This window comes from Glycine max, chromosome 2 (genome assembly GCF_000004515.6).
Source record: "Glycine max cultivar Williams 82 chromosome 2, Glycine_max_v4.0, whole genome shotgun sequence".
Classification (NCBI taxonomy): domain Eukaryota; kingdom Viridiplantae; phylum Streptophyta; class Magnoliopsida; order Fabales; family Fabaceae; genus Glycine; species Glycine max.
In genome coordinates, this window is record NC_016089.4 from 4,212,687 (window position 1) to 4,277,251 (window position 64,565).

Below are 64,565 nucleotides of genomic sequence, written 5' to 3' on the forward strand. Positions count from 1 at the left end.
TTTATTATTATTAGGCTAAATTTGCCTTAACATATGTATGCTGAGTGCTATCAAAATTGGGAAACTACATGTATGTTAGGGGACCTCAAACATATTATTTTACCCATAGTAAAATAATAATAAAATTTGCAGGAACAAATAATAAAAAAAAAAAACATGTCCAATATATTCTCATAACAAAGTAATGATAGGTCCATACAAATACTGTGAACTTACGTGGTACATGGTCACATGGAGGCGTTTAAATTTATTTATAGTACTCCTTACAACAACTTCTAATTGGAACACATGCACACTACCCATTAGCTAGGAGAACGAGAAGAAAAACATAATAAAGCTACATTAAGTAGACACTCGAATTGTTCTCAGAAGAAGTCCTTAATTTTGTTATCAAGCACTAAAGAACTAAGGACATTGTAAGCCTTCTGTGTGGGATGATAACTGTCCCAGAATATGTAGTTAGAGGAGTTAGAGCATGTGTCTATGCTGTAACGGTTGCACAAAAGGCTCACTTCTATATTCCCCGTGCCACAGCACCCTCTATCTGTCACTTCAAAACCTTGACCATCAAATATAAAAAAAAATAAAAATAAAATGATGAGTCCAAGAAATGAAAAAGTGCTAATGATCACAAGAGATATAACAATGGACAAAAATCACTACTAAATCAACACAACTTAGGTAGATTATATAGAATCTCGATCTCCCACATCATAACCTTTTGTGTCATGATAGTACCGCTGCCACACGAGGATCTTCTTTTATTGCCTTTGGGAGTTGAGGGCTTTCCATGCTAATTGGTAGGTTCCATGGAAAGTGCATGAAGGAGAGACAGAGAGTAAACACACAATAATTATATGAAGATGCAAATGAATTTGATGCAGCTAGTGACTGATTTCTTTCATTACAAAAAAATCTCTATGAATGTAATGTAATGTTACATTCTGAGTTAAGTGTGACTTTGAGGGTACATATAATGACATAAAATTGGTGTATATAGGCAGCAAGGTATAAATGGAGTAATGGACTAATATAGAGATAGACAAATTATACGTGGTCCTGAACTGCTACCTATTCGTGCTACTAATCAATCTTTATATGACATGTATTCAGATTTTTTAATTTATGAAAAAAAAAATAACACTTAATCATATGCTATAGAAATTAATGAGGATATGTGGTCCATGATCACTTAATAAAGGTAATGAAGTGATTGATTAGTGATTACCATATTTAGCAGGATTTTGAAGCATGTTAAGCAATCCGTTGTAAGAATCAAGATAAACAAGCCTAGAGTCTGAAAACTTTTTTCCTAGCACAACCATTTGGGTGGAGAGCTTCGAGTTGAAGAGCATTGCTGCTTGGTTAGAAGAATCTAAGCAGGCTCTATTCAAGCTTCCACCAAGTGTTCTTTGTGAAGGCACACACCCTATGACTGGTAAACCAAATACTCCAATCCTTCTAGCTCCTAGGCCATAAAGTTTCTGCAATCCATTTATATGTATTTTTACTTAGAATTTTTTTTGGAGAAAGATAAATAAATAAAAGGTATGAAAAGAAAATCCCAAAGTCCAAAGTTTGGTATGTGATTTACCAAGACGTCGAAAAGCAGAGAAATTCAAACAGTGAATCAAGCTTGGTATTCTGACTACTTTACAGTACAATACAACTATTATGTTTGATACTATTCAAGATATACTATTTGCCCTCTTTAAAAAGAATTAATGCAATGAACTGAAAATGTTAGTCATAAATGTGGGATGCCATTTGTCTACCACTATCATCTGCTCTACCTAAATTTGACCGTTGTCCAGAGGGTGGCAGTAAAATGACGTATGATGGAATATTAACATTTATTTATCTCTTTATTTTTTGCATTTAAAAATTAGTTGAATTCAAAATTCACAAGGAAAGTGCACATTCATGACTCTCCAAAGCATACCTGCAAGAAGTTTGAGGCTTCTGAAGCCATTAAGTCAGTGTACGAAGGAATATCATACTCAGCACTCCTAAATGGTAATTGAGAATAAGTGTTGGCAATGTCATCACTTCCTACGCACACTATGTATATGCTCTTAGACACTATCATTGCCGTTCTGTTTCTTCCAACCGCTTCATTTATCTTCCTTGTGTACTCCCTGAACATGTCCAATTGATCTGACAATGACATCACATTCTTGTGACAAGGAGAAAATAAACTGGAGTTAGCTTTAAGATGTGCCAAAGTAACTTATTTATTGATAGACAACATGAACAAGGTTGAATATATGGGTATGTACCACTAATTCAGCTGTTAGAGGATCAAATCCGGCACCACCCGAGGCAAAGCTTACACCAGTGAGGAGATCTTGAAGTTGCAAATTTGGGTCAAGATAAGGAGGTAAAAATTTCTTGACTCCAAATTTTGCAGCTGAATATGAAGCAAAGAAGTTGGTGAGAAATTGAGAAAAGAACAAGTTCATTCTATTCTCTATCGATAATTATACAAGATACATGTTTTAAGAGCAGATAAGTTTGTATGTAACTTTCTACCAATTATGTCTGATGGAACTAAGCCATTGCTGAACCTTCCAGTTGGTTGATTTCCTCCACCAAAATCTCTACCATATGGTTGGAAATTGCATTTGACAAGTGTGGTGATATAGTCGTTGTTTCCTGTATCTACTATAGAGTCCCCAAATACAATCACTGCTGGCACTGTTTCATTGTTTGGTAGGCTCACAACAGAAACATGTTGAAAGATGGTGGCTATGATAGAACACCAGAGAATGACTAAAAGCCATTGAGAAAGGAGCTTTTGACAGAGTAAATCCATGTTTTCTATGACTACTTGCTTTTGAAAGAAGGCAATGGCAACTTCTGTTTGGTGCAAGCAACTTATAAGAAAGCTAGATTTTGTTTTGGGTCTCTTTCAATATCATGCTATCATGCCATTGTCATAGCAAGAGATTTTACCATGAATAATTGCATGATACTTCTGTAGCTAAGCCAGGTTAATAGTAATGTATATTTATTTATTTTTAATACATAATTTCTATAATGCCGACTAATATATGCTTCCATGTCATAGTTTATTTGTCATTTGGTGTCATCTATTACTTCAATAAAATACAATTGGACATATACCAACTTTCTCCCTATTGTATTCATTATTTAGTTCTTATAAAATGATCGAGTTTTTATTTTAATTTTTAATTTTAAATATATTTTTCGTGACTGATAAATATTTAATTTGTGTTTATTTTTTAACAAATTTTTATTTTTCGTTAAATCTCTAATAAAATAATAATTTTATTTTTAATCTTTTTTATTTTATTTTAGTCTATAATAAATTGACTAATTTTCTATTTACTTTTTGATAAATTAACAAAATGTTGTATTAGTCAAGACTAATAACGAATAATTTTTTTATAAGGAAAAAATAAAAAATTGATTAATTTATCTAAGACTAAAAGAATGTCAATAATTAAAAATAAATTTATTATTTTATTAAAAAACAAATGTAAAAATCAGATATTTATTAAAGAAAAAAATATATTTAAACCTAATTAATTTTTATCTCTTAAAAACATAAAATCATTATTTTTTATTCCTATTCTTATATTTCACTGATTAACTAAGTACGTATATGTTAGAAAAAAACGTTTTTGTTTATGGTCGCCTTGCGTATAATTGCATTTTTCTGTATTTAGTGACTCCTTTTCAACCTAATGAGGGGCGTTTGTCCAGTAATGCATTTTGTCAGGTCTTTAGTGGAAGCTATAAGGGAGTTGGCGGGAATGAGTGGAATAATCTCGTAGTCTCACATATATAGAGAAACAAATAACCAAGTTGTAGATTTACTTACTAAGCATGGGTTATTCATTCATGGAATAAAAGAGACTATTTTTTATATTTTACCGTCCTTTTTGCACTGCTTTATTATAGCAAATTTGTCTGATATTTTATTTTCTCATGATTATTAATAAAGTTGTCTTATTTATGATGTTTTAGTCCCTAGGTCATTCACAAATAATAATAAAAAAAGGAGTGTGTTTGTTTTGGCGTCGCCCACTTAATGTGAAACATTAGAAATATACTATTGCTCTTTTGCTAAATTATTACATTTGACGTGATTTTATCGACAATCTTCATCCTTATGCTAATTGTCTTATGACAAGGGTTATAAGGGGCTGTGTTTGAGTCTGATAAAAAATAACATACATCAAACCTTTGACGTGATTTCTATTGCTTTTTTTTTTTGGGTAAATAGACGTGATTTTATTGCTTATGTATGTATTGGATATATGTCTAAAAACATGTTACTATCATTTTGTTTATTATTTTATGTTTTAAATGTGATTTTTAGAAAGTAATAATAGTTAAAGTATCCTCAACGAGATTTCTAACAATTTATAAGTCATTGTTTCTTTTTAAGATCGGAAAGACAATTCACACATTTTTTTTTAATGAAAAACACATGTTTCAAGGTAACTTTATGATCAAGATTAATTAGATGCGCATTTTAATTAAGTTCAACGCTTCAAAATCAATTCTATCAAGATTAATTTTACTTAGTTTTAAACAAAAACAAATCTTTACATTAATTGGCTGAATATGTATGCAGCTTAGAACAAGCATTTTTTTTTTCCATAAAATTCCAAATAAAACGAGCTCAAAATTGGCAGGACCATACTCAGCAAATCATTTCACAAGTCTTCTTTAACCACGTGCATTGTACAACTAAAAGAAATTCTTCGATATTTTCCGAGTGAAGAAACTTTCTTACTTATAACGTGAAAAAAAATATTTAGTTAGACAATATCTACCACAAAATTAAGTAAAAGTTTCTCACTTAGAGACGATATACGAAAGAGATATATATATCTTAGCTATCAGATCACGTAAAAAAAATAATAGGAATACGGCAATCGCCAATGGGCACATCACATGGAACATGATTAGCAAAGTCATCCAATAGTAATGACAATCGAGGAAAGTTGGCAACAGCCATGAACCTTTTATGCCATGCCTGTAGGCTTCAACAAGATTGAACTATACATCTAATTCGTTATTCACAAACATATATGATTGATTGAATGCTAAGAAATAAAAAAAGAGAAGAAAAGTCACATATTCAATCTTTTTTACTAATACAAATTGGCATTCTAATAGACTAATAACCTATCTTAATAAAAAGAAAAAAAAATGCTAATTCATTACTCACACACAAAAAATACAACTAATTTATTATGTTACACCGATTTCTTGTAAAGAAGTGTAAAACGGTTCAAAAAACCACATAACTGATTTCTAGGACATTGGAAAAAAATTAATTAAAAAATTCAATATTGTGATCATCAATATATTTCAAGCTCAATATTATAATGATTAGTAATTATATTTGTTTAGTTTTTAATTATAATTACCAATAAATATTATTTGTATTATTAAAATTAAATGTTATGACATATTTGAATTAGTTTATGCATATTTTTGAATTTTATGTGATGATTTTTTTTGACAGAAATGTGTTATGAATTATGACTTTTATAAGTGAAGTTTAATTTTAAATATACTGAAGTTATAAACATTATGTTATTATTGTTTATATTTAGTAATATATTATATTAAAATTAAAATAATATTATTTAATTATTACTAACTCAATTATGGTTTAAATTTTTAATATTATAAGTTGTGAATGTAATGGCGTCTTTCTAATATATATTACTTAATATACTATATTAAGATTTAAAATAGTATATATTAAGATTTAAAATAATATTCACGTTTTGGGTTTTTTAATCAAGTTAAACCTAAACTTTTAAATATATTACTTGAGATTGAATCACTCAATTTTTATGTTCTTTTTTCAAGTGATGCCTAATTTTTTTAATGTCGGTATCAGTTTAACTCATTTACACTCATATACTTAAGTCTACTAGTATGATTGTTTTTATTTTTTATTTTTTTATTAGGTGTCTACCTGGTCCAACCTCTGTACTCCATTTCCACCAAAAGCAACATTTTCTTGCTTACTTGTTGTAGTGTTCATTCATATTGAATTGTGGCAAGGTTACAATTTTCCAACGGTCTAGCTCCCCATTGAACCCTTCTCACCCGTTATCTTCTTTTAATGCAGTGAATACAATAATGTGTTGAATTTTTCATTATGGATCATCCCTGCTATTTTTTAGGGGTAGTCCTGAAGAGACGAAGCAAGATGAGGTGAAGGAAAGAGATCTCGGATCAACATAGCAAAAATATTTAGCTGTAGACAAAAGCTGATCGACCCAACTAATTAATTATGATATACTACGTGGCTACGTCCTTTTTAACATATATAAGAAAATATGGATTCCACATTTATGCATTAAGGAAGTTGTAATAATCCAATATATAACGAATTTGCATGCCTACATACATGGTTACAAAATCTGATTGTTCTACTAGGTTTCGTGTTTTCAACTCATATATTTTCTTCGCATGTGCCTACACATATTTGCTGAAAGCAACTAATAACTGACTGATCAATTCACGTATCTTTTGGCCCAGAATTAATGTGGTTAACTTCTTAGCTTGGTAAATTAACTACCGTTGCATCACACTTTGGCGTTGCGTTATACGATGAAATCCGTATTGATTTTTTTTTGGGTGATTTTTTCAATGAAATTCGTATGAATCAATGCGTGTAGACTCAGGGATAGTTCCATAAACCTTATAAAAGAGGAGCTGAAATATTTTTTTTTATTTTTAATTATTAAATTTCTAACTTTTAATAAATAATAATTTTTAAAAAATTTAGTATTTTTACACATAAAATTGAAACTAATTTTTATATTAAATAATGATAACTTTAATTGTTATTATAATAAAAACAAACACATAATTAGTTTTACATAATTTTATACTAATTATCACTTTAATTATTATAATAAAATAACAAATAAAACTAATTTTAAATAATTTTATACTAATTAACATTAATCATTATTATAATAATAACATATAAAATTAATTTTATATATTTTATATTGATTGAATTAATATATATATATATATATATATATATATATATATATATATATATATATATATTAATGTATATGTGTGTGTGTGAAATGAAATATAAAAAATGAATAAATAAAAAATCAATCCTTTAACTTTAAGTTTCACTATATAGAGAAGTTATTTTTTAACAAAGAAATTAGTTCTTCTGTTTTTGTTTTAAGCAAATCAAGGGCCCAAGCCCAATAACAGATGCTCCAGATCATTTAGACATGGAGTTTGTTTTTGATTCCAATGGATTTTGTTATTTATCCTATCATTTTTCAAAATTTCAAAATTACTCATCCCTAAAATGCACAATAAAATCAAGATTTTGTTATAGAAATGTATAGCAAAATCATGATTGCACTGTGCAACATTTTCACACCCCCTAATGCACTGGAATCACAATTTTGTTGTGTAGTTGGTTCTGTGAAAAAAGTGTACAAATGAATCACAATTTCATTGTTGTGCAATGGTGGTTAAATACATAATGTACAACGAAAGCGTGGTTCCATTGTGTAGCACAAATTATTACACAATGAAATCATGATTTTATTGCATAACCAAAAACTCGGAGAAAAAAATGGAATCTTGATTCCATTGTGCCAAAATGCATAATAAAATCATGATTCCGTTAAGTTTACGAAAACGAACAAAATACATGTAACAATGTGGGTGTAGAAACTCAAGAGAAGGAAAGAGGAAGGGGAGAATGAATGAAGAAAGAAGAAAAAAAAAAAAAAAGAAGAGAATGAAGAAAGGGAATGAGAAACTGTTAGGAGGAGGGGTGGGGAAGAGTGAGAATGATAGTTTGATAATGTTCTTGGTTGGTGATGGCCAAGAGCAATTTGATTGGAGTCAACACTAATGACATTAGACAGAAGGTACAAATTCTATTACAATTATCACTTATTCACTCCATCTTTCTGAAACTGATCTAATGGGAAAGGAAACTCATAATTTTTTTTCCTATGTGACTTTCATTTTCTATATTGCTAAAAGCTTTTTTCTTTGAAGAAAATCTTAACTTTTGGGGTTATTAGTGTTGGTTTATGTATTCAAAGAAAACAAATATTGTATTTAGGATATCTTTGATTGTGTTTTTATTTTTGATTTTTTGAATATATATTTTTTTAAAATGAATTGTTAGAGTAGGAGTGAGAGATCAAAGAAAATGGAACAGCAATGAAGTTTTTAAGTAATAAAAAATTGAAAGTAGAAAATCAAGATAATTCAAAGTATTTTTATTTTTTTATTTTAAAACTGAATTTTATTTTTAATCTACTCTTAAAAATGATTCTTACTAAATAAGTTTTTTCTTTATTTTCAAAATAAGAAATAATCATGCTCGTGTAAAAATGTATTATTTTACTTAATGGGCTGTAGCTCAATTGAGAACACATACTGAATTTATGAGAGAGGATCTTCCTTTGATTCTCACAAAATACATCATTGAAGATAAATAATGAACTTTAAGTATGACTAAATATTGAGTTGATGATTAATCCATTGGTGACAAAAAAAAAAAGTTGCATGGGTTTGCTCATCTTATATTATTAAAATAACCTAAAAGAGAACAAGAAGAGTTTAAGGGCAGTTGCATGGATGAAGAAATACAAGAATACTTTCCAGCTATCTATTGTTATTAATTTTTAAAACATTTTTTAAAAAAAGATACTACAAAAACTACGCCGTTACTTAATCAAAATGTGCAATAATCAAAATAAATTATTAGTATCCCTTTATTTCTCGCTGTACAAACATTATACTAAAAAATCTAATTCAATGCTAATTACCAGTATATGACAATTTTTTGTGCTAACTTCCCCTTCTCTTTGTTATAGACTATAATTATTCTAGCGATAGACAGTATTTCTACTTGAGCTGGTAGGACCACTAATTCGTGATAATTGGTTTTGTTTCAAACTTGTTTCACACTTCCACCAATGCTTTGCATCAAACTCCAAGCATGTAAGTAACAAAATCCACCTTTTCTGCATCATTACATCTCATAATTCTCAAAATTTTCTCTAGCTTTTGCAGTCATACTTCTGCTTTCATAGGATTTACACTGTTGCAAAAAAATGGTGGATCATTCTTACAAAATTCAGATAATCCCACATATTGAGAGTTCGAATGCACAATTGATTTGGTGATGACTCCGCTTCCATTCCATCTGCTCTCGCATAACTCTGGTCATTCAAACCGAGGTTGTTGCAAGTTCATCATTCGTGTTTGTCCTTCGCTGATTAGGTGCCATAAATCTGCATAAATGTTAACAAATCTTTGCACACTTGATAGTTAGTCACCATTCTCCCATATATTTAATTAATAAAAAATGTAGTGTTAGTTGAATATATGGAGCCATTTTAGATTCTTGTAGTCTCTTCGTCGTCATCCATCAAGTACTTACAGAGTTATAAGCTTTTTCCCTGTTTAAGGCTGCAAAAGAAAATGAGTAAATCAAATAAGATCAGTGGACTCTTGATACACTTGTAATGTTAAAGAACACAGTTTGTGCAAAAAATATATTTTTCAAAAAGTGATTATACTAAACTTCATATTCAAATGGAGTACAAATTGATAAATACCATTTAGTTATGGAAGGAAAGACTCTTAGAAGTGGAATTCAAAGGAGACGAGGCTCTCCAAAATTTGTTGAAACAAAAGTTTACATATTGTACGGAAACCAGCTAGAGGAATGGATAAAGAGAAGCAAAACATAAAATTAACAAATAAATGTCATTATTTAGAGTATTGACAAAGCTCCAAGTTGGGTTGTTTCTGTTGCACCACCAATAACACAAAATCAATACTCGAACCACTACTTAACATAAACAACATAATAGAATATGCTCTTTTTTTCTTCTTCTTTGTTTTGACAAAATGAAACATAATTGATATGAAGTATTAAAATGAAAAGTTTAGTCAGAGATGTGTCCACAAAAAGTCTATTCTCCGATAGAAACACACGCAATCCATTTATCATTGAACTTCATCTCCACCTACAACACAAAAAAAGCATATGTTCTAATTTACAAAACAAAAAAAAATCAGAAATCTACGAGATCCATTTCGTCACTCAAATCAATATTGCTTATGGGATCCACGAGAGACCTGGCCAGAAGCAAATGCGAATTTTTAAGACCACGCTTCACTTTTGAATGCATTGGCGCATTGGTGGTTTTGAAGAGCTTGACTTGTATACATACAATGGAGAAATGAAGGATCATGGATGAAGTGCGCATCAAATGTTAAAGAAAAGGAAGAGTAAATCGATATACAAATTTGAAATAGAGCAAAAGTTGTTGTTGAATGGGACGAGAGAAAGGAAATGAAGAGCATGCAAAAAGGTAAAAAAAGGGTTTTAGATTAAAAAAGAAGAAGATAGAGAATGCATATTCGAGAAGGGGATTGATTAGACCAAGTATAGATTAGTACTCCATACCGATTTTGGAACTTGCTAATAGCAGTCACCGATTTTAAATTTGCATGCCAAAATTTAAGTCACGTTGATTGAGATCTATAGTATATTTGTATTGGAAGAAAGATGGAAAATCTTTGTTGATTTTTGGGTAGGAAAAAAAGTTTTGTGGGGAAAATGGGCGAGAAAACATTGTTGGAAAACTTCTTTGTTTTATATATATTGAAGAAAAAAATAAAAATTGAAGGTTAATCACTTCCTTTCTATGTGACTCATACTATTTGGCAAGAAAAAAATTAAAAGTTATGTTAATAAAGTAAATTTCATTTCAAACCACACGAAATTAATAAAAAATTATCTTTTAATTCATTGTTTATACTAGAGAAAAAAAATTGAATTAAAGATTAGTATAACAAAATTTCTTCATCTCTCTAGCTAATTTTGTTGCCTTTTCCCTTGGTTAGTTATGTTCTTATGATTGTTATTATAAAACAATTTTTATGAACACATAAAAATGAGAGTCACGATCCGAACATTCTTGAGAAGAAACCGAGTTTGGTTGCGATTGATCCATCGTATAAAATTTCCTTCAAAAAAGGAAAATAAGAAACACAAAAAAATAAAAATAAGAAACAAATAAATAACTGTAATTATAATCTAAAAGTAAAAAAAATAAAAAAAAATATTAACAAAGTTGGCAAAGATTGGTTCACATAATGAACGCTTCAACAGCAAAATTTCCCGGGCTAGAAAGTTTCTTGCTCTCTCTCTGATCCCATTCCGCAACAACAACTCACATTCCCTCATGCATAATTTCCATCTCCTCCAAAAGGGTTAGGGTTTCTCATTTTCCTTCTTCCTCATCTCAAATTCCTCTTTCCCCATCCAAATTTATTTTGGGCCTTTTTCCTTTTGGTGCGTATTTTACAGATTTTTACTCTTTGCATTCATGGAAGTTTCTAGATATTCATTTTTCCTTAAACAAATGCATGATTGAAGCAGAAAATTGTATTGATTGGAGGAGGAGGAGAAAATTGGAAGAGTGCGTGTTTGGGTGAGTTTTCTATCAATCAAGGTCCTCAGGTGAATGATCTGAGGGTTTCATTTTTGAGGTGAGTCAAGGGTAATTGAAGATGAGCGCTTCTAAGTTCATCAAGTGTGTCACTGTTGGGGATGGAGCTGTGGGCAAAACTTGTTTGCTAATCTCCTACACCAGCAACACCTTCCCCACTGTTAGTTCTTTTCTTCCTCTTATTTTGTTTCTGTGTATTAGTGATAATGTTTTTTTTTTAATTTTCCTTTTTTGGAATGGATTTTAGAGTTTTGGATTTAATAAAGAATGAGTTGCTACAACTATTGTTCAATCTAAAAAATGTGAAATTGGTCAATGCGATAAATGTTGACAAATGGACAAAAAGGTTGAAAGAGAATGAGTTTTTCTTGGCTGCTCTCCAAGAGAAACTTATATTTTGAAGTAGAATTAATTGCTTGCAAGTCTAATTAGTTTATTTGAAAAGTTTGCTTGACAAAATGAAAATGTTTCCTCTCTCAATTGTTTGAGGTTAAGAATATGTAGTCTTTCTAGAGCTTTTTCAATTTATTATATGACAACTCTTTTTTAAGAAAGAAGAAAGAAAAAGGAAATAATTAGGGGGTATGATTTGTTTTATGTATAACTACATGTCTTCTCCATTGGGAAACGACAAAAGGTGTCTAACATGCATAATGGAAGTAACAAAATACTATTATTATTATTATTAAGAATACTAGAATCACATGCACTGATGTGTTGGGTATTGATTTGAATGCGATAAAGGAAATAAAGAGATTTTGGTGCTAAATTTATCCCAAGTTGTCAATATATTTTGGGATTGTGTTTCATGCTATATATGATATTATCTTATAAATATGTTTATTGATAAAGAAAAATGATCATTATTTTTGCATCTCTTCACTTTGTTTGGAAATAGGATTATGTGCCAACTGTTTTCGACAATTTCAGCGCAAATGTGGTTGTGAATGGAGCCACTGTTAATCTAGGATTATGGGACACTGCCGGTATTGTTGTTATTTTTTCTTTGTCCATTCTGGGATGTTGAGTTCTTTTTAGATTTTTATTATTCTATTATGTGGAATAGGTCAAGAGGATTATAATAGATTACGACCTTTGAGTTATCGTGGTGCTGATGTTTTCATATTAGCTTTCTCTCTCATAAGCAAGGCCAGTTATGAAAATGTTTCCAAGAAGGTACTTTTTCCACTATAGTCCAAAGTTTAAGTTCCTAGTGTTGCTCAAATTTAGAATGCACTTCTACATGTTACCTTTAATGTAAATGTGATGTTTCCATAATAATTGTAAAGAACTATATCCTATTTATATTAATTAAAAAGTGCTAATAAATTGTGTGTTATTTTCATTTTCAGTGGATTCCAGAGTTGAAACATTATGCACCTGATGTTCCCATTATTTTGGTTGGGACAAAGCTTGGTAAATCAATTTCTACCTAATTTTTTAATGTTTGATATTATGATACTGTGCATTTGTTAATTGCTTCTTTTAGCACATTAATTTATAATACTACTATTAAGCAACTTTTGTGTTTTGGAATCATAATTATATAAATTTCATGATCCATATAATACTATAGTTTGATATTTTTTGGGTACTTTACTTTATAATAATGTGATTGATTTATAACTTTTTTATTGTGTTCATTTTATAAAAGATGAACTACTTAAAATGATTGTTACAATCTAGAAAGAAATGGAAGATTGATATTTGGTATATATTGAGCATATCTCCTTTTATTTTAAAGTTTTGACCTCTATTTGTTTTCTCAGTTGCAATTATTATGATCATACATTGAATATTTTTAGTTTGATGTTACTCTTATTTGTTGTCTCTTTGTACAAGGATGTTTTGCAAGGTAGGATTTTTACATTACTTATATTAACATTTTACCGTCAACTAATTATTAGGAGGATTAATTAAATAATTGGTAGTGTTTACTTTTAACTAATTACTGGGAGGATTAAATAATTGATAGTGTTTAACCGTTCTTCATCATTAGTGAAGTTTTAGACATTGTTAATAATAAAATATGTGAATATAAACTTTTTCTTTGTTTCTCCTTTATCCATTTGATTAGACATAGTGTTCAACTCTTATGGACAACTATAATGAATGCAATTGAGAGTCTATCTAGTGCAATGCTAGAGGTCTTAGCTATCAAGCTTGACTTTGTTTATTTGGATCTATGATGTATTTATCAAATGCAAAAATAATATTTGAAATTGGTTAACAAGGTATTTTGGTTCAAACTACCATTTTTCTCCTTTAGAGGTGTGATATTAAGTAACATTTAACAAAAAAAAAGTTACTTATAATATTAATCTTGTAAAATTTTAATAACTTGCATTATAAATTATAATTCATCGTGGTAAAGTTTTTATTGATAGTGTATGTGTAGATGGATTGATCCTATCTCCATAGTAGTATTAATACTTATAAATAATATGTGAATAATTTTTGTATGTGTTGTTCTATTTAAGGGACAAATGATTTTGTTAAAAAATTTCTCAACCTCTACATATTTTATCACCAATTGTTCTTTCAGTTAAGAGTTAATCCTTTACCGTTTTTTTATTTGAAATGAGACAGACCTTCGAGATGATAAGCAGTTCTTCGTAGATCATCCTGGTGCCGTACCCATTACCACTGTTCAAGTAAGTATTATTTTTTGTGGACCTCTAATTGCTTATTTGCTTTACACTTCTAGTGCATGTTTGTAATCAATTTTTGTTTTTTAATCTAAAATTTGCTCATCTTTTTGAAGGGAGAAGAACTTAGGAAGCTGATTAATTCACCTGCTTACATTGAATGCAGTTCGAAATCACAACAGGTATATAATTAAATGTATTTCCTTTTTCTTTTCACACAATGGTTAAGTTAATTGGTAGTCATAAATTTATATTTGACCTTTATTGCAGAATGTGAAGGCAGTATTTGATGCAGCCATAAGAGTTGTCCTTCAACCACCAAAGCAAAAGAAAAAGAAGAGTAAAGCACAAAAGGCTTGTTCAATATTGTGATTTACTATGTTCAATCATTTGATGACAACCATTTGTTCTACCTAATATTGCCCTTCTCTCATTCCATTTCTTCACTTCGTTGAAGAAGTTGGAGTCTTTTGGGTGTTTGTTTGACATACTCTAGATCTCCTTGAAGCATAAGGTGGTTGTTGCTTTGCTTTTTTGGAGTTATTGTGAATTCTAATTGTCAAATTTGTTTTTCATGGTTCTCACCTTTTTATGAACTTATATTTTATGCATTAATACATTGGAATATCCTAGTTAGGATAACAATCTTATTTGCTTGAATATATTTAAATATTTTATATTTTGTTATAATGCTTGCTATGTTTTAAAAAAAAAGTTATTTTTTAGTTGTTGTTTAATTATTTTATAATTGATTTTTTTTCCTTGTTTCCCTTAATAATTTTTTTTGCGGTTTGATTGAAATTATGGATGAGGAGGTTTCATTTTGAGCACATAATGTTAGGCTCTAATATAAAACAAATACTAGTTTAATACTCAACAAACCATTTTTACACGTGAGACAAAAGAAAACTCTAGCATATTATTATTGCTTAACATTTTTTTTTGTTTGAAAAAGTTATTTTACCATGTAAGCATTATTGTTTTTGATTAATAAGGCAAATACACAATACTAACAAATTAAAAATCCATTGTATACTAATAAGAATTTTCATATTTTCATGTTATATGTAATAAATTTGCATGGCACGAATTAGTCTTGATTTGATGTTTTAAACCCTTTTTATTACTAAGTAATTGATTAGTAATTTATCTCAAATTGTAGTGAATTAAAAATATGAATATTCAAAGATGATTTTCCTTTATATCTGAAAAATAATAAGTACCCAACAATAGTATAATAGTGTTGAATAAATCCTTGCATCATTAAGAAACAAAATTTTGTTTGTCTTTTAATCCTACAAACTAGACATTACCATCATAAGTAAAAAGATAGTAGTAATTACTAAAACCTTACCTCTATACTTACTCATAAAATTGAGTATAATTCTTTGTAATTTGCCAATCAAGTTACGTGCATATATTGATAAGTAATGCTTAGTATACAAGACAACAAGAGTTATCAAACATAAAACATCACACATGGTAGTATACAAAAAAGTCAAAAGGTTCAATCAGTAGGAGATTCCTAGAAATCTGTCTAATTAAAACCGTAATTACTTACATTGAAGAACCCAAGTAAGCGATTAGTTTTAACGATCTTGTCACCTATTTTCTTCTTCAGACTGGTAAGTTCCATTTAATCGTCAAGCTTTCCCAAGCAAATTTAGAAATTCAAATTAGTTGCAGCCTTGTTCTATCTTCCACCACCCATTCTAATGTCCACCCACTATATGTTGTTGCTTGGTCTGAGATTTTTAATGCTAAAACAAAAATGGTTTGATAGCAGAGGATGATTGAATTCTTAGGTGCCAACCTAGTTGGGATTTAGCTCCCTATCTTGATGTTCATGCTCATCATTTTGATTAAAAAAATATAAAGACCAAGAATCGTAAAATATCCAACGAATAAGCTAATTCAATTATGTATCTAACAAATTAGGGTTAATAAAATAAAGGCATGGCACGGTTGAAATAAATACTACCAAGTTACATCCTAATTGTAAAGTTTGTAATGGGCTCGAAGTTTGTATACATCAAACTTTAAACAATGAAATGAAGAAAAACTGATATATTGTAAGATAAAAGTATAGAGATGTAAAGTTCAAAAATAATAAAAGAATTACTAAATTGAACAAGGTGTTCAAAGAGACAAGAAAATAAACACTTGGAAAGTAAAAAAATGACAAGTTGATACATATTTTGTAGAAGTGATGAGTGATTGACCTATTTAATGAACTCTTAATGAAATGTTAATGATTTTTCATCATTTAAAATTATTTCAACTATTACCTTCTCTAATTTACTTCAATCATAATCATTTATGTGAAAGAGTATAAATTATTTGATTTAACTCCTAATCCAAGAATTTTTGGTATCTAATACACAAATAATGAATAAGTTAACTTCTCATACAAAGAAGAAACAATAATCAAGCAATAAAAAGAAATAATAATGGATAAGTTACCTTCTCATACAAACTTTTGTTTTTTTTTTTCATCACATGATTATTTCTCTCTCTTCCTCCCAGGCACTTCCGAGTTGATGTGAAAAGGGGTTGCAATGATTGTGCGAAATCTCCATTGCTTTAACAGAGCCCAAGATTCCCACTTGCAACTTACAATAAAACATGTGTCATTGTGAAATTTTAAATCTGATCATGCTTCTCCCTTTCCCCATAACTACACTACAATCTCATAAATTATGTCCACCACCTGCTTGTGACAATTCCGTAACCACACTAATCTTCCACAAGCACAATACTCCCATAGTAAAACACCCTCTATCATAACCGAGACTTCACCAACTATATTAGTCAAACATGTTAAGCACCAAGACTTCACCAAACAAAAAACATATTCTCGTTATTTAACTTCAACCTTCAACAATCGAGGATTTCAATACTGAATCAAATTGATAGAAACACAATTTTGAATCGGTTCTGAATATAATTATTGTCAGGATTCACTTCCTATCATACATATTGTTATGATGCTTGATAATTTACCAAGTCCTTTAAAATCTTATAAATCTACAAAATCCTTTCAAATTTTATAAATTAATATTTTATAATTTTGGTCTTTCTTCTATTTTCAATTAGGGAGGTCAAAACTCAAAAACAAGCATTATTTTTATCAATGGGAATTTATCCCATGACTTGCCCATGACTTTAGCATGCTAAACACAAGCATAATTTTCAACACGGGATCCAGAATCCAGATGTAGAGGATCCTAAACTAGATTCTGTGCACCATTCTGGAGAAAAGAAAATTGTGGAAATATACGCGCAACTGAATTTTAAAAATGATAACATAATGCTTATTTGCAAAGGGTTTCACCATTAGAACAACATTTTTGTAATAATAGTTGCTGTTCTGTTCAACTAGTAACTCTCAAGGGATATTAAGTGATCCTGAATAAAAGTAGAAAATTTGTGATTCCATCCTATCTATTATATATAAAAGTAGAAAACTATATATTCTTTGTAGCTTATTATTAGTTGGGATGAGAGAGCACAGAATGAGACATTTGATTCAAGGAACATAAAGCTCATCAATTTATTAAGTCAATGATGTGCCTCGTTTACAACTTACAAGGCATTAACAAATAAAGAGATAGTAGTATCAAATAAAGACAATTAATTGAGTGGGGACTAATGCCATGCCAATAGTAATAGTCGTGCAGCTATTCCCTATCAGTAAGTAGCATACTTCTTCCCTCTGCATAAAATGAGTTTAAACGAGTGGAGAGCAAGTTCATCTCCAACCTAAGACACTATGTTATTGATAATTCCCTTTATTAGATTATATTGGTGGTTCCCTTCAGGCCCTTGGACTCAGAGATAATGTGATGTCCTGAAAAACCTTAAGTCTCAACATCCTGGAGGTGGTACTACCTGTGTCATAATAAGCTTTATCTGATTCATTTGGGGCTCCCAAAATTGCAGCAAGAATGGCCTCCTCAAATTCGTCGTCGTTGGGCAACAAGTCTGTTAACTTGTTCTTCTCAGCAGCATCTTCTGAGGAGAGCCTTCTTGATTTGTTCTGTGGCACTGGCACACCTAATTCCACATGCAACTTCTTGTTGTTAATGTTGGCATCCCTGACATCACTCACCACTCTCATGGACCCTGCAGCATTTCCAGACCTTGTTCTCTTAAGGGTCTCTGAGAACAACTGGTTCTCAATTGGTTCCCTTAACATAGATGATTTTGATGCATAGAATGGAGGGGCTGCAACATTGAGTGAGTTCCCCAAAATGGCACCAACTTGTTTGTTGCTGTTGTTGTTGTTGCTACCCTTAGATGGTGGCAGTGCTGTGTGATTTGTTAACATTATGTTGGAATTGATGTTCTCATCAGCAAACTCATCATGAATTTTGGCTGAATTTATTGTTGTTGTTGCCAGCAAGGTTGTGGTGTGGTGGTGATCCTTGCAAGGCTGTGGTTGCCAAATTGATGAAGAACCCAAAAAGGCCTCAAAGAGCCTGCTTTGTTCAATCCTATCAACTCCCTTGTTCATCATCTCAGACTCAAGGTCTTTCAGCATTTGCTGTGCCCTTTCATAGGCTTTCAGGTGAGAATCTGAGCCTCTAGGGCCATCCATCACTGCAGGCTTTACCCGGTACAGTGTCTCCTTCGCCTCGCCAATTCTCCCTTGCTTCATCAAGCAAATGCCCAGATTGCACATCTTGTTGTTATCTGGGGCTATCGAAAGCGCGCGACGGTAGGCGTCTTCTGCTTCTATGTAATTGTTCTGTTGCATCAGTGCCCATCCCAAGTTTCCCTACATTTCAAAACAATCCCATTTCAGTTTCATATAAGCCACACAAAAGAGTATAAAAGTTCACTTTTTTATTATGTGCTATTCTATTCTTACCAGCAATCTAGTGGCTTCTTGCTCCACAGAGACTTGAAACTTCTTTCCTTGAGATCTTGCAGTCTTTGTTCGCTTTCCATTGAAAGCCAATCCTTGTTGAATCAAGTACAACTTGTGCTTCAGTAGACCAATTTGATCATCAAGTCTCCCACATCTCTGTTAAAAAAAGTGCTTTTTTTCAGTATCGCTAATGATATAAGTTTAGGTTTTAGTACAACAACAACAAGAACAAAATAAGTTTTTGTATAAATAAAATAGCATGAAATTTGGAAAGTGAAAAGTGACCTATTACCTTGTAGAGATCCAAGAGGATGTTATCGAGAGATTCTTGTGCTTGATCCGAACATCTACTTCGAAGCGATTTAATGGCTTCGATGGCTTCTTCGGCCCGATTTTGCTGTTTCATAACAATAGCCATATCTTTCAAAGCACTGTCCACTCTATCTCCCGCATTAATGGCTGCCCAGAACAGCGGAATCGCTCTCTCCGGATCCTTATCCACCAACTGAACACACACACACAAAAACAAAACGAAAGAACAACACTCAACATTTGAAACATGAAAAAAACTTGAAAAGGGAAAAAACCTTCTAAATTGCAAAAAAAAGAGGCAAAAACCTTGTTTCTTTTTTTGCAATTTACAAGGTTTTTGCTCTAAAAAAAATTAGTTGCAAAATGAAAAAATCCATCAAAAGGCAAATTTACCTGAACGTTTTTGGCTCTGACATAAGGAGTGTCACCAACTGGGACCTTGTGAGCCACGTGGAAGGACTCAGAACGCGTTCTTGGAACGACCCCAAGAGGCTTTGCCGGAGAACAAGGTGCAGACTTGGAGGGTCTGAGACCGGGAGGAGCATTCCACATCTCCTGCAACATTGTGAGAGGGTAGATCTGATTTTTTTTTCCTGCAGGAGAAGAATGACAGTGTTTGAACCAGATGGAGAGAGATTGTGTTGCAGAGAAGAGAAGAGAAGAAAGAGAGAAAGAAAGAAACGGTGCGCTTTCGAAGAAGACGCTGAATGCTTTTTAAATTTTGGAAAAAAAATAGCCGTTGGAACATAGCCGTTACCCTACTAAGATGCAATTGGGTTTTATTATTTGTACTCCCTAGTTCACTGCATACACTCCCCTTTTCTTTCTTTTTTTAACTCTTATTACCACAAATATCCTTAATACCAAAAATACACTTTTTATATAAAAAATAAAGTGAAATATATTCTTAATTCCTATATGCACATTTTTTTTATTCTATTCCTTTTTATTTTTTTAAGAAATTGTCCTAAATTTCATTTTTTTTTTCCGTTAGTTCTTGCCATAATTTTGTATTGAAATATGTTCTTAATTCCTATACGCTCATCAGTATATATTTTTTTTCTAATTTTTAGTATAAAATAAATTTTAAAAATAAATAATAATTAAATTAAAAAATGTTTCTTAAACCAAGTGACAAAATCTGGACCATTAGATTAATTAAGGATCTATTTGATTTGTATAAAATTATGGAGTCTGTTTGATTCATAAAAAATTATGATACAAAACAAAACAAGTATTTTTGTTTCACGTTTAATTCGCAAAATAGTAAGAGACAACACAAATCAAACAAATGGTACAAAGTGTTAAAATGATATTCTTGTGTTGTTTTGCGATCAAATTGGAAGATGATATTCTTGCTTAGCTTGTGTTTTCTTGTCATGTTCAGTACTATATTATAGAGTTTACTAAGATTCTGAATGCAATTAAGCTGCTAGCTCGAGGTTGCTGCAGATTACACCCCGACTTCTAATCTGGTCCAAATAATTCATGCTATTCATTGTTATGAGGGAGAAGTAATTTGGGATCATATACTCAGGGAGGATAACCAGGTGGTAGACCTCCTAGTTAATTATGGTCTTAGTTCTTTAAGTAATCATGTTATTTTAATTTTGCTCTGCATTTCACATGTAACGACATTGCTGGTATTGCCTTCCCCAGGGGCTTCTAAATCTTGGGATTGAAAAAAAAAACCAAAAAGTGTCATGCCATCATGAGACTAAAACAAAACAAAACAAAAAAACTTACAAAGACTAAAATATAAAAGATATAATTTACTGGACTAGAAGCAAATATATATATATATATAATTTACAAAGACAACAAAAAAAAATATCATATTTACACAGACAAAAAAACATTTAAGAATATTTGTAATTATAATTTGCTAACATTGTTTTTTTTAACAAAAGAAGAATCATATAATTTCATTCATAATATTTGAGAAAATACATGAGGAAATATAACATTTAACCTTGATGCCCTTACAAGATTATGGACAAGTGTTGACTTGCCTCTTTACATAACTTATCCTAAAGTTTGTTATAGAAAATAATAATTGGATCTACGTTAACAAATTCCTTATTAAAATGTGTAACGATAGTTAATTTTTGTTTAAAAGTGTTTAATTGTGTTATGAGATTATTGAAATTATCTAATAATAATTAACTACTAGTAAAATAAAATTAATCATATTTATATAGGTAATTAATCATGTTTGCTGAGTGGACACTAGGTGAACAATTTGCTAGTGTACAATAATTAGTACTTATAATCTTAGATAATACTTCCACAAATGCGTATCTTCCAAAAAAAAAAAAATACTGCTTTATTACAAATTAAGGCGAACTTCTTGGTTTGTGTATAACAACGGATGGTATACCTAAAGAAAAGGACAAACAGTTTTTTCTTAAAAATTATCTCACCCAAAACAAAATAACTAATGTTGCCTAGATACACGCGATTATAACAGTGGCAATAAAAAATATTTATGGAGAAAGGAAGACAAACTTGACGATGGTTTCATTCCTCATCTGGGCAACACAACTTGCAAGATCCTATGAAGACACAAGTTCAACAAGGTGAACTAACATTCAATGAACACATGCATTTACTTACTAATAATTATTTTTTTTGGTACAAGACTACAATACTACATACATCCTTTATGAGAGTAATTATACTCGAGCCAGATAGAAGTACTATGAGCAACATTTACTAACTAAAATGGGCCAAATTTGAACTACACTACAACAAATTTAAAATGAAATGACTGACTGACTGTGGTATCATAAATACCAATCTGTGAGCCATTGCATAGATGGTAATTGGAAACATAATTCTGCCTACATGTATAACATCATAATATGATATTTATGCAGGACAAAAGTGCTTTTACCAAGACACAAACACCTACTATGCCACAGACCCAACCAAAAAATACATGGTCACAGTCCACTCTCAACTATAGTGCGCGAAAACTGTCTGTTCTGTCAAATCTTGCTGTTCCTGTGCTGGATGACTCACCCATTGCATCAGGAGATGCTGCATTCTATTCTGATTCCCTATTTAAAGAAGAGGGCATACCCGAAATCTCCTGAAAAATAGTATAATACCCATTAAAAGGTTATAAAGAAACCAAAGCATGGATCAATGAAAATATGGACATGCTAGTTCTCAAGAAAAAATTCCTTCAGCTGCCATACAGAATCATCATATTACAAATAACAATACAATCAGTACTATTCTTAACGAGAAAAGAACAAAAGTTATTCTCATACCTTCATCAAATGAAACCTCAAATCACACGGACGAACCTTACATCCAATGCATGCCATCGCAAATTTTGAATAAATAAACAACACGTCAGCAGAAGCTTGCTTTGTCTCATTATTCTGAAACCAAATTCACATAAATGATTTGGAGTATATACACAACCTCATATACAGTAACTAGACAGATTGAAAGCCTCAGGAGAAGGAAATAACATATTGTGTTCTCAAAACCAGTAAACCACAGGGAAATTTGAATTTCAGATGCTGAAGTTGTTACTAATGATCAATGTGAAATCAAACAAAGCCTTGTAATTAATGGTTTGCCATTAATGAATACCACTAAAAGCAATGTTGTTAACATTTGTTTCTAGTTCTTACACCATAAAACCGCACAAACAACAATAGCCTTATCTCATTAGGTGAGATTGGATACATATATCACACAATGCCATTGGACTCACTTAAAAACCAAATTCTCAGGAACATTATTCACCATGAGGTCTCTTTTAATAATTTCCTTCTAGGTTCTTGGTTCCCCTCTACTCCTTTTTACAAGACTAAATATTATGCAATCTGTTCTCCTCACGGGTACCTCCAATGGTTTTCATTGCATACATCCAAACCACCTTACCTAATTTTCTTTCATTTTCTCCTTGATTGACATCACATCAATATCTCCTTGTATACAATCATTTCATATTTTGTTGTCTCTTGTGTAACCACAAATTCATTTTAATTTAACATACTCTTTCTGCTACCCCACCTTTTCTCTTGTTCCTTAAAATTCAAACTTACTACGATAGAGTATAGCAATACCATAAAACTACACCATAAAACCCTGATGTCCCAAAAAAGATAGCTTTCCATGGGAAACAAAAATCAATACATAACCATCAAACAAAGATCCACAGTCAATGGCTATTGGCTAGGTAAGTTTACTATCTTACCTTCATATACATTCATATTGAGAAAATTAGATACCACAACATGAGTATCCATCCAGCAAACAGGAATGAGAATCAATCACAGTCACTCAGTTTCAGACAAGGGTGCATTGTTTTCTTCGCATGTCAATTGAATTATCAAAGCCATAGCTTTATACAAAAGAGAAGCAACATAAGTCTCAATAAAAAAAACAGATAAAAAAATGGACTCATCTTGTCTTTTAACAGGGGAGCCACTAGCTTCAAAAAGTGAAAAACCTTGGTAAACAACACCCACTAGTGAGGTTGATCTACATGAACATTCAAGGCTAGCATAATCTAGTAATCTACAATGGTACTAAAAGCCTGAATTAAACCCATAACCTTAATATCAGCAAATTTCACTCAAAACCCTCATGGGCACATGATGCTGTTTTAGATGCAAGCTATCACAGACTCAATTGAAAACTCTAAGATGTTTCTGGATCTTCTGCTCAACGGGATTTTATCAAGGCAAAAGATAACAGGACTTGAGAATGCATCTGCATCAATCTATTTTATATAAGCAAAATAGAAAAATTCCCCCGTAGTTATGCTTTATTTGTGAGAAAAGAGACGAACAATCACAACTTGTGGTGACAAATCAACTGAATCTGACCCAGTATTTCGAAACATATTTCAACAATCGGAAATTTAACCAACCCTTAGGCCTTAACCGTGTTACGATGTAGGAACAGTAAACAAACTGAAAACATTAATAATAAAAAAACGAAGCTTGATGCTACCAACAAGTTCTTTTCTAAATTTAAAGATGAAAGTTAACAGATTTTTTCAAAGGGGTTGAGAAAAAACGGGAGAAAAATGAATTGCGAATTTGTTGATAAAGAAAGTTGAAAGCAGAGAAAAAGAAAAGAGAGTCTTTTTTCGATAAAGGAGAGTACCTCGGAACCACCTTCCTTCATGGTGTATGTCAATCTGAACAAGTTCTCGTTCCTAGCGAGTTCGATTGAAGACCTAGACAATGGCGATGTGCAGAATTGTACTGTGTAATAGATATATTATAAAATAATTTACAACTAATAATGCATATCTGTTGGCCTATTAGCTCAGTTGGTTAGAGCGTCGTGCTAATAACGCGAAGGTCGCAGGTTTGAGACCTGCATGGGCCAAGTTGTTATTGTTTTTGGTTAGATTTATGCTTTTTTCTTCGTTACTTTTAAGTATTTGTTGCCACTGTATGTGTCTCATAGGCAATCTTTCACCAGTTCTTACAAAAATCTTGTCTCCACGCTGATTGAACCTGGAATAATCAGAAAATTTATATTTTAAATTTTTTTTAAGTTTAATCAAACTCATCCATAATCTAACCAATATGTAGAAACAAGTAACCCACCGATATTGAAGTAAATCATATTATGAGTTTTTATGAAAAAAATTTAAAATATGATGTTATTATATGCCAATTTAAATGATTCAACATGCATCTCACTGATTTGATTAATAACCGAGTTACTTAACCAATTTGATGTCCGAATCTAATAACGCCAGTATTTTCATTTCACGTAATTTAAATTTTTTCTAAACTATGGAAATATATTTCTTAAATATAGTCGTATTGGCCAATATAAAGAACCAGCTCCTGTCTATGAAGATGTTGTGTATCATCCTACTCAACAAGAACTTGAATAATAATGACATGCAATTAATTTGACCAAACACTATATGACAGTACCCAAAAACAATAAAGCAGTTGTTTTAAGTTAGGCCAACATCTAGCAAGAACAATTCACGAGCTAAACAGAAGTAAAATAAAATCATGTCTCCTTAGAAAGGGTATTCTTTGCAGCCTCGGCAGCCGTTTTCTCTGTTTCAATCTTTAGACACAATGGCATCAATTTTAGCTTCAGTGAGTACAGCCAACACGTAGCAAGAACAATGCCCCGCGTAACACAAAACAGAAAATTATGTCTCCTTAGGAGGGGCTTTCTTAGCAGCCTCAGCAGCTGCTTTCTCTGCTTCAATCTCAGCAACGATGGCATCAATTTCAGCTTCCTCCAGTTGATGCAGACCATGCTCCTTAGTCATCACAGCAACTTCTATGTTCTTGCCTCCGCTCTCCACAACCTAATTACATATGATGGCAAATAAAAGTCAAAAATAAAATATATCAAACAAATCCTGTTGCAAATACATAACATGCTATTAGCAAACAGAAATACTGCAATTATGCAACAGGAATAGGCAGAATTACTTGATCTAATTCACCATTTGATTGTATAAGTTAATATACAACCATCAGATTATCAGGTTTTATTACTCGTTTGTCCTACAATATTTGAGGAATTCAACACATTACAAAAGTACTAGTGTGGATACAATCATGTAGCCATTTTTTTTTTACTTTTAAGATGTAAAAGACACACCATGTACATAAAGGCTTGCAAGGCAAACAAGTCATGTACATCTAAGAGAAAAAATAAGCTCAAAGGATTGTGGAATACAGCATCATGAGCTTCACTTTCAAAGTTGCAGACAATACTAGGGGTCTGTTTAGATAATCTTCTCTATAAAGCACTTCTAAGAGAAAAATAAGAAGAAATAAGAAATAAACTTCTCGAAAAGTTAAAATTATCTTATGCATAACTAATTTGTAGAAGCTTTCTCTATTAGCTTATCTAAAAGCTTATTTTTAACTTGTGCATAAGCTAAGTTGTAGATGCGTACTCCATTAGCTTCTCTAAATTTTCAAAATGAAGAGATTTTCAACCAAGTGAACCACAAATACCCACATAAATGTATCACATAGTCTTCTTGTTTTTCATATATTCATTTTTGGTTTAGGGTACACTCCTACAGGCTATTTACAGAAAAGATCACAAAGACTTAAAAGTCTATTATATATTGATAGAAAAACAATCAAAATTAGACATTTGAGAAGTTATCATGACATTCTAGGCTGTTTAATAAATTAAAATGGATTTCACAATCAAAATTGAGGTTGAAGATATGTTTATTTGCATAAAGTATAGAATGTTTGAGATAATTTACAAACATGTATCAATGAAAAAGGGCCTGAAAGCTAGAAGTATCATAAAATGTAATTGAAAGTTTAGGTGTGAATGAATCATATGCTAAAAGATGGGTATATGTCTATAACACGCAAATCAGTACATAAGATTTGTGTTTTAATCTTACAGAAATATAAATATTCCAAAAAAATAGCCCTATATATATGTTTTGTGTAGCAACTTTTCTGTCTAAGTTATTTATTGGCAAGAAACTGTGTCTATATCGAGAATCAAAAAGGGACAACATCTAAAATGAACGAACATGGATACTTTAGGCCAGTCTACGCTAGTGGAAATAGCTACTTCAGCTCAACTGCCCAAAATATTATAAGCATATAAATGCAGGTAATTTATCCAAAAGTTCCTACTTAATTGCAATCAACTGCTCCTGCAAAGGTTTCTTCCATGTCATAAAATTTGCAAACATAAAGAACTCAAGACACTTAGACAACGTTTGGTAGACACACTAGAAAAAGACAGAACATAGCATATAATAGATTTAGTTCAATGTTTGACCTTGACGCATTTAAAAAAAAGAACAGAAATGAACATAAGGTTAAAATACTGGTATGTTTTGGTTCCACTAAAAAATTGAATCAAAGAGAGAACATAACACATCAGGGTAGACCATTCCCTTCCATTTTGCCTGCTGCCTATCAAATGCTACCTTAACATTCCTCCCAAGCCATTAAGAACATCAAAAGACAGACACATGCAAAAAGCAAGGCAAGAGAGTGCCAATGTCCTTTAGCAAGGAAAAAAAACCACACAGGCTGCAACCAAGAGTTTTAAAGAACAGTCCGCAACCACAATTGCAACCACAACATCAACATTTTTGGGGTCTGACTATGATTGCAATTGTGGCCACCGCATTTGTTAGCAATTTTAAGGATTGTGACAAAACTACTACAATAATGACCACAATTTAAAACCTTGGTTGCAAAAAAGAGGCTCTATAAAAATAATAAAACCATCTATTCATCCACAAACACAACAAGAACAAACACGAAACTCACTTCAAGCAATGCGCGAATAGCCAACTTGACAGTCTCCTGGCCAGAGGTGTCCTTATAGTTCTTCTCGAGGAACTCCCTAATCGAATTCGAGTTCCTCCCGGTGGCGTTCGCCTTCCACGCCGAGAAGGTGCCAGAGGGATCCGTCTGGTACAAGGAGGGCGAGCCAGTGTAGGGATCAAACCCGACAATGAGAGTCGAAAGCCCAAAGGGTCGCACGCCGCCGCTCTGCGTGTACTTCTGCTGGAGCCCAGCAATGTACCGCGTTATGTACTCAACCGTGACGGGATCCTCCACGGTGAGCCTGTGGCTCTGGCACTCCACACGTGCCCTGTTTATGAGCACACGTGCGTCGGCCTTCAGCCCCGCGCATGCCAGCGCAATGTGGTTGTCCAGATTCACAATCTTCCTCACCGACCTGCGAAAACGACACACCAAATCAGTGTTTAATTTGAAACGACGTCGTTTTTTTTTGGTTTACACCTATTAAGGGAACGGCAGAGATATAAGGTGAGTTGGATGGTTAAGGGAAGAGGGAAAATCCTCTCTGCTAACAAAACTAACATTTGCCGATTAAAAAACCTAATAAGGGAAAGGAAAGGGGGGAATTGATAAGAGTAGTGGTACCTGGAGTCTTGGAGCTTGGCGGTGGATTTCTTCTCGACGCCGAGGACGACGTTGTCGGTGCCGCGGACGCCGACGGCGGCGTTGCCCTTGCGGACGGCTTCGAGGGCATACTCGACCTGGAAGAGGTGGCCGTCGGGGGAGAAAACGGTGATTGCTCGGTCGTACCTTGCCATTGTGATTGTGATTTGTGTTTTTTTCTAATTCTGAGTTTCGATTCGAAGCTCTATTTCTCTCAAGTCAAGCCTTTTCTTTTTCGCTTCGGTGAAGAAAAGAGTAAAGACGAAGAAGACGAAACACGCTAGTGTTGGTGTTGGTGTTGGTCTTGGTGTCTGTTTATTTTTACTTGCAGCTGCTTAGGGAACAAGTAGAGTAGCGTGTTGGGCTGGGCTTTGGTCTTAGCTACATTATATACTATTGCCCTTTCTTTTTGGGGAGCTATTATTCTCATCCCTTCGCAATTACTATTTTCACCACCCACGTGGGTGGTTTTTTTCTTGATTCCACAAATGTTCTCACGGATTACATGAATCTGTTTACAAAATACACAATGGAATCATGTTTTCTTTTTGTATTTTTTGCACCCCTTACACAACAGAAGTCATGGCACCACAATGTTGTGACTGTGAGGCAAGGCGTGGGCCACCGTGGTGTGACGACGAGGCATTATGTGTTGATGTTGTTGTCAATGTTGAATGATCTGTTGTGTTGATGTTCTTCTTCCATTTCTGTTTTCTCCTCTTTTTCGGATTGTTGGTTGATTGTTGTACTTCTCTGTTAAAAAAATATTGCCAAGGAACACTTTCTTGTCAAAGCAACGAAGCTTGTTTTTAAGAAACTCTCCCTACCACATAGATTTGCTCCAATAAAAAAGAAATTACAAGATATGGTTTCTTCACTTAAGAAAATTTCCAAAGAACCCCATTGAAGATGTTGTAATCCACTTATCACCCATAAGCTTAGGCATGGCAACGAAATCCAACCCTGTAGGAACTGAATCGAACCCGTCTCGACTTTGAAAAAGAAAAACCGCGTTGACTAAGTTTGGGGTCGGATTCAGATTTTTCCCAATAACCCAAAGCGGGGGTAGGGGTGGGTATGAAAGTACTGATATCTACCCCGACCCTAACCCTGAACCCACCCCGAAATTATAGTGTATAATATTCGAAAGTCAAAACTCAAAACTCAAAACCTAATTCTTAAAACCTAATCTGCACCGCGGCTCCGCACTCCTCACTCTACTGCCAAATTGGAGTGTCGATTTGGAGTTGCCACTCCTCTACTTCGATCTCCTCTCTGATCTCAATTCCCCCATCGACAAGGACACCAAGGTCTCTCTTTCTCTTAACCATCCATCGCATTGTGAGTATTTGAAGTGTCTGGTTTGCTTTGTTGGTAGTGGATTGCATTGTAGTTTTCCATTTCCTCCTCTTCTGACCATCAAAACACATGTCCCTAAACATCAAGATAGCTTTTCACTGTCATGTTCTATTCTGTATCTCAACATTTAATTAGTTTTATTAATTTGAGTGAAAATTTTTAGTGCTTCATTTTGGTTCTGTTTATGTTCTCAAGAAAAATAGTCAAAAAAGTGAAAAACCTTTACCTTGTTTGTTTGTGCTAGGGGCGCACAGTATGCTTACTGTAAGCAGTGTATATTTACTTTGAACCTTGTTTGAAAACCAAATGAAAGAAAAAAAATGTTTAAAATCAATATTTTTCTTTTTCTTTTCTTTCATTTCATGCCATGCCAATAGTAAATTGGTAAATATACAATTTAGTACTAATAAAAAACAAGTTGCCAATATGATACCATCTGCTCTGTTTTGAGCCATGACCAAGCTATACTTACAATGCACGAGACAGAGCAGAGTGGTACTATTCACATTACAAAGATTCTGTTGTCTATTTGTGAAAATTTTAAATGTATTATGAAAGTTTGGTTATTACAACCCACTGAGCCAAAGGCAGTCAATGTTGCCACTTAGCACTTTCAAGAAATTAAAAAAAAATGATGAAAATAGTGTCGTTCGAATCTGATTTTCTTCTAGCATATCAATGTTTTCCGCGTATTGAAAAGATCTGTGTAGAGCCATCTGCTTTTTGTTTGTCACGCTGCATCATAGTAGTAATAGATCTGATCTCCAACTACTTTAAGTTGTTGGTTTTTACTTTTTTTAGAAAAATTGTTCAAATAATAGGATGTAGAAAGAATCTCATTTATAAGACTAAGATAAATAATAACTAAATATATTTACTAACAAGGTACTGCTTGTAAGATCATGTTTACTAACAAGGTGCAAAGTAAATATACACTGCTTATTTCTATTAGCTTGTTTGACTTTTGACTTTGGCTATTAGAATTTAGAATTTCAGGACTTATGTTTTAATGCATGAACAAATAATGGCAAAAAAAATGTTTGTCTTGTTAACAAGTATGCATTGGGCAAAAGTTAACTGTAAACATGTTTAGCTCTTTTTATATGTTGTGGTAAATACTATAATACTCAAATAAGTGACAGAATAAATATCTGAATACTCAAACATTTATATTTATTTCAAACAAATTGATATTTCGACCATTTATTCGTTACTTGATAGTTAACTAGATCTATAACTTATGAACTGTACCACCAAAAGGAAAGGGAAATTTCACTAGTTTTGTGAACCTGTTTTTTACAAAATGTAGGAGAAAAAAAAATATAAGAAACACTCACACAACTAATAGTCTACTTCCAGTTTATCTATTGATATTTCTTTAGATGATGAGTTGGTGAATGTGTATAGAGTACGCGTAACTCCATCCAAAATATAATTGTGTACTGAAGTGAACCTTTCCAAAAGTGTTTTATGCAACTATCTTGAAGACACTGATAACTTCTTCCGTGTTTCTTTCGTTGATAAGGACATGAAAAAGTACAATCAACACTAAAAAAATGACATAACAGCTGGTGATAAGAATTTTAAGTATCTTTCCTTCTCACCGAGTCAATTATGGGATAATTGTATGGATGTTTGCATTAAAGGCACTGGACTTGTATGCTACATCTGATATAAAAAAGTGGATGGGAGATTTTGATGAAATTAGAAATTGTGTCTTACTGCATCTCCCCTTGGTTAATTACTATGTTATATTGCCAGTGCTAAAAAACTACTCTATTTCTTATCCTAATAAAACATCATAAAAGACTAGAAAAAAAATTATAAAAAGATAAATAAGATAAATTTCAAATTTTTTTATTGATTGATTTCCTAAAAGAAAAATATATTTATATCGATTAGTTAGACTGAATCATTCTTATTTAATTGGTGTAATTGTTGAATCATTGGGCTATTACTCAAATTTACTGCATATATTGCATGTTGCATTTATCATACTACTTGTTTGGGAGAAAAAAAATATGATATTAGTGTTTTGTTTTCTTTCCCGGAAAGTAGTGTAAGATATTAGTTTTTCATCGGAAGGAATTTGTCTTATTCCTTTATCAATTAATTAGTCTCCTTCTCCTTCACCGATTGATCAGACTCATTCACTTATTCAAGTTGATCTTACACCTTCTCCTTCACCTATTAATGTTGATCCTACTCCTTCACCTCATGAAGATGAAGTTAATAATGTGGAGGCGCAAGGAGGAATATGTAGGCTGAAAAGTAAGATTTGGTAGCATTAAAAAAAATTAAAGTCAATGGTTTAGACAAGGCTAAATGCAAGTATTGTAAGAAACTTCTTGGTGGAAAATCAAAAAATGGAACCAAACATTTGTGGTAGGATAATGAGATTTGTGTTCAGTACAAGATTTTTATGATAGGGATGAAGGGCCAAACATTTCTTACACCTAAGGTCGTGCAAGGAAAGCAAGAGTTGGGTGCGAGAACTTATGATGCGGAATGTGCAAGGGGAAAGCTAGCAAAAGCAATTATTATGCATGGGTATCCACTATCAATTGCGGATCACCTTGGCTTTAGGAGATACTTTACTGTCCTCCAACTTGTGTTTCAGGTTCCTACTAGAAATACAATTAAGAAGGAGATAATGAAAATATATGAGAATGAACGAGCAACAAATTTGAAGTTGTTGAATAGTCTTGATGGAAGAGTGGTCATTACATCAGACATGTGGACTTCAACAAATCAGAAGAGGGGGTATATGGCTATTATGGCTCATTACATTGATGGTTGTTGGAACTTGCAAAGTCAGATTTTGAGGTAATAAAATGATTTGAACTTTTTATATTATTAGGCCTTTTATTTTATAAAATGATTGAATTTGATTATATTATATCTCTTTTTTTGGTTGTTTTTTATATTATATCTCTATTTTTATATTAGGTTCATTTACGTTCTTGCTTCTCATACAAGTGATAGACTTTGAAATGTATTGACTCACTGTTTGATGGATTGGAATATTGACACAAAACTATCCATTATCACCCTAGATAATTTTACCACAAATGATATTATGATTGATAAAATTAAGGATAAATTGCACTTAGGTAGTTTGCTTAGGGATGTGTCTTTACTTCACATGCGTTGTTGTGCACACATCCTTAATTCGATAGTAAAAGATGGGTTGGAAGTGGTGAAAGAAGGTGTAGAAAAGATTCGGAATAGTGTGACATATTGGACAACAACACCCAAGAGGAAGAAAAAATTTGAGGAAACGGCTAAATAGTTGAGAATCCCTTACACTAAAAATTTGCCTTAGATTGTTCAACTAGGTGGAACTCAACTTACAAAATGCTTGAAATTACCATAGGATATGAGGATTTATTTTGTCTATTAAAGCAACGAGAGTCTCAATATACTTGTTTGCTAAGTACTTTACAGTGACAATTTGCAAAGGATGTTTATGGGAGATTGAAGTTGTTCAATATTATCACTGAATTGTTTTCTTCTACTAAACATCCAACTGCTAAATTGTATTTTCCAAATATATGTGAGATTAAGTTGGCAATCAAACAATGTATTACCTCTCCTAACCCAATGGTTCAACAAATGGCAAAAAATATGATGATCAAATTTGATAAATATTGGGATGTGATTCATAATGTAATGGGAGTTGCCACTGTTTTAGATCCTAGGTACAAGATGGAGTTGCTTGAGTATTATTATAAAAAATTGTATGAACATAACTCTTTTACTCAAGTGAGGTGCATTCAACAATTGTATTATGACTTAGTTTTTGATTACCAAATGAAAATGAACAAAGACTCTTTTGGTAGTAATGTTGGTGATGTTACTAGTAGTGAAGTTGTTGGTGATGCATTATCTGAACATGATAGATTTATTATAAGGAAAAAAGGGCTAGAAGTTCTTATGTTAAATCAGAGTTGGACCACTATTTAGAAGAAGAGTTTTTATCAAGAGCTATTGACTTTGATATTTTGATGTGGTGGAAGTTTAATGGTGTCAAGTATCCAACACTTCAAGCAATTGCTAAGGATATATTAGTTATTCCGACATTTACTGTAGCTTCAGAATCCACATTTAGCATCGGTGGTCAAATATTAAGCCCACATCGTAGTCGACTTCAATGGACTACTTTAGAGGCTTTAATGTGTGCTAGAAGTTGGTTGTGAAGTGCTGAAAATACTAGTAAAGTTTTATTCATATATGTTGTTAAATTGATATTTGTATTTATTCAACAAACTAATACTTGTAATTGATTTTTATAGGTTCTATGAGCTATAAAGTTGTTGCTGAATGTGCTACTATAATGAATGAAATGATTTCAGATGATGAAGGTAAATAATATTCTAAATTTCATTTTTTGTTATCATATAATATAAGTTTTTGTTTTGATTTTTTTTTCTTTTATGTAGGTGAAATGATGGGTGCTGGTGTCACTAATTTGGAGGAATGATCAAGATTTATTTGTTGAACAATTTAAGTTATTTTTTTATTATGTAATTTGAAAATATGAAACATGTTTAAGTTGCTGAATTAGAACTTAAAGGACAACCAACATAGTATATTAGTATCTTTTTTTTTTGCTAAAGAGAATCATAGGCTATTTATTGTTGAGACAACATATATTTAGATGGTATTGTATTTTAGGAGAAATTAAATATGCATGTCCTTTATTTTTCATGCAATACCCAAATTTTATTATTTTAATTGAATTGATTGATTTGTTTTAGTAATTTTTTTTTATTAAACACATGTCCCATGTTTTGAAATTGACTTTGTTGTTGTTTTTTTTTTTGCTACGCAATTGTCTTTTGGCCCCATTTTTTTTCAATAAGTTACAATATTTTTTTTCTCTTTTTTTAAATTTTAATCAATACTAGCGGGGGCAGGCGGGGTTGGGGATCGGTCACAAAGTCAAGGGTGAGGATGAGAAATGCAATACCCGTTTCTCAATATATCAAACTTTTCTTTTTCCTCAATCTGAAAAGTTATGAAAATAAAGAGATTTTTTGGTTGAGAAAATTTCATAAAGTCATTAACAACATTAAAAAAAAATTAAATAATTGACAATAGATTCATGTATTTAATCTAATTATCAATCCTTAATAATTAATTATATTGTAGATCTTAGATCCTTGAATTTTTGATAAATTATTTCAAGTCCAATACATTTTTTTTCCACGTAAAGAATAAATAATGATAAATTACAAATTAGAATTCCAACATCTCAATCATCAACTTGAATCATAAGTGAGTTAAGGGCGTTACACAACAACACTCAAGTCCCTTTCCACATGAGAAAGGTGTTTGAGTCATGTTTTACTCTATCTTACGCCATTATTTTTTTGCTAAAGCAGCTATTTAGTTGAACTTTAAAGTCTCCTTTTGCAAACTATTGCTGCTAAACACCATCATGTATGTGCGTTGGCGATTACAGATTGGTATCAAACTACCTTCCAAGAAGACATAACACATTCATCTCGTGTTAATGTTAAACTGAACAACGTATCTATTCATCATCCATTACTGGAAATAAATTTGTGTACATTCAATGTATGTTTTTCTTTTTAACGTATATCAAGGAAAAAGAAAGATAAAACTATTAGATCATAACTGTCATCACCAAAGATGATAAAAGCTTACACTATTTATAAATTAATATTACTAAGAATAGTGAAATTCAAAAACAAATCACAAGATGAAGCTTTCCACCTTTAAATTACTTTATGTCTGTCCTCTTCTTGTTCTGTTTTATTCTAATCCATTTGTTGTAATAGCCATATCACAAACTGAAATTGTGAAGTATTCATTTTCTGCTATTATCGCGTTTGGTGATTCAATCTTGGATACTGGGAACAACAATTATATCGAAACATTTCTGAAGGCAAATTTCAAGCCATACGGGAAGGATTTCATTGGAGCAAAATCCACAGGAAGGTTTTGCAATGGCAAGATCCCTTCAGACTTATTTGGTACTTCTATGTATTCTGTGCTAACTAATGCTTGTTATTAGCACTTTTTGATTCAATATAATTTATTACTAGAATTTAGAAAACTATTACAATTCATTGTGCTTAAGGATTCACATATAATTTCAGCTGAAAAACTTGGTGTAAAGGAGGCCTTGCCACCCTACCTGGATTCAAATTTGAAGATTGAAGACCTCTTAACCGGGGTGTCCTTTGCATCTGCTGGTTCAGGATATGATCCTATTACAGTTAAACTAACTGTAATCGTCTCTCTTCCATCACACTCTATTTTTCTGGATCTAAAATTACAAGAGAAAATAGTTTTTGCATTTACAGTGTAATGGGTTTTTACAATGTCATTTAATAAGAAATCTACATGTATAGTAAATTTACTGACTTATACAATCACTATCTTAAAAAGTCATATCAACCGTGATTTTTTATTGGTTGAGTGTAAAAAGTTCTTTACCTCGTAGGTGAATAAAAATTAAATTCAAATTATAGTTCAATTTTTAATTTTGATTTTCGTTTTTATATATCAGAGGGCATTGTCAGTAGAAGATCAACTGAATATGTTCAAAGAGTACATAGGAAAACTGAAGGCAGCAGTAGGGGAAGAAAAGACAACTCTCACTCTAACAAAAAGCTTGTTTCTTGTCAGCATGGGAAGCAATGATATTTCAGTAACATATTTTCTGACATCATTCCGGAAGAATGATTATGATATCCAAGAGTACACAAGTATGTTGGTCAATATGTCTTCCAAATTTCTACAGGTATGCTTCTGATGTGATGAGAACATGGTAAAGTTGTGAACATTACTTAGAATTCAAGAAAGCAACATATATCAAAGCCATGCAATCTTGAACAATATTTTTTGTTCTACTAATGCATTCTATTTCTATCATTATGTCATATTTCATTGGTGGCAAGTTGTGTCTTGGTGACCAATTGGTCATGTGTTTGAATCTGGAAATAGTCTCTTTGCATATACAAGGGTAAGGCTGCATATAATGATCCTCCCTGATACCTTTGCACCGTGAGGGCCCAGGAGCCTTCGAACACTGGATAAGTTAGTTTTTTTTTATGTCATTATCCATTTAAGCATTCAATTCTTCCTTTTGATATCACAATGTTCTTTTAAATGAAAATTAAATTGGTTAACCTTATATTACCTGCTTGTTATCAAATAATCATCTTAATTGTTATTCCATTGGTTAAGATGTTAGCATTAACATAAATTTTATTAGATGATTGAAATTTTGATGGAAATGTCATGAATCTAATGGAAGGAACTTTATCAACTGGGAGCAAGAAGGATTGGAATAATTGGTTTATCACCAATAGGATGTGTGCCAATGCAAAGAACAGTAAGAGGAGGCAGCGAAAGGAAGTGTGTAGAATCAGTAAACCAAGCATCCGTGATCTATAACTCCAAGTTTTCTTCTTCAATTATGGATCTCAATACAAGATTTCCAGATGCTAGGCTTGTCTACCTTGAAAACTATAGTAAATTGAGTGGACTCATTCAACAGTACAATCAGTCTGGTAAATTTCTCCATTTATGGTTAGCATTTGTACTCTTTTACTTGTTTTAGCATAGATAAATTTCTCCATATAGTAGGTTCTAATATTTTTATTACAATAAGAATATTTCTCTAAAGGAGGAAACAAACTACCAAACAAATTTCAACATGAATTATGATTCACAAACTGACACATTCCTTGTGGAATAGGATTTGAAGTGGCAGATGATGCATGCTGTGGCATTGGAAATTTGGAATTTGGCTTTATCTGTAATTTTCTCTCCTTAAAAGTCTGTAATGATGCCTCTAAATATGTGTTTTGGGATGGTTATCACCCGACGGAGAGAACTTACAATATACTTGTTTCAGAGGCCATTACAAAGCACATTGATAAGTTTGTTTGAAATACTTTCCTTTCTAACTGAACAATGTACCCTCCAGTGAACTTACTGTCGAGAAAGGAATGTAAGTAATAGTATATTGGACCAGTCTATGGTAATAGATTTGGTTTGTTATGCTTAGTAATGTACTCAGAATAGACCCAACAATGCTACATGCAACATTATTAGGTTTCAATTAATAAATGTGGCAACTGGCAAATCCTTAGGTAAAGGATATTTAGAAGCCATAAGAATAAAAATAATATCAAATTAGCTAAAATAATGTTGAAAAGGAAAATAATATTAAAAGTTAGATCATTGATTTTGTGACACCCTCTACCCCGACATACATATAAATAAATAAAACATATAAAAATACAAATAAACAAATTTATGTGGGTAAAAGGTTCACATTCACTTCACTATTACCAAATAAAACATATTGAAAGCATATTCAACTCAGAACAAAGCCACCAAAGTTTACAAAGGAAATTTTATTAAATCAGTGAGGTAAAACAAAATAAAATAACATCATGCAATTAAAATAAAAACTCATCCCCAATGTCATATCCTATCAGAGTATTGTGTCATAGCATCCTCTAGCACGAGATTCTTTAAAGTCATTCACCTAGTCATCTACTCCCACAAACACAAGGTTCAAGATCATCACAAAATCCAAACACAAATAGCACACAGAGAGTGAGTTATCACATTTATAAAAAAACAAATAAACAAAGATGTAATCAAAATAAATTATGGAAGTATTTATAACATAGCTCAACTTAATACAATCTATGTTACTTCACCACTTTATCATTTAAAATTCATTTTTCAATCACTAATCACATTACACATGAATCACACACTTGGGTCAAGACGTAATAACACTCATCAATTTCATAATAGACAATTAGCAAGCATGTATGCAATGTGGTACCATGTCAGTGAAAAACCACCTTGTGGCGCTTAGGAGTACATAACAAGACACACCATACAATGGGTATGTCAAGTTACTCTCACTAAGTAAAATCATAAGATAACCAGTCATGGTCACTCTATTTTAAGAGAATGTCCCAACCATATGAGATGAACATAGGCTTAAAGGAGCACTCAAACCAAGTGTCTTTACCCCCAAGGCCTAGACTCCAAAAAATCCGTTAGGGCCTCACCTTCCTAAATTAGGTCCAACTCCTAAAACAATTTTTTCTCGCATTCACTACTCATGAATTATACAATACCCATGACCTCACACTCATGTTTCAAACACGTTTAACACATTGCGCTACAATTTAACACTCTAAGTTCCTAACTAGGAATCCTATATTTTCTCTTTAACACTGCACAAAAACAATTTTCTCAAGGTAAACACCAGTAGGGTTATTGTATAATTCATAACTCACAACACAAGTATTGTCACATCAAGTGTTAACCACAGACTTATTCACAACCAAATTTCATGTCCATAATTTTAACATATCACAACGTCACAATCTATCATCATATGTTTACGCGTATCTCACAAATCAACGCATGTTCAACTTTGCACTTATACTCAATCCCGATAACAATGTTATAATCTCAATATAACAATTTATTATGCCAATCTAGCAAATCTTGTCCAAAGTACAAACAATTTATACAAAAATACTTCTCACAACATGAGGAATAAAACCCCTCAAACAATTTCACACAATTATATCAAAATCAATGAATCAAAATCCTAGGTTAAAAACACGAAAACACTAAGAGCACTCAATTTTATCAACCAATTCACATCAGGGCATCAATTGGTCCATCAAACACAACAATATTGTATTTATAATCATGAAGGAAAAATTATAATTAAAAAACATCCCAAAATAAATCTCAATTTGATCCCCTAAGGATCCCTATATATGTTCATTCTAACCCCAATTGCGATAATTGCGATACACTCATTCCTTACCTCTAAGCGGGCTCATGTGTGTAGTCTGGAAGTGATAGTGGCGTCTGTAGTAGTTTTCAAAGATTCCTCAAATTTTTCCTCAATTTGCTCTGTTAGGGTTCCTAACCGTTAGAGAGAAGGGAAAAAGATTGTAGTCTCTATTTTATTGTCAACATGTGAGACTGATTTCTCTCTGCAAAAACATTATTTTGCAAATCCCAACGGTGAGAATGTGAAAATATTGGTTCCAAAGGTGGTGTACAAATTTCGCGATGATCCAACGGTTGAAGAGTCCAGGAATGTAGTTATACTGGGACATGTTTTGGGTATTTGCGGAAAAAAAGAAAGCTCAATGCAAGGAATACTTCTTTCACCACATACGTTATCTAAAAAACCTAGATTAATGAATCCTGGATTAGTATTTTAATGAGACATGTTTGAGTGTATGCGGGAAAAGAGAGGGTTTTGGGAAAGGAAGAAGGGAAAACAAATTTAAGAGGAAGAAAGAGCGCAGAGACTCGTAAAGAGTGATCTATTACGTCTCTATTTATAGGTATGATATTATGGGCTTATTATTTATTATATTTATTTATTTATTTTATAAAAATGAACCTTATTTTATTTATTATCAAATGAATAAATAAAATATTTTTTTTTATTTTCCTTCAAACCATTATTTTAATTAATAAAGTTATTTTTCCTTATTTACTTAATTATAGAAACCTCATCATTTTTTAAAACTCTATTTATTTTTAAATAAAAATCATTTTTAATTTATTTTACAAAAAATGAGGTGTTACAAATCTATCACCATGTTCTTACAAATTTGCAAACATAATCCTCGGCAAATAGGGCGGAACCAATAGACGGGAAATGCTTGTAGATCCAACACTAAATATATTTTACAAACATATTCATTAAAATCAGTGACAACATATAATAACCAACACCAATGAAAAATGTTTTATTAACATTTGAACTAACCTGTAATAGAGTGATATATCCTGCAAGCTGTCTCGTCGTGCTCTTTGATGCCTCATTTAAATTATCATACATATGCACAAGTGCAGTAGCGCCCCAAGCATAAGTCCTACTCTGCCTCAAGTCACGCAGTGCATCCAAGAATACCATGTACACGTGTGTGACACTCTTGTTAGCAAAAAGTGTGAATCTAAGTAGATGCAACAAATACGCTCGCGCTGCTACAATCCAGTGACATGCCTCGATTTTCGTTTGATACACGTCTCGCAACTATGATAGTCGAACATAAGAGTCATGACATTGAATCGTTTCAGCTCTCGCCTTTGCAACACTGACCTCGAGTAATTCCACCAACATATTGACAGCGTTGTCTACATGAAGTTGCTCGAAGCTATGGAACGCCCCTACGATAGGCAAATGTAGCAACGACGCCACATCATCCAAGGTGATAGTTACCTCTCCGACGGGCAAAAGAAAACTACTAGTTTCCTTATGGCATCATTCTACAAAAGTAGACATTAGTCCTCGATCGCTCGTATCTAGGGAACATGCGATCAAATGACTTAGTCCGATGGCAGCCACAAGGCCTTCAATCTTTGGAGCAGGCCTCCCGAACTTAGTCATCTTCCTTCCATAAGAAGATAGTTTCAGCTTAAGACGTTCCTGCAAACAATAATATCGATCATGTAACAAAAAAATATTAAGTTGTAAACTACGTGTTTTATGTTTTTTAAGATTTACATACCTCTCCATTCCAAACTCTCAGAGCAATGTGATTTTATGAATCTCTCAAAACTAATGTGTCATGGGGTCCACCTGAAAAATCCTCAACATCAGTAACAACTTCTTCAGCAGGTGGTTGTTGCTCTTCGTTTAAATCCTCCACGGCCGTAGGGGGATCCTTTACAACACGCGCTTGTTGTCATTGTCTACGGGCAAATGTGATAGGCCTTCGCCGCTGGAGGCATCATTATCATCGTCACTCGCCTCTCTCTTCCCTAGGGCTTTTCCAATTGCTCAGCCTAAAGCTCGTTCGAGACTTTTAGTTCTAACCATTATCTGCACAATATTTTTATAAACTAACAAATTTAAAATCTTTTAAATTTTCATTTAAATAATTTTTTAAAACAAACAGTTTTAATATATTTTAAATTTTGGTTTCAACAATTCTTTTCAACTAACTAACAATTTTAAAATATTTTAAATTTTGGTTTCAATCATTTCTTAGAACTAACAAATTTATTATCACTTTTAAATATTTGTTTCAATATTTTTTAAAACTAACAAAATTAAATTAATTTAAATATTTGTTTAAATATTTTTAAAACTAAAAAAATAAATTATTTTAAATTTGTTTCAATACGTTTTATAACTAAAAAATTTAATATATTTTAAAATTTGGTTACAATCATTTTTTAAAACTAACAAATTTATTATCACTTTCAAATATTTGTTTCAATATTTTTTAAAACTAAAAAAAATTAAATTATTTTAAATATTTGTTTCAGTAGTTTTTAAAACTAAAAAAATTAAATTATTTTAATTTTTTTTTCAATATTTTTTATAACTAACAAATTTAATATATTTTAAAATTTGGTTTCAATCATTTTTTAAAAATAACAATCTTAATATATTTTAAATTTTGATTTCAATCATTTTTAAAACTAACAATCTTATCATATTTTAAATTTTGGTTTCATCAATATTTTAAATTTAAAATCAATTTTCGTTTCAATCAATTTTTTCAAACTAATTAACAATTTTAAAATTTTTTAAGTTTTGTTTTCAATAATTTTTTATAGCTAACAAATTTATTGTACAACTAAAATTTTTGCTTCAATATTTTTCATAACAAATTTAAATTATTTAAAGTTTTGGTTTCAATATTTTTTGTAACTAAAAAATTTAAATTATTTTTAATTATGACTTCAATATTTTGCATAAGTAACAAAGTTAGTATCTTTTAAATATTTGTTTCAATTTTTTTAAAAGTTAAATAATATAATATTACAATATTTAAAATTAATTTTTTGGCCAATCTAATGTTAGTCTTAGCAATCTAATCTAATCTTAGTCTTAGGAATCTAATCTAATCTAATATTAGTCTTAACAATCTAATCTAATCTTTGTAATAACTAAAATATATTTTTTTTGTTTTTATAAATATGATCAATATTTAACAAATAAATAAAAAAAATCTATAAAATTACACTACAAAACAATTTAAAAAACAATTCGCAATTCTATATTTAGAATTAAAAAAATTCTAAAAAAAATTTCAAATAAAAAAAATTTCAAATAAGAAATCCATACGGATTGCTAATCTATATGGTTCATACAGATTGACAATCCGTATGAACCATACGGATCAGTAATCCATATGGGTTATACGGAGTATGGGATTTTTCACAAACAACAATCCAGTCATTCAACATGCAATCATTCAAACAACAATCATTAAAAAAAAATAAACAATGCTAATAGGAAGAACGCAAATGCATCATTGAACACAAATGAAGACAATACTTACCTCGAAGGAGAACGCAAATGAAGAACCAACGAAGGAGTAGGACCCACGAACGAAGAAGAAGCAGCAACAACGGACAAAGAAGAAGCAGGAACACTGGAAGAAGAAGCACGAATGCAAAGAACAAGAAGCACGAAGGTGGAGAAGAAGAAGCGGGAAGCCGAAGAGGAAGAAGAAGCGAAAAACGATGCAACGAAAGAGTGACTCGTACGGACGAGTCACTATTTTTTATAAACAAAAGGTGAAGGACATTTTAACTTTTTTTTTTTGAGAAAAATGTAAATTATATTAAACCCAAAATGATACAACAATAAACGGGGCATACCCCGCAGCTAGAGAAAATCAAAAGTCTCCCTAATACAAGAAGGCCTATATCAAGATGCTAAAACAAATGCAACAGGTGCGCTTGTCTATACATAAGAAACTTAATCTGGCTAATAACCTCTATTACAGAAAATTGATAATCTTCAAAAATCAGCTTGACATTTTAACTTTTTTAGCTGGATTGCTAGGTGTCCTAGAAAAAACAATGGTTGCCCAAAGCAACCCCCTAAGAAATTGGGCAATGAGCCCAATCACTACCACATGACTTTCAGATAACCCTTTGAGTGTTGCTAGGTGCATCCAGCATTATTGCTGGTGCACCCAGCATTCTAATAAAATGACAAAATTACCCTTGCTTAATTTTCCTCTTCCGGATCAAGTTGATCCGAAAGTCTCTTCCGGATCAACTTGATCCATAAGAGACTTCCGGATCAACTTGATTCGTAACTTCCGGATCAACTTAATCCGGAAATCTCTTACGGAGCAAGTTGATCCGGAAGAGGAAAAATAAAATTTTTGTTAATTATACAAGATATTTAAAGATATTTATTTCATTAATTATAATATAATTAAATATTTTTATTTATTTTACTAATTATAATATATTTATAAATATTGATTTATCATAAATAATTAATGCTAATCAATCATAATCATAATTCATGCTAATCAATCAATCATGCTAATCAATCATAATTCCCTAAAAGAGGATATAAATAATTTCAGAGTTAGCAATTTTCAGAATCAATCAATCATGCTAATCAATCAATCATAATCATAATTCATGCTAATCAATCAATTATGTTAATCAATCATAATTCCCTAAAAGAGGATATAAATAATTTCAGAGTTAGCAATTTCAAAAACTACATTATGATTGCTAACTCTGAAATTATTTATATCCTCTTTTAGAGAATTATGATTGATTAGCATGAATTATGATTATGATTGATTAGCATTAATTATTTATAATAAATCAATATTTATAAATATATTATAATTAATAAAATAAATATCTTTAAATATCTTGTATAATTAACAAAATTTTTATTTTTCCTCTTCCGAATCAAGTTGATCCGGAAGTCTCTTCCGAATCAACTTGATCTGTAAGAGACTTCCAGATTAAGTTGATCCGGTTGATCCGTAAGAGACTTCCGAATCAACTTGATCCAGAAGAGGAAAATCAAGTAAGGGCAATTTCGTCATTTTTTTAGAATGCTGGATGCACCAGCAATAATGCTGGGTGCACCTAGCAACACTCTAACCCTTTACAGCCAAACATTGGATCTAACAGGTGACGAAATGGCAAAGATGGCAAAATGGAAGGTCACCTTTTAATAGATCTATGATATCATAGGTCAAAATGGAAGGTCGCTTTGCCTGTTTATTTCTTAAAAAAGGAGAATAACATGTATCTTGTTAGGGTAAATCTGTTGAGACGTAATTGGATTTTCAATATCTGAGTGTCCTTTCCCTGTCATGCTACCTATTTTAACTCCTAAAATGAGCCTTTACTTCGAAAATTATTGTTGAGAAAGGTAACTATTTTAACTTGAAACACATTGAGAGTAGAGAGAAATTAAGAGGAAGAAAAACATTTGAGATTGCAGTGACATACTTCTTATTTGCAAAAAAGCATCTAAGGAGATATGTACCAACATTTATGAGGGAGAAACACTATTATCCTAGTGCACACAAGGCAGGAGTGCTAAAGGAAGAGAAAATCAGGAATTCAACCAAAATGTGACACCGATGACAAAATGGACGATATGGAAGAAGTTATGCTAATTGGGTACTTTATAGTTCATATTATAATTTCAGCTTTTATATCATAAACAAATAGGTAAATAAATTAGGTAATACATACAAAAAGTTGTTTCTTGTACAAAGTGTAGTCACATTCACACCGAATTTGGCCTTCTGTATTGTTGGAGAAACAAGGGGTAACAAGCTTCAGTAATTTGCTGTAAAAATGAGTTAATTCAGGAAAACTGGATTACGTTTCTGGAATTTGTATGTTAAGCCGTGTTTCTTGATGTTAATATTTGGTAAAATTCTATACATTTCTAGTCGGTCTAAGACAACCCTTTGCTAGCCTTCATCACAGATAAAAAGTTAGGATGTCCCTCTCGTGAGTGAAAGAATGGTGGACTCCATCAGTTTGAAGTCAATTGGCTTTGTTAAATAGGCATCCATGCCCACCTCTAGGCACTTGGCTTCATCACATGACATTGCATGAGCTGTAAGAGCAACAATTGGAATGTGCAAGCCAGTTCCCTCTTCTGATTTCCGGATTGCTTTTGTTGCCTCATAGCCATCCATCTTTGGCATCTGTTTTATTTTACAAAAACAAAAGGAATTGGAACATCAAAGCTAAAATACATTATGATATTGACTTCTTGTAGAAAAGAACTATTTAACACATTGAGGGTTCTATTCTTTGTTCACGAGAATTGGTAGAATGGGGAGGCACCTCCAACACTACTGGATAGGGCACCAATGGCATGTGAGGCCCGCCTAGATGATTACTGTATAGGCCGAAATTGCAAACAATTTTATCTAGTCATTACTACTCAACTAGCCCTAGGCGCCAGGGGGTTTCTATTCTTTAGCACTGTTTTGGGTGAATTGCATTTTATTATGGTTTTGACTTTTGATCCTAAGTCTATAATTTAAATTGAAGCATTACTAATATTAATATACTTTTTCTCCTAGTTGATACCTGACAATCCATTAGGATCAAATCATATGGAGGGCAACTGAGAATCTCAGTTTGAGATGATCTTGTGTTTCTTTCCTTAAGAAGAGTCTCCCTTCTACAATCTTCAACACCAGACATGCCATTCAGAGCATCCACAGCCTGTCGTCCATCACCTACAGCTACAACAATGGCTCCCATTTTTTCGAGCATTATGGTTGCAACCCTTTGAATTACTGGTGTATCTTCTGCAAGCAATATCCTCAAACCTTCAAGAGATTTCTTTCCACTCACTGCTCTACTTGAGCTACTGGCCTTACGTGTTTCACCATATTCAGAATCTCCATCTCGAGCTCCTGTTGCAAAGGATGCTTGTTTAGTGGAGGATGATTTTGGTGAGGCGTTAGCAGTGACATCGTTAGAGTTAAGGCTGCTCTGACATAACTCTTCCTTCCTATGATTATCATCTTCCATGCATTCATTTGTTAATCCAACTAAGTTATTTATCTGGTGTTGTGATGATGGATCGGATCTCACTACCTTCTCTCTTTGTTTATCTCCTCTGGCACTAACAGGATTAGAACCACCCGTTTCGGATATGTCAGAACCATCTGAGCTTGCAACATCACATTGAGTATAATCAATCTCAAGACTCTCATGCAAATTGCCCTCTTTCACTGTAGCTCTTAGAGTAGTCATATTTTTCTTTTGTAGCTCTTCATTTCTGTCCTTTATGATGGATTCCAAAATATGAATCATTTTTGTTTTGTAAAGGGGTTTATTCACTGTCAGTGTATGTCCTTTCCTGCAAAGGTCCATCTTCATGGTATTGGAGGAGTCATGGTTTAGTATCCACACGAATTTTGCTCTCCCAAAGTATTTGTGAAGGAAATTGAGCTGTTCCTTCCATATATCTGTGCTTAAGTCTAGTAGTCCAATGTCAACAGCAATGACAAAAACTGGGTTCCTCAATTCCTGTATGCTCAGTAGTCTTGACTTTAAATTGTCATGCACTGAATAATTTGCATCAAAGCCATTATTATGAGCTGAACTTCTTGCATGAAAGAGTACCCTAAGAATTTGTGTTAGTCCATTCCATTCGGCTGCTTCCATAGTGACCACCCCGTTTTTCTGTAACCACTTAGATGTAGCTGATCGACCCATGTTGCCGTGTAGTGCAAGAAGCACCTGCATTGAAACATCTTATTTCAAGGCCTGCTTATTATTTTTGCAGTTACTCAGTGCCAAGGTAATTCTACTCACCACCAAGCCCTTGTTAGCAAAATCTACTTGACAATGTTGTTCTGTGGCATCCACAGGTGCACTGAGACGCAAGCATAATCTCATCAGTGTTCCTGAGCCCTCCTTTTTGACAACCTTGATTTCTCCACCCATCTTATTAACCTGCCACCACAGAGTAGTAAAGCGACAAAATGAAAATACATACAACTCCGAAGATTCATGTCATTTTAGAAGATAAAGGATAGATGTCAGTAAATTTATAGACTATGAGATGAAATCATGAAACCTCTACAGATCATGGTTTTCTTGTAGATGTTAAGTCTACAACATGCAACTGATGTAATCTTCAACTATTTACATGATGTAATTACATGTTTGTGCTGGCATTGACTTTTATCAATAACTTGCATTACGAATGGTAATTGTTCTTGACTTGAGTGAAAATTTACATATTAAGGGTCTTACTCACCAAGGTTCGGACGATGCAAAGACCAAGACCAGTGCCTCCATGCCTGAAAGGAGTAAAGGTTTCAGAACTCCTTGAACTTCAGCACATAACATTCAAAAGGTTTTTTAAATTATTGCTGGATATAGGTTCAAATTAATTTGAAATTTTAATGACAATCTCGTTGACTCAGACAATAAGGTCATGCTAACATGCTAATACTCTAGCAGATTTATATAGTCTTTGTTAAAAATTTAAGTCACTTACAGTCTAGTAGTTGATGGATCAGCTTGCTCAAAGCTTTCAAACACAGATTCCCATTTACTTGGGTCAATACCTATGAAGGGGATGCATAAACATGTCAAAAACATGGGAAACACATCAATAGCCTGAAATTTGATTTTCCTTTTGCCACAAAAGGGATGGTTTTTCAATGCAGTTTTTCTATTTAAGTTTTTGGTTCATACCACAGCCTGTGTCATCAACTTCAAACCAAAGTATCATTTTGTTATCTCTATTAGAAGTTCTTTTTGCATGATTTTCATGTTGCTTTGCTCTGGTCTTCTGCGAGCACCGTAATTTCTTTTGTTCTAGAGGAAAATTTGTATTGTCACTGCAAGAATTTGGGTTTTCACACCATCCTCTCAGAACAATATGACCAGCTGTAAACCATTTGAAAGAGTTAAAATTAGTCTTCGAAGTTTCAGTGCTTCATTGATCCATAGTAATTGAACCATTTGTTAAATCTTTGAAATTTTTAAGAGGTTGCTAATGACTGTTGATATAAGTTTCCTTGAGAACGATAGATCAGACTAGTTTTTCCCTTTGAACTAGCAAACATTAATCAATTTATTTGAATAAAATGACATCAAATTTTTTAAACTAATTCTAACAAGCATGGCTCAATGTTTGGTTAAAAATGAAATTAAATAGATTTCATCGTAACCCTCCCCTCAAAAAGTACATAATACATGCCTGAACAGAACAGAGAAGCCGTTTATCATCTTCTAAGCTAAACTGTTATTATTTGAGACAATTACAATGGTGAATATCAAAGTCATATTTAGTAAACCAATGATGAATTTCTGTAAGAATTTTATGCTGAAGCATGTAAAGTTCACATAATATTAATAATAACACTTTCTCTTGAACCATAGTAGTTTTCTTTTCCACCACCACTACTGTATTCAAAACCTTACAAAAAAAAGGGTTGACTTACATAGAGTAAACTTAATTGAGTTGTTGATCAAATTTGCAAAAATTTGAACTACCCTAGCAGAATCACCCCGAACTAGCTTTGGCATATCATCTGCAACAAATAAACTAGATACATCAGAAACTTGTGATGATTATGACCTCATTTTGACTGAAGTTAAACTCTCTTATGCAGACAAAATGTTATTCATACCAGACAGGTCTAAAACAGTCTCTACATTGTGGTTAATGCACTGCACAGAAAACATATCTACAAGCCCTTCAAGTTCCCGCCCCAAGTCAAATTCTGCATCTTCTAGGACCAGTTTTCCAGATTCCACCTATATTTTATAAAATATTAGAAATATTTTTTGGAATGAAGGCAGTTTTGTCGCAATGGTAAAAGAATTTTTGCATTGGAATTTAAATCTTCTTGGACAAAAAGGCTTAGCTTATAGCTCACCTTGCTCAGATCTAAGATGTTATTAAGTAGACGAAGCAGGGCAGTTGAGCATTTTCTTATTTGAGTAACTGTTGCACATTGCTCATTTGTGAGACGGTCATCAGATATAAGAATGTCAAGTAACCCGATTACTGCTGCCATTGGTGTCCTCAATTCATGACTGTAAAGCACCCAAAAAAAACTATTTAAGCACATTTGTGAACACACAAAGGAAGGATCTTCTTATACATGTGAATCAAATGACACGGATTGGTAATCCTGCAGGGCTTAGGTATGTTACTCATTCTCCTTAAGTGAACATGTATTGGAGTTTAGAGTAGCTTGTGTACAGGGTTATTTATATTATCTTGTTTATTGAGACCAAGGAACATAGTTTCTAACAACAATAAGGTTTGTCAATACATAAAGTAGCTGTCTCTTTCTCCTTCAAACCCCTGATCAACTGAGACATATTTTTCCATATTCTCTAAATTAAATAATTTAAACCATAAATTGGATAAAGCACATGATATATACATGTTTGATAAAAACAAGATGAACACCTAAGACTGGAGATATTCATCCTCTCTTATATATGATTTCAGCTTAATTAGTGTTCTCTAAATTCACACTGATCTTGAAAAACTAACCTCATATTTGCAAGAAATTGACTTTTATAGTTGCTTGATGCCTCTGCCTTCCTTCTTGCTTCCAGGTGACTGATCAGTTCTGCTCTAAGTTTCATTTCCTTTGATACTCCATTAGTCAGTATCAAAATGCAAACACATCCAATGACAATAATACACAATGATGCAGATATCAGAATAACCAATGTTTTGAAGGCTCTTTCATCTGCCTGCCCCATAATATGCTTTCTAGGTATGATGATTACACCCACCTGCACAAAGTTTAAGCTAGTAACTTGTAAACAATCAAAAGGTGTAAATTATAATAGGAAAGTTGGTAGTAAAAACAGAAAAGAAAAAAAAATAGCAGCAGAAATATTTCATAGAATTTATGTTGAGCAGAAATTGTACTACTTGATCATCTATAGATCATTCGAAGATTTTAAAACATAAGATCAAATGTAAGGAACAGGTGAAGTGTCTTTAAATGTACCAGAGGAAGTCTCTTTAAGTTCAGGAAGAATGAGTCAATGTAATATTGTTGGCGGCCTAGCCTGACATTCTCTACATGAAGCTCATGACTTTGAGGGAAATTATTCCCATAGGTTTTCTGCAGCCACTGAGCTCCCTCTCTTATTACTTCATTTTGACACTCAACAGCCATCTTAAGCTTAGGAGGCTTGGTAGAATTTGATAGTAGAGGAGCATTTGTGGAAGTTGCAAGTAAGTAACCCTCTTGGGAGGTCAAATACATGTGACCACTATGCTTCTCAACTAGCTCTTTCATGAGCTGCCCCACACTGTAAAGTGCAGTTGTGACACCCACAACTGCCTCAATGCTTTTATTAGAAGAATCCCAAACTGGCAATGCTGCAGAAAGCAACGGCGAATCTGTAAACTTGCTAACAGCAACGTGCCACGAAGCTACACCGTCAGGTACTTGGGAGAGGCCGGCTATATTGATCGAGTCTTCTGGTGCAATTGGCCTTACTTTTCCAATCTTCTCACCACTGATTGGATCAAGTGGTTCGCGATACCAAATTGCAGGCTTGTGACCATGAATGTCTTTATCGTTCCAAGCTTCACGCGACGAACGTGAATTGATCTCATTGTAGCCACTGGCAGCCATGGAGTAATTTGCAAGATCAGAATAAATGTAAAAGGTATTATTATCCTTCAGGTCTCTATGGAATGCTTGGACAAATCCATTCTTGTATTTGACAGTTATTGAATTGAGAGCCTTTTTACCAGCAAACAGCGCCCACGTTACAGCCCTCATCGCCTCATACATCTGGTAAGAGTTGGAATCAAACATAAGAATATAATTAGCAAGAGTATAAACAATGAAAAAAATTAACAGTCAACTCAACCTCAACTTGGTCTGCTTGAGTGGCAAAGTTGGTGTGTTTTCTGATCACATACTGAGACAGCTTAACCTGAGCAGTTGTAATTTCAGCAGTAGAATTCAAAATGTTCCACATCCTCAAGATGGGGCGTTGCAGAAGTTCGTAACGCAGATCATAAGCCAAGCTATTAAGAGACTTTGTTGTATAAATCTTTGTGAAATGCCATGTCAGAAAAGTGAGAAGACCAATCAAGATTGCTAGCATGGCCTGCATAAAGCAAGATAAGATAATAGCTTAGTCCAACAAATTGTGGCTATAATCATATTTACACAAAGGGTCTAATCTTTCAATTACAACTAGCCCTTTTTTAGCATTTTAAATAATCTACCTATGCATATCAACCATACTGCAGCTGCAGATATCAAAATTAGAGACCAATATTCTAACCATATAGAGAAATATTAACTAACCATGATTGCTAGACGAACCACAAAGACACTGTAGTAAGATGAGAGACATTGAGTGCTAGCATACTGAAATTCTTCCTTTTCCACATCCCTGTGGAAAATTCTTCTGCCACTTGGCATGGTGCTTTTCTTCGAACAAGTGAAAAAACTATATAATCTATCAAAAACGTGTATGCACTTGATACCCATTATTGGCTACCTTGAACCTGGAGAGACCATACAGAACTTTCAGAAGAACTTTGGTCTTTGTCTTCTGTCACATATAACTCACTGTTGTGTTACTTGAAGCAGCCATGAGCATATAAAGTAGCAATTAAACTTTGTTTGTGTGCTTGAGAGGGGAATAGCTTTTCACGAATTTTGATTGGATAATAACACTTCCCCTATTAAAATCACGAACCTATCTAGGCTAAGATTGCGTACATCTACTACCCTTCCTAGACTCTACTTAGGTGGAAGTCATGTCACCCTTTTAACACTTGTTTGCGAGATTGTAAAGGAGATACAAAATTTTAATATATTTGTGTGGCTGGCAGAGAAAAGCTTTTCAAATATATTTTTTCCACCATAGTTTCCTCCCACGGACAAGCAAGAAATTAATTTCTAATAATAAATTAAATTTTTTTTTTATGTATTATCAATACAAGGAATTTTATATTATTAACCTTCATAAATTATGTCATGTAAGACTTTTAAAATAATTATTATAAAACTTAACAAAACAAACTTATGGTTTTGATTAATTGTGTAAATGATTTAATTACTCAAACTTTACGTTTACATCATTTTTATGGTTTAGTTCATATACTTAAAACTAAATATTTTAGTCTCTGCACGTCTTTTTAATATCATTTTACTTTCTATTATTAAGTTTGTGGCAGTTTAGCAAATTTAGAAAAAATGTAGTGGGTATACATTGTTATTTTCTATTTTAGTTTTACTTAATAAAGTTAAGATACACCTAACATTAGGATCAACATAGAATTAAAATTTAAAAGTGTATTTATAGAGAGTATAACATCTAATTTCTTGACATAGGGACAAAACATAAAATAAGAACCAAATAAATAATTAAACCTATTATTTTCTCTAAAATCAAGCATTATCAATAATATTTTTGCTTCCACAAACATAGATCTCGAAATGAAACCAAAACTACATGCTTAAGCTTAACCCATATGAAATCTTTGCACTGAAAATATAATGCAAACAAGTAGCCTTAAAGTTTTTTCAATCATGCTAATTGTACTTCATGTCATTTCCTGGTCGTAGTGTGTGCAAAAGTGTAAGAGTGATGTGGTGGTGTTTTGTTCCTTATGCCTTTCTTATCCATAGTTTATGCCACAATTGCCACTTCCATTGTGCCCCAATTAATGTGAACCATAAATATTGCTATTACTACAAACAAAGGGAAGAACCCAAGGCCAAGGAACTTAACTCGTGTGGTGTTTGGGTTTGGATACTATGAATCGGGTGCAGTGGTGCCCACACTAGTCTCTTTTGTCTTCAATCATGAAGCTTCCGCCAGGAAGTAATGTAAGAGAACGAATCCCAATTATCATTGCTTTTCTATGTTCAATGCTTATTATTCTTATGGTCCACTTTTACTGTTATTGAACAAAAGCTCGGAATACATTTATACGACTATTTTTTAAACGACAATATAATAGAATTAATACTGGAAAAGGGTCAATTAATTTAATTTGTCTCATATTCTGTAAAAAAAATTCTACACCAAGCTTAGTTTGGTCTACATAAAAAGAGGATGAGAGTTATATTATTTATCAAATATTTACCATCGAACCACACTATTTCAAATCATTAATACAATATAAAGAAAATACGAATTGATATAAAAAAAAAGCAAATATTTTATTATGGTTTATTTGATTCAGTTTTTATTATAAAAATCGAACTGAACTGCATATTATACTCAAATTTTTTAATATCCCTATATAAAATCTCATTGTTCTAACTTATGTCACGACTAAGTTTTGATAATGATGCAGTAAAAAAAAGTTATGTTACAATCATTAAATTTTTAAATTGATAGTTCATAACTAATTAACTATAAATGATTTGTAATGTATTTTTCATAAGAGGTGTATGTAATGTAGTTATTAGATTTTACTTTGAGTTAATTTATTTTGTTATTCATCAAATTAAAAATAATTTTTAAAATTATATAAAAATATTTTTTTTTTTAATAAACCATCAAATCTAGCTAAAATGAACAGCAAAAGATTAGTTTAATTGCATTTAATATTACATTAAAATTAAATCAAATTGACCTGCATATTAATTTTAGGTTTGATATAAACAACTTTTCTATTCGAAAATCAAACTAAATAGCCACGTAAACACCCTTTATGACGTACAGCTAAGATTTGACTTTAATTTCTTCCTTTAGTTGTATTGTATAAGTTTAACAATTGAAAAAAAAAAGTAATTGGTAGAAATCAAAGATAAGTGAGGAAGTTGACAACAATTTACACATTTAACTCAATTAATTTAAACAAATGAAAAGAATTTAGCTGGACTTATAAATTCATGCGTTTCTTATAGGGGAAAAAGAGAAAAAATGGGAACGTGTGTAATTTTATGCATGGCATAATATATGGTTGACGACAGTATAAGGTTTGAGGGATACTATTGTAATTTGACACTTGTTTACAGTATTTTATTTTTAATGAAACCAGATAAAGAAGTAGAAATTCTTTGATTGTTCAGTAGACGACACGTAAAGAGTTAAACAGGTTAAATTCATTGGGTCAACCCATTTACTTAATAAAATTAGGTCGATTGCAAAAACAGTGACTAGTTTTCTTTGGTCTACAAGCAGTGACTTGTTTAAAATTTTGATGAAGTCATTTTCAGTCTCACTCGTTTAGCTGGTTGGTTGGTTCGTTAACATGCATTTGGATGTGTCCGCGTGAGTGTTTTTACAAATACATGCTGTTGGGTGGACAAATCAAACACAAAATCAGAAGAACAACTACAATTCTACTAGCATAATGTCTTGGCTATTCAAAGCATAAAGAAGACTAAAAATAAAATAAAAGCAAAAAGGCAAAACCACATGATAGCCAAAATACAAAAAGTTTGCATTTTATTGGGACTATATCTTCTGCAAAATAAGTTAGAAAAAAGTATTGGGTTTATTGTCAATATGGCTCACAATAATCGTGTATGTAAAAGTACTTATTATTTTCTGTATTTTCAAATCAAATTGACATACATTTGTTGCTCATAAAGTTAAATATCCAATAGTTGGAGAAGAAAGTGATGACTTAAGCACAAGAGGATAAACTCAAAAGATTAGTCCATTAAGTTGAAGAATCTCATAACTCATGGCTAACAAAGTTTTGTTGCATATCCACAAACTCATAAAGAAAATATTCTTTCGTAAATCAATGAGTTTTTGCATGTTTTTACCTGTTATTATTTTCATAAATCAAAGAGTTTTGCATGTTGATGGATGAAATTTTGATAAGTAAATAATCACTTTAACCTAAAAGTGATAAATAAATTAATTCTCAGAATGTCGAATAAGTTCATAAACTACTCAACTACTTATTATTATTTTAATTCATAAATATATGTTAATATTATCATTTTAATCACATTTTTTTAATTTTAGACTAAAATGATTGTTAATTTACACATTCATGGACTTTTTTTATTTTTTATTTACTTTCCTTTAATTTAGGGATTAATGTGACAAGACTTTACAAATTCGATCATTTACACAATTTTGATTCCAAAAGAAAAGATTATCACTAACATGGCCCCTGAACCTCTCAACAAGCTAAATTTACAAACTAACGAACACTGAATAACCTTTAAATTATGTTTCTTAGTAAAGTGGTCCTTTGTAATTATATATATATATATATATATATATATATATGAGATCGTTTGATTTTCACTCATACTGCAATAGTCAGTGGGTTATGCTCGAACTGATGGCAACAGTCCTTGACCGAATGAAGATATGGTGTGTCCCTTGATGTTCCACAACCTAAAACGTACTCTTGGAAAATCATTGTGGCACGGGAAGAAAAAGTTTTCAAATTGGTTACTATATGAGGAAAAAAAAAAGTTAATATATAGGTGGTTGAAGACGCAACAGGAAATAAAATTAGATGTGGATCACCCGGAGCCATTTTGAACTAATATTTTAATTTAAGTCTATACGAAAAGAAAAAAAATTATGTATTGAAAATGTTTTTCAGAATCATTTAATCACAGGATCAGTCTGTTAATTCTTAAAATAATTATTTTAAGATAATTCAACTATTAATTAATAATTAAATAACAGTATAAATTAGAATGTCAGTGTATAAACATTAACTCATACGAAAAATAAAATAAAAATTTCTGGAAAAACTTGCGCATATGGAATTGAAATGGCCGTTGAGAACGAATATTAAATTCAATTCCAATTGAAGTTATTTCCGATTTATAATTGGTGTTTGGTGCATAAAGAATTAGAGTGTAGAATTATAATTCTATATTAAATTCCATTTAATCAGGATAATCATGAGGAAGTTTAATGCTTGGTTTGTGTGAAAAAAATATAATCTATACAGTTGTAAAAATAATGGTGATAACAATGAGATAAGGTGGAATTATGTATACTTGTAAAAATAATTAAGACTAAAATATAATTTTGTTTCTTTAATTTTTTTCAATAAGTAATTTTTGTTTATCATTATTTGTCTTTATCACATCCAAAATATTACATTGACTAGTTTTTGCTTGGTTCCTTCTCAAACCACATAATACTATGAGAAATATCTCTTTTGATATCACTTGTAACATGCATTGCAACTTTTAGGATTATTGATTATCTCCACATACTTTGAGAAGTGTGTTCTCTCTTTACCTATATACTTTCCGAAAAACTTTTCAAGAGGTTACTCATCATCTCTTAATTATTCAAAGTCAAGCACACTTAACTTTGAAGTTTTTAAGCCATGAACTACCAAAAACTATATACATCTTATTAGTATAGGTAATATTAATTAATTCCTTTAAGTCATTTTTAATTATACATTCTCATACCTGCAAAGTCAAAGTCTCTGAATCTTTCTCATTTTAATGTGTATACAATTCATTCATGTGTCTCTCCCATTGAAAGTTGTTCATTGTCAGTGTCTCATCTCATTTTGCATCGATGATCTCTTCCCGCCTTCATCAAAGCCTAGGATGTCTCATCTCATTTTGCACATATGTCTAATTCTTAAACTATCAAGTTTCACTAACTTCTCAAAGTTATATGTATTTTTCTCATGATCACTTTTGGCTCTTACAAATCAAGTTCTACCTCAAGCTTCATATTATCCCGTATTCTTTGTCTTACCAAGCAACGGTTGACTCTACACAAATAAAAAAAATTGTTGTTGTATTTGCACAAAGACTAACTCTTAAGCATCTTATAGACAAATATATAATTTCAGCACTTAGTCTATTCTCTTAAGGTGTTCAAGGTGTTTTGAGAGTTTTTTTAAACTTTACAAGAATTTACAAATAGCATTTTACATAAAGAATTGAAATAAATGTGCGTAAGGTTCATAACCTATCTCTTCAAAGCTTCTGATATATATATAGATCTTCATCTTCAAGTGTTCGTTATCTCACAATGGATGAATTTCTTTACTTAAGCATTCGTATGATGCTTTATGATCATTAGAGCATTTAATGCATGCCCTTTTTCATGTAATACAACCATTCTAATTAGCTTTCGTGTAGAACACTTCAATAGAAAATCACTTCCTTTTGCGTCAGAACAAGTCTACATAATAGAGCATGTCTTTTGATGCTTGTTTAGAAATTTCATAACTTGAGCTTCATTTATTTTACAAAGAATTCAATAGATCCTTGAAGAATGTCTCTACAATAGATCTCAGACACAAAATATTTAATGAAGTCTTAAATGTTATTTCTTAAATACTATATTAGAATATAACTTTAGCTAACTATCATATGATACTTTAGTCACAAACTCACAAACAATATTGAATAAGACAATTTTTAATATTTGTATTTATTTGCATCGATCTAATCAAAATAATTAAGAGTCTCGATTTATTTTAAGACATAAATATCTTTTTACTTAACAGTCATTTTCAAGATGGATTTTTCATTTTCATGCATGTCTATGTGCAAATTAGGTTGTTGCAAATGTTTCTAGTCTTTTAGTTGAAGCAACAAAAGTGTTATACGAAATGCCGCACAGAAACTTAGTTACTTGGAATGTTTTTTTACTAGTTTAATTAAATGGGGTGAGCTAGAACTTGCTTGTTCTGTGTTTAAACAGATGCCTGCTTAGAGTATTGTGTCATGGACTCTTATTATTGTGGATACACATTCTAGGTTCTTTTGTTAGCTTAAAGATAGACAGTAGGTTGTTTGACCAATTTGACTCATAAAAAATAAACCCCTAATTTCTTGCCTAGAATCGATAATGTTAGGTTGACGATGTTGGGCTTGCCAAGTTGAACTCTAAACCTCTTAGGTTTGAATTGAGGTTGGAATGTTGATGACTGTTGATCGGTGGAGAGTGTTCATAGTTGACAATGAAGAGAAGATAAGGAAGTTGGAGGAGGAGGGCTGGTGGAGAGTGCTCAGTGTTTTTTTGTGGAGGAATGTGCCTTGGCTGTGGAGCAATTACGTCTTTGTCGGAGACACTGACAATGATGACAATGACTTTACGATTAATTTTTGTTATTTTTTAACTAATTACTTCATTCCTAATCATATTTTTTTTATTTACAAGACTTAAATTTATGATTTTGTTTAAGAAATTTGAGTTTAATTCTACTAAGACTAATGACATGTTGGTAAATGAATTTGAATATTATATATAATTAATTCATTAGTGAGATGGGATGACTCATATAACGCCTTTAGTGCAAACGATAACCCCAAAATAAAGTAGAACAAAAGTTTTGAAACGGTCGTGTGAAAAATGTCAAGCAAAAAAGAGCAAACATACCTATTATATTTTTTGTGTTAATGGGTGGTAGCTGGTAACCAAAACATGATGTAACTATTATCACAAATATAAAACCACGTGAAGATGACTATAACAAGAAAAATTAGCTGATACAATGTGGGGCTAACGCCGTAGCGCAGAGTTAACACAAACCAGAAATTAAGTCCTCTAGAACACATCTTTGTGCTCCAACTCACTAATCCATACAAACCCCTTTTGTGGTTTTCCACTGTTCCCCCGTACAGAAACTTAGAATATAATATGAATTGAAGCACTAAGATGAGGGTTAAGGTCTTTTTAATGGTTTATCGTGGGAAAAACATTGAACTACTGCTTGATGACAACCTCCATACTATTCCATTTCCATTGCATACCTAAAAGAGAACATATCAAGAACCAAATCAGCAAGATCAAACTCAAATTTTATTGTCATTATACTACAAGTAGTGCACTTTTTAAATTTTTTCCATGCTCAAAAACTCTACAACTTGCTATTCTTTGTTCCCTCAAATAGTACCCTGATCGTGATAATGTGGTTCTCAACTTAGGTCCTTCTTCTGTATTTTACATAAGAGACAAAACAAGTTTTGGCCAATTATTAGAATACTTGGAAGTTAGGACAATGACATGTACATATGAAGGCATTTTCCCAAGTTGACTGTGTAGACCACTTAAATTCCATAGCTGCAATTTGTGTTCAGGTTATAGACTTTAATTTACTATTGATTCACAAACATATAGGGAGTGTAAGGCAGCAAGCAATTGTAGATATGCAAAATCTTTTGGTCACTAAGGGAGTGGACAATGGACAAATTAAAGGTGTCATATTCATATCCAATGTTGAAGTTCTATTCTTTGAATGCAGATACCAATTGTTTGGGCCACGAAGGAATTACATTCCTGAAGTTCAGTGAGAGGTGGAAATTTTTAGGCGTGAGGTTTTCAGGAATCGCTTTAAGGGAATTGATTTTTTTTTATTTGCAGTAAAAATGAATAAACTCTTTTACTTTTAGACAATTTTAATGAAAAAAAAGGAGAGTATCTTAATTAGCAGAAATTTCTAGAACATCCAACTACGAGTAAACTACTAAGTTGTGAATATTGAATAATGATCGAAGAGAAGTAAGTACAATCCTGGAATCTATATCCGATGCTACAAAAATTACAAGCAATTCGTTTTCTGCTAATTAAGTGGATGGTGTTTCTTTTTCAATTAATTCATTGTGGATGGTTCATCATATATATTTCTATATATATTAATTTCTTCTAATTTGAGACGATCTAGGCAAAGCTTTTAAGTATGTCATGTATCTAGTTCTGTGGTCTCCCTAAGTTTTTAACCATGAGTTGTTACGTTACGTTGATCTCCCAATATTCGGAATTGGAGGTTGGTTTCCACTATCGCAGTGCATCTTCCCAGGCATCATCGCGAGGTTGGTTTGCATTCCAACTAGGAGGGTACAATAACCATAGGGTTTTTATTAAAAGAGCTAACTTGTCCTCTAGTTAAAATAATCACATTCAAGTAAACATTTATTTGTAATCTGATTAAGTTTGATCATTAGCCACCACCGTAACGCATAGATTAATTGACACTAATTGTTTTAACTTATTTAGGATGATGAGTTCGAGTTTCTAGTTGTGTAATTACATTAAAAATAACTCAATTTTTTTATCCGTAAAAATGACTCAATTTGAATTAAAAGAAATGTGCTAGAAAATAAATTACAAAAATTTCTCTGCATCTGCACGTGAAGGAAACCATCATCGTCAGATAAATTGATACTCCAACAATGGCCACGTCTGGTCCCTTGCAAAAAAAAAAAAAAACTATTAATTAAGCGTCGTCATCAACTAAAAATGCCAAAGGCGATAGAGCACTCAAGTATCCTGTTTATCCTAATAGTAATTTATGCTTGAGAAGGTGATAGTTGAACAAAAAGGGTGTGCTTCTTGACGCAACCAGCAAGTAATGAAAGTGAATAATACAAAAATTGAAGCAGCACATTTCTAAATTAATTATCTCAAGTTTAAGTTTTTTGAAATATAACTGCACATTTCTAACTTAATTAGATCCCTTAAAGTTCGAATTTACTAATTGAAGATGCAATTACAAATTACACAAAATACTTCCTGCTTTTTTAAATCTTTACAATAACCTCCTTTTAAGAGAGTTTGTTGTAATGTTTTTCAAATAATATAATTAAGGAATGTTAGTGTTTTTTTGTTTTTTTACACATTCGGCTCAAATAACTGAATTAGATCTTCTCTATAGATTAGCCTAATGTACAAAGGAGTGTCATTCTATATTTTTCAAAAAGTAAGGTAAATTAGTGTAAGGGTAGAAAAAAAAACCAAGGAGTGTCATCGTAGTTTATTTGATCTGCTATTGAGGAGATTTGAAATTTGATCTTGGAATTTGAGGATTGAGAAATAGAGGTTTATCAGTGGTTTATAAATTTTAAAAATTTTAATAAAATAAAATTAAGAATGTGGCAGTAAAAATTGTCATAATATTTTTTTAAAAAAAATATAATCAAATTTAATAAAATAAAATTAAGATAGCAACAATTAAAACCCACTATTATATTAAAATTGATTATTTTAAAATGTCAAACACTAGTAGAATGATCGTTTTGGATAATGTTAAAAACTTAAAAGAACCAAAATAGTTTTTTTTTTAAAAAAACGATAAAGGATGAAAGGAGATTTTACTAAAAACATAAGAGACTAAAAGAATAGTTTAGCCTAAAATATATTTAATTACTCTCAATATAATAATATTATTTGTTAAGTAATTATTTTTTTAAAAGAATATCAATTTACAAGTTACTAGAGTGACTTGCAAAACATTTCAAATAGCAACTCAAACAATATCAAACTTATAGCCAATTAATTAAAGTGGGTCAATCATTTGGGCTTTTGTATATCAACTTAATCCAAACATTTTGTCAGACTACATTTCATGTTAATTCCCTGCATTTAGGAAAATATTGACCTGAGTCCTGAAGGGATTGATAAGTGAAATGTGTAAATATTCACCACAAATGCTTTATCACTAATCTGGTGCAAAATCTGGTTTATTAGGCTATAGCTTTCTGTTGATTTGAATAACTGATTCAAGAATTGTTCTTTTTGTAGAAACACCATGACTTAGATCTCCTACTAGAAGTCTCTAACAACTTGTTATGTGATTCTACTCCATCACCTTGTAATTAGCATTAGACTTCTCCGATTTTTAATTTACTTCATAACTTGAACAGCCATGGGTTTAATCAGTCAGATTCTTTCCGGCTACACTAACTATAAAATGAGAACTCATTTTTTTCAAGGAATTTAAAATGATTCATAATAAAAATAACTTGTTTGGATAGAGTATTTAAAAGGAGATTTAATTTTTGGTATTTTTATGAATCATTTTGATTGACTAAAACAGAGGGATTTCAAATTCTCTCAAAAAATATAGAATTTGAAATTATTTTTTCGGAGATGGTCATTCTAACTCACGTTCTTGCTCGCGAGTCTTTCTCGCTCAACACTTACAACTACGGGTGACCAAAGTTTTTATAGCCAATATCGATATAAGTTGTTTTTCATTGACGTTGGTCGAGATTTTTTCGGTCATAATTTTTTTGTATGATGTCAACCAAAACTATTTTTTGTCGATATCAGCTAAGATTTTTTTAGATGATGTTGGTTAAGGTTATTTTCTCATAGACGTTAGTCATGGAAAATTTTTGCTAACGTCGGCCAAAGATTTTTTTGGTTGTTGTCATCCAGCTTTTTTCAATTGATGTTGACCAGTGATTTTTTTGGCCGACGTTGGCTAAATTTTTTCTATTGACATCAGTCATGACTAACTTTTGAGTAGACACCTGTTAGGTTTTTTAGTCGATGTCAGTTAGGTTTTTTTAGCCAACATCAGCCAAAGTTATTTTTTAACCAATATTGGCTAGGGTTATTTTTTAGCTGATGTTAGTTAGGGTGTTTTGGCTGATGTCAACTAGATTTTCTTAACTAACGTCGGTTAGGATTTTTTTGCTAACATTGACTAAGGTTTTCTAGCTGACATCAGCCAGAGCTATTTCTTAACCACATTAACTAGGTTTTTTGGTTGATGTTGGCTAGGGTTTTTTCTGCTAACACTAATTAGGTATTTTTGACCGACATCGAACATGACTATTTTTAGTCGACATCGACTAGGTTCTTACAGTCAACATCCACTAGAGATTTTCGGTCGACATCGATCAGAGCTATTTTTTAGCTCACATCAGCCAAGGCTATTTTATATGTTGGGTAGGGTTTTTTGTCTGACATTAATCAGGGTTATTTTTCAGCAAACATCAAATAGATTCTATTGGTCAACATCGACCAAGCTATTTTTTAACCGATATTGGGTAGATTTTTTTGTCAACGCCTGCTAGGATTTTTTAGGCCGACGTTGGCTAAAAATAGCCTTGGTCAATGTCGTTCGAAAAAATCCTAGCCGGTGTCGGCCAAACAAACCCTAGCCGACGTTGGTAAAAAAATTTAGCCAACATCAACTTAAAAATAGACTCAACCAACGTTAGTCAAAAAATAGCCCGACTGACGTCAACTAACAAATATTCCCGACATACTTTGACAAAAAAAAAACCTTATTTGATGTCGACCAAAAAATAGCCTTGGTTGATGTCGGTTTAAAAACATCACTGGTTGTGATCAAACAAAACAACCCTAGTTAAAATTATCAATATTTTGTATTTATAAATTATTAAAAATTTAAAATATTTTATAATTAATATTTCAAAATTAGGTTGTGTTTATGTTCTATAAAGTTTAATATTAAAATTTCATCTATTTAAAATATAAATTTAAAATTTTGCATACAGAGGAAATTGAATTGTCCTATCCAAATAAAGAATTTAAAATGAAAGAAATTTGAATTGATTTATTCAAACAAAGCATTTGAAAAATGAAAGAAATTAAAATCAAAACAATTCAAATTCTAGACATTTTAAATTCCTTAAAATTTTGAAATTCTTGATCCAAACAAAGGTAACTGCTTTAAGTAGCCTAATCAAATCAATTGTGTGCTACGATGACTTTGTGCAACAATAAAACAATAAGGTTTTCTTTTGGCGCTATGAAAAAATTGTTATAAGAAAACTTAGCTCGAGCTATCGTAAGATCCGTATGCTTTGTCTCACCTCCACGATTGTTGCAAATCAGGTTGCTAAATGGCCTAACTTGATAATTAGTCAATAATAACAAAAACAAAACACACCTTTTAGATTCACAAGTAGGTCAAATGCAAAATTCATAGGCAATTATATTCTTTCAACTATTTTCTGCATATATAAACTCATTAAACTAGCTAGTATTCTGATTGTCCTTTAGTAGTCTAACAAACACAACACCTTGCACGCACCTAGTTACAATTTCCTCAAATGTGCCAATAAATTCTTTCACACACAATAGCAACAATCTTGTCTTCTTGACCTAGGTGAACAATGAGAATTTCACCATGTAAACCTCTGATCAAAATTATCTATGTGAAAGTCTTCAGCGCATTGATGGGTCACACACTACATCCTTGCATCATAGAAGTTATCAACTTATCATCAGCTCCTTATAACTCCAAACCTCTTCTAACCCCAAATTTACAGTATCTAATACTTGTATTCTCTATGCATCAGCAATCTTATTCTACACGATTAACTTGTGCACCAAATCATGAAAAAATGACTTTTATATTGAAATTGGGACAACATGCAGCATGCTTTTATGATTCCCTTTTGGCTACTCAGATAAGTGAAGGCGT

General features: G+C 32.0%; 6 protein-coding genes, 1 long non-coding RNA gene and 2 other non-coding genes across 11 annotated transcripts; 4 read left to right on the forward strand and 5 right to left on the reverse strand.

Annotated features, from left to right (window-relative positions):
* Positions 1-46: 46 nt before the first annotated feature.
* Positions 47-2,828, reverse strand: LOC102668883 (GDSL esterase/lipase EXL3). The gene is made up of 5 exons (XM_006574606.4): positions 2,533-2,828; positions 2,280-2,410; positions 1,943-2,176; positions 1,229-1,484; positions 47-559 (listed from the first exon to the last, which is right to left on the reverse strand). The coding sequence occupies exons 1-5, from the start codon at positions 2,813-2,815 to the stop codon at positions 366-368; spliced, it is 1,098 nt and encodes a 365-aa protein (XP_006574669.1). The 5' UTR covers positions 2,816-2,828; the 3' UTR covers positions 47-365.
* An 8,019-nt stretch (positions 2,829-10,847) lies between these two features.
* LOC100801284 (rac-like GTP-binding protein RHO1) lies at positions 10,848-14,755 on the forward strand. Its single transcript, XM_003520113.5, has 7 exons — positions 10,848-11,688; positions 12,427-12,514; positions 12,595-12,704; positions 12,881-12,944; positions 14,118-14,182; positions 14,293-14,358; positions 14,447-14,755. Exons 1-7 carry the CDS (start codon positions 11,590-11,592, stop codon positions 14,546-14,548), a joined length of 594 nt encoding a protein of 197 aa, XP_003520161.1. The 5' UTR covers positions 10,848-11,589; the 3' UTR covers positions 14,549-14,755.
* Positions 14,756-17,704: 2,949 nt separating this feature from the next.
* Positions 17,705-20,056, reverse strand: LOC100803414 (protein POLLENLESS 3-LIKE 2). The gene is made up of 4 exons (XM_003520115.4): positions 19,755-20,056; positions 19,342-19,554; positions 19,050-19,205; positions 17,705-18,956 (listed from the first exon to the last, which is right to left on the reverse strand). Exons 1-4 carry the CDS (start codon positions 19,923-19,925, stop codon positions 17,994-17,996), a joined length of 1,503 nt encoding a protein of 500 aa, XP_003520163.1. The 5' UTR covers positions 19,926-20,056; the 3' UTR covers positions 17,705-17,993.
* A 2,089-nt stretch (positions 20,057-22,145) lies between these two features.
* LOC100306309 (uncharacterized) lies at positions 22,146-22,771 on the reverse strand. The gene is made up of 2 exons (XR_413055.3): positions 22,640-22,771; positions 22,146-22,455 (listed from the first exon to the last, which is right to left on the reverse strand). It is a non-coding gene; the product is annotated as an uncharacterized protein (transcript).
* Positions 22,772-24,651: 1,880 nt separating this feature from the next.
* Positions 24,652-24,725, forward strand: TRNAI-AAU (transfer RNA isoleucine (anticodon AAU)). Its single transcript has one exon. It is a non-coding gene; the product is annotated as a tRNA-Ile (tRNA).
* A 512-nt stretch (positions 24,726-25,237) lies between these two features.
* Positions 25,238-28,596, reverse strand: LOC100808731 (proteasome subunit alpha type-7). The gene is made up of 3 exons (XM_003520124.5): positions 28,265-28,596; positions 27,641-28,055; positions 25,238-25,680 (listed from the first exon to the last, which is right to left on the reverse strand). The coding sequence occupies exons 1-3, from the start codon at positions 28,435-28,437 to the stop codon at positions 25,519-25,521; spliced, it is 750 nt and encodes a 249-aa protein (XP_003520172.1). The 5' UTR covers positions 28,438-28,596; the 3' UTR covers positions 25,238-25,518.
* A 143-nt stretch (positions 28,597-28,739) lies between these two features.
* LOC102669628 (uncharacterized) lies at positions 28,740-34,383 on the forward strand. 3 transcript variants are annotated; one of them, XR_005889346.1, is made up of 4 exons: positions 28,740-29,623; positions 31,786-32,467; positions 33,937-34,005; positions 34,084-34,383. It is a non-coding gene; the product is annotated as an uncharacterized lncRNA (long non-coding RNA). The 3 variants fall into 3 exon arrangements; XR_003263673.2 differs by having other exon boundaries at positions 28,740-29,592; XR_005889345.1 differs by having other exon boundaries at positions 28,740-32,467.
* Positions 34,384-35,116: 733 nt separating this feature from the next.
* On the forward strand, positions 35,117-37,792 carry LOC100776321 (GDSL esterase/lipase EXL3). Its single transcript, XM_006574608.4, has 5 exons — positions 35,117-35,643; positions 35,770-35,900; positions 36,183-36,416; positions 36,933-37,188; positions 37,377-37,792. Exons 1-5 carry the CDS (start codon positions 35,370-35,372, stop codon positions 37,568-37,570), a joined length of 1,089 nt encoding a protein of 362 aa, XP_006574671.1. The 5' UTR covers positions 35,117-35,369; the 3' UTR covers positions 37,571-37,792.
* Positions 37,793-45,072: 7,280 nt separating this feature from the next.
* Positions 45,073-52,244, reverse strand: LOC100776856 (histidine kinase 1). Its single transcript, XM_006574609.4, has 13 exons — positions 51,766-52,244; positions 51,320-51,562; positions 50,443-51,240; positions 49,974-50,221; positions 49,345-49,504; positions 49,096-49,222; positions 48,907-48,996; positions 48,155-48,349; positions 47,955-48,024; positions 47,712-47,754; positions 47,264-47,404; positions 46,025-47,188; positions 45,073-45,633 (listed from the first exon to the last, which is right to left on the reverse strand). The coding sequence occupies exons 1-13, from the start codon at positions 51,949-51,951 to the stop codon at positions 45,418-45,420; spliced, it is 3,681 nt and encodes a 1,226-aa protein (XP_006574672.1). The 5' UTR covers positions 51,952-52,244; the 3' UTR covers positions 45,073-45,417.
* Between the last annotated feature and the right edge of the window lie 12,321 nt (positions 52,245-64,565).

Bases quoted from the DNA above. Each gene is read 5' to 3' on its own strand.
- LOC102668883 (XM_006574606.4), bottom strand. From the start codon at position 2,815: ATGGATTTACTCTGTCAAAAGCTCCTTTCTCAATGGCTTTTAGTCATT. The intron at 2,411-2,532 runs GTAGAAAGTTAC...CTTCATATTCAG, and splicing joins AGTTCCATCAGACATAATTG to CTGCAAAATTTGGAGTCAAG. The intron at 560-1,228 runs GTAATCACTAAT...TTGATGGTCAAG, and splicing joins TCAAAATCCTGCTAAATATG to GTTTTGAAGTGACAGATAGA.
- LOC100801284 (XM_003520113.5), top strand. From the start codon at position 11,590: ATGAGCGCTTCTAAGTTCATCAAGTGTGTCACTGTTGGGGATGGAGCT. The intron at 12,515-12,594 runs GTATTGTTGTTA...TATGTGGAATAG, and splicing joins AGGATTATGGGACACTGCCG to GTCAAGAGGATTATAATAGA. The intron at 12,705-12,880 runs GTACTTTTTCCA...TTTCATTTTCAG, and splicing joins ATGAAAATGTTTCCAAGAAG to TGGATTCCAGAGTTGAAACA.
- LOC100803414 (XM_003520115.4), bottom strand. From the start codon at position 19,925: ATGTTGCAGGAGATGTGGAATGCTCCTCCCGGTCTCAGACCCTCCAAG. The intron at 19,206-19,341 runs GTAATAGGTCAC...TTTTTTTAACAG, and splicing joins TCCTCTTGGATCTCTACAAG to AGATGTGGGAGACTTGATGA. The intron at 18,957-19,049 runs GTAAGAATAGAA...TTTGAAATGTAG, and splicing joins AAGAAGCCACTAGATTGCTG to GGAAACTTGGGATGGGCACT.
- LOC100808731 (XM_003520124.5), bottom strand. From the start codon at position 28,437: ATGGCAAGGTACGACCGAGCAATCACCGTTTTCTCCCCCGACGGCCAC. The intron at 28,056-28,264 runs GTACCACTACTC...TCGTTTTCGCAG, and splicing joins GCCAAGCTCCAAGACTCCAG to GTCGGTGAGGAAGATTGTGA. The intron at 25,681-27,640 runs GTGAGTTTCGTG...ATATGTAATTAG, and splicing joins CTATTCGCGCATTGCTTGAA to GTTGTGGAGAGCGGAGGCAA.
- LOC100776321 (XM_006574608.4), top strand. From the start codon at position 35,370: ATGAAGCTTTCCACCTTTAAATTACTTTATGTCTGTCCTCTTCTTGTT. The intron at 35,901-36,182 runs GTAATCGTCTCT...TTTATATATCAG, and splicing joins CTATTACAGTTAAACTAACT to AGGGCATTGTCAGTAGAAGA. The intron at 36,417-36,932 runs GTATGCTTCTGA...ATCTAATGGAAG, and splicing joins TGTCTTCCAAATTTCTACAG to GAACTTTATCAACTGGGAGC.
- LOC100776856 (XM_006574609.4), bottom strand. From the start codon at position 51,951: ATGGGTATCAAGTGCATACACGTTTTTGATAGATTATATAGTTTTTTC. The intron at 48,025-48,154 runs GTATGAACCAAA...TCCCCTTCATAG, and splicing joins AGTTGATGACACAGGCTGTG to GTATTGACCCAAGTAAATGG. The intron at 47,755-47,954 runs GTAAGTGACTTA...TACTCCTTTCAG, and splicing joins GATCCATCAACTACTAGACT to GCATGGAGGCACTGGTCTTG.